The 61,782-nt window shown below is 38.4% G+C and overlaps 2 protein-coding genes across 2 annotated transcripts; one reads left to right on the plus strand and one right to left on the minus strand.

Moving 5' to 3' along the window:
* Positions 1-5,878: 5,878 nt before the first annotated feature.
* On the minus strand, positions 5,879-23,661 carry LOC139734016 (uncharacterized). The gene is made up of 2 exons (XM_071644822.1): positions 23,357-23,661; positions 5,879-6,518 (listed from the first exon to the last, which is right to left on the minus strand). Exons 1-2 carry the CDS (start codon positions 23,659-23,661, stop codon positions 5,879-5,881), a joined length of 945 nt encoding a protein of 314 aa, XP_071500923.1.
* An 8,746-nt stretch (positions 23,662-32,407) lies between these two features.
* Positions 32,408-53,186, plus strand: LOC139733977 (DNA-binding protein P3A2-like). The gene is made up of 9 exons (XM_071644788.1): positions 32,408-32,479; positions 42,691-42,836; positions 45,089-45,203; positions 45,602-45,728; positions 46,474-46,782; positions 49,272-49,526; positions 50,830-50,979; positions 51,582-51,693; positions 52,514-53,186. The coding sequence occupies exons 2-9, from the start codon at positions 42,722-42,724 to the stop codon at positions 52,750-52,752; spliced, it is 1,422 nt and encodes a 473-aa protein (XP_071500889.1). The 5' UTR covers positions 32,408-32,479; positions 42,691-42,721; the 3' UTR covers positions 52,753-53,186.
* Positions 53,187-61,782: the final 8,596 nt, after the last annotated feature.

A 61,782-nucleotide genomic window follows, 5' to 3' on the forward strand; every position in this document is an offset into this window, starting at 1 on the left:
TGTATGACATGGTTTTGGCTATTTATTTTCCGAGTGATTTACGCTTTAAAAGCTCCTTTTTCAGTAGTTCACTCTTTTCCGTCAATTTATTGATCTACATTCTGTTGTTACCACTGCAAAGTATGCATTGTTTATATTCATTTGTTCGCATAAACATTTTATGATCTGCATTGCTTACAAACAATTAGCAACATGTGAGTTATTAATGTATGCTTTTTATTTGTATAACTTTCCTGTTGGATGGAGATAAAGCTCAATTGAATTGAAAACAGAGTGATCTGAAGAGAAGACCTATTTTTTTCCAGCAATTGTGTGAATAATGTGTGACAATTTGTGGGCCGGGCGCCCTTGAACTGTTAAATTTTTCTACAGATGAATGACGCTATAAAAATGCTGTTTCATCATCATTATCAGCAGCAGCAGCAGCATAACAATTGAGATGAAAGATGAACTTACGCCAATAATTCTGGGTTGACTTTGGACGGATACGGAGATTGAGTCTGAATGGATTGAGCCACGCCGTCAAAGAGCGCTTCGTTTCCAGTGTATTCTTTTGGTAGGTCCATATTTATTTTCTTGAAGTGCATTTCTGTTATCTGGCTGAAAGTGAATGGTTCGAACCAGATCTCCGTGTCCTCGCCGAGATACGTGAGACATTTAGCTAGGGCCGTCGATCCACTTCGAGGATTGCACCACAGTATAAGACGACGTGGCTCTCTGGCATCTTGTTCAGAAGTGGTAGCCATTCCAGACGACATTACCTTTCCCAAGCGAGGAGTTGAAGTGACAATTTGAAACGGTCATGTAGTTGTGGTAATTTAGGCACTACTGTACACTAAATATTACTGACTAATCTTCCACCTACGTCGCGAGATCTTATTCTCTTGAATTAAGCCCCACCGTATTGCCTTCAACGGTCCATATTAAAGCACAGTGGTGGAGCTTTCTTGCACAGTAGGCCTACATTACATTGTCATCGTAGAGTACTCGTGATGCGGCTCCACCAATTGCAAAGCGGCGGCGTCAATTTCCACATTTTTTTTTATAGTGGACAATGCTTTTTCCGTCCCTCCTTCTTTCCTTTCATGTTGTATCCTTTCATTCTTTTTTATTTTCTTTCTTCCCTTTATTCTCGGAAAAACATCCCAGTGTCCCCCACTTATTTTACCATTGTTAGTAGCTTACGCTCGGATGCAGGATTATACGGTTGCTCGCTGCGGTGGGGTCCTTACTGGCTCTTTGGTCTAAAGCAGATTCTGGCATTTCACTCTCGAAAAAGTGTTAGCTGAGGTACTGTTTCCTTGTCATTGTGCAGCAATGCGAGATCTGATCCTTAATATCTATCCTTGCTATGAGAAGGAATGGAAGCTATTCATGGTAGAGGTTTGATTATCTGATCAGGGATGTGGAAGAGACCTTTCAACTCAGTGGTCTGACCAGAGCTTGCTCCATAATGGTCTGACAAGGTATATTCCGAGGCTGGCACCGCCCTGACCTAACCAGGGAAGTCACACGGTACCTTGCAAAAACCCAGAAATGTAGAAACGCCCACTAAAGCAGAAAATCGCCCACAAATGTAGAAACTGGGCAGTCCTATACCTACATTAAATGTATAGAAACGCCAAGGAATGTAGCCTTCATTTTAATTCACAGATGTCGCCCACAATGGTTAATGTACAAACGGAAAAATGGTTATTTGCTTTTGTTGATATTTTATACCTTACACCTATGCTTGCTAATACCAGTCATGCCAGTGCGTGCGTGCGTGTGCGTGCGTGACCGTGTAATTTTGCATGAATGCGTAGGTGTGCGCGTGTGTAAGGGCGTGTGTGTGTGTGTGTGTGTGTGTGCGTGACGGAGGGATGTCATACTTATGATGTTTTGTATGTGTCTGCTGTGACTGTCATTCTAATGTCCTGAATCTGAAACGAAGTCTATTTCATTCATGTCTATACAAACATATCTTTAAATTTCAATAAGACACAACGTGTTCGTTATAAAAGTAAAGGTTAGCAAAGTGATACTGGCAATTTGTATGGAAAAGAAGGGTTCATTTTTTTTCACTGTTCTGTGATTCTGTTCATTTTCTTGGTGTTATGTTGACAATTACTTCAAATTTGGAAGGATAATGTCAACCCTGTCTTTCTAGACTTTGCACTCCTTCTTTTCTCTCTCTCTCTCTCTCTTTGGAATTGAATTCTGTTGTGCCAAAGCCCATATCAGCCACTTTATATCATTCTAATTGCTCTCACATCTAACATAATATCATCTGGGGAATACATATTCTTCCCATATCCAAAGGTTGAAATTAGTTTTAAGAAAGAAGGCAATAGGATTCAAGAGTGATTGACTAGGATTTGAGTTAGGGTTAACGATTAAGAATTCGAATTGTACGCAGTTAAAGTTAAATGTATGGAACAATTTCAGTTGTGGTGGGATTTTAGGTTTTCAACGATTTTATATTAACTTTTTAGATAATGAGAAACATTGTATGAAATAATTATGAAAGAGCACATATAATTCTAGAAGAATTCAAAGTTCATTTGGTGAAAATTTGTTTTGAAATGGCTGAGCTATCCAAAACAAGGCGATCCTAATAAAAAGTGCATTTAACCCACCTTTTATCAGGATCGCTTTGTTTTACGTTGTTTTTGGATATCTCAGTCATATTAAAGACCGATCTTCATCAAATAAACTTCTACTTCATCACTTTTCATAACGTGGTTTCTAAATATCTCGCAGAAAGTTAAAGGGTGAATCCTCACCTCAACCAAAACTGCACCATTTAAGGATAGTCTCTCACACAAACTTGTAAATGCGAATACATGTACACTTGTAATTGTTTACAATACATTTCAGTGTCAAGTGATATATTCAGAGACTTTAATCATGCACTGCATAGTAGTTCTTAATATCGGTAATGAAAGAGTACATTCGTAAATAAAGGTGTGATGGGTTGTAGAAATAATGGCAAATACTACGTAATCTTGATTATTATTTCAGGAAGTATTTTGACACCAAAAAATCCTTTGAAAAATGGTTTTTGTCATGTTTGTATGTGTATGGTTTTTGTCATGTTTGTATGTGTGTGCGTGTTTCTTTGTTAGATGTTTACTTACTGACTCAGATTTTTTCCCCAACAATAATCATCTTACCCTTGTAAATACAATAAATTTTGAATTAGAAAATGTCGCTCAATGGATAAAAGCAAATATATTATCTTTTAATCTTCAAAAAACAAAATATATGCTTTTTAGCAACTCCATAGAGGCACTATACCTGTTGATATTGTTTTTGATGGTACTCCACTGGAAAATGTTTCCCATGTTAAATTTCTGGGAATAACAGTTGATAATAAGCTTTCATGGAAATTTCATATTGATAGTATGTGTAAAACTATTTCACGAAATATTGGTATAATTAACAAGATTGATTTTGTCTTCCTTTGTCGTCCCTGCTTACATTATATTCATCCCTCATATTGCCTTATCTAAATTATGGTATGCTTGTGTGGGGAACTACATATCAAACACTCTTCGATAAATTACTTCTGTTACAAAAGAAATCATTCCGTATTATATGTGATTTGTATTTGTTTAATTCAGGACAATTTATGTATAATTATAATGAAAAGAATCTTCCAAACATATTTGAATCAATGTTCCAAGAAATCAATTTGTTCACAATTATCCAACAAGGCGATCGAATGAATCCCATTTCCCATTCTTTAGAACTTTGCTGGCTCAGAACACTTTCATCTACGATGGGCCAAAGTATTGGAACTCACTTCCCAACGATATAGTAACAGCAAACACTTTGAATTCTTTCAAGAACAAATCAAAACAATTTCTATTGAAATCTTATGATATACAACCGAATTAGGTTCATTTTATTATCTCAATCAAGTCATCATTTTTACAAGCATTAAGCAATTATACAGAAATATATTTTTTTATTAGAGAAAAATAATCTGTCAAACATAAGTACTCCTCAGATGTTACTGTTATTGTACCGTATAGTGTGTCTATTCTCTCTTTTTTGTATGTCCGCTCTTCTGCATTCATACCGGTATATTTATGTTTGGTTTGGTTTGGTTTGGTTATGTTTGGTTTATTTCTGCATTTTCTTTCTCCAGATACAATAACAAATGAAAACAAAGAGAGACAGAGTATGCAAGAAAGGAGATTTTAACATACAAATCAATACAAGAAATGTCACTTTCATAACAACATCAGTCTGTAATGACATATGAATCAAAACAGCATATTAAGGCATACTGTATTTATGAACAAAGGAGAAATCAATACAGGGGACCGTCATCATAAGCAGAGCACGACATGGATGAGGCCCTATCTATACACTTGTATATGTAAAACGAATATAATACAACATCAATTATTGATCTACTCATAAAACTTAATCTTAATATACTAAACACATTTTGCTAAAGAAAGAAAAAAAAACAACAACAACGGAAGAGGACCCAATCCTTTACAATATCAATCCAGGATGCGTCTTATCATTACACTTGCATCATGAAATCTGATGATGTCCACGATGGCGCGTGTTGTAGTTTCATTTCTTTTTTTCCTTTTTTCTTCTTTTTCCTTTTTTCTCTTTCTTTCCTTCCTAAGTTGATTTCATATTAGTTGAGAGTTTCTTTGATTTTGTTTCATATGTTTGTAGTTTAATTAAGTCATTATTTGTTCTCTTATGTATTTTCTGAGGGTCCCATACCCTACAAGCTTTGCTTTTCAGTGGGACCCTCCATTTCCATTCCAGTCCTTGTATTATGCATATATATAAACTATTTAAAAAAAAGAATTTATGTTGTTACTCGTGATCACATGTACGTGTTTGACATTGTTACAAATATAATTATATTCTGTTCATGTATTGAAAATAATTTCCCTATTTATTTAATGGGAATGAAATAATAAAGTTGATTAATTGATTGATTGATTGATTGATTGACTGATAAACTTTATGCTTGGTCAGGAACGATTTAAAAAGTCTCGCATCCATTAGTGCTAATGCACGTATTACTTATTGTCTATCGTTACGTGTGTGCCACACGATTTGTTCTGGTGATTCTCTGATATTCTTTCTCATTTTATAGATATGTGGATCTAAGATTGCGGGTATTTAGTCATAAACATAAAAACAAACGTTAGGCACACGCAAGACACATAGATACAACGTCTAGTTACACCAACCCCTAAGATGTGCACGAAACAAACATTTTTTTTTTCTCACTGACAAAATAAATACAAGATTTCATACGCTATATACTTACACATTATGATTATCCAATTGTATGTTCTGGCCTCGCTTATATGAATCTTTACAATATTTCGTGATGTCAAAGCAGAACATTAGATAGATAACAAGGAATTTAAAAAAAGAGACACAAAATGAGCATATTTCAGAGCAAAGTGTTGATCAAGGAAATCAAAATAGCATTACTGCAGGAGGTTTGGATGCATAACCTAATCTGACGACTAATTTGTCAAGGGATCGTATCGTGCATTCTAGACTAGTTGATGGATGGGCATTGTATCTTTTACTCTGTTGAAGTTTCGCTAATTTTTATTCCAGTTGCGACTTATCGAAATTCCAAGTGCCAGTGAATTTGATAACCGAGATTATTATCATTATCATTTTTACCCTAATGGCTAATGCACACAATAATTGGTTACAAACTCTCCTACTCTTACCCTATCATATCAAATGATGTTTAAGTGTGGACAACAGTAAATTTTGACCCAGACAAAGAAAATTATTTCATACGTGACCAGTATAAGATACCAGAATATAAAATGTTTTTAACTTCTGGAAATGAGCTCCTACAAGTGGCAGGGTAAAGATCTTCAAAAAACTAGGGTTTGAATCGATGCTGATACATTTCATTGTATAAATCCTGACATTTGCCGATGATGCGCACACAGTCAGGTGTGAGATCATCTAGTGAAGGTATAGGGCTCGAGGTTGGGACAAACTTGGAGCTTGAGAAAGCTCTTTTAAATAGCAGAGCATCGGGTGCGACTCCACTAGTGTACAACTCAATGCAGCAGTGTTTCCATTTCTTGATGGCGTCCATCGAAGGATCCCACTCAAGCAGATCGTCGCGGTAGTCGACGTCGATCAACTCGCAGATTTTCCTCAGATACGTAGCCGGATCAGCAAGGAAATCCTCCGTGTCAATAATCAAAGGGTTCGGCTCAAATTTCTCCCGGATGTGCTTCCAGAGTGCGTAGATCTCGCCATACCAGTTCAAGGTTGGATAGCTTGGGTGTACCTCTTCGAGGTCTATACTGTTGTCGTTGGGATCCAGCTTTCTGTAATCTATTATCATCTTACGAAAGGAAGGCACCACCCGTCTTGGGTCACGAATAAGGATGACGTGGCGAAATCCCGACGGAATGTAATCGTACGAGTCATGGATGGCTACTGCCATATCCTTGACAACTACCGTGCGAGTTGCAGAATCCTCTAAGTTCTGTTTAATTCCTCCATATCTGCATGGAAAAAAGATATAGAGATTACAGTGAGGTAGATAATGTTGTTGTTTTTTTCATTATTAGAACATTTCAAAGTATAATCATTGATAAAGTATATAAACATTACTGTATGTAATGAACAGATTGTGTTTTTGCCTGTTCTCCCTATCGCCTATCGCTTATAGCCGATATCAAGCGTTATCACCTCGCGATATCTGATCGATCGCTTTTGGGAAGTATACTTCCGGTTTTGCGGTTCCGGAAAATGGTACCAAAGATCCTACGTATAGTGTAGGATCTTTGATCGTATAAATGTATATTCCTTTCTGAAAATGTCTCGAACAAAACATTACGCGAGTTTGACTTCAGGTCGAAGTGGTCTTTCCTGCGAAGTAAATTTTCCACGCTCTCCGCTGAACCTTGTCTGTTGGGAACTTCACCCACGTCATGTCCATCATCTATGGATATTTTCCATAATTTCGTCGTTTGGCATCATTGGCCCAGCATTGGGCCGCTTCGCAGAAGAATCACATTTATCAAATGTAAAGTTACAGAATAGCAAATAACTCTAATTATTCGCAAAATTACAAGACAGAATTTGATACGATCTATGTTTACTATCTAGTATTTGGGCGTTCAGTGTGCATGAAAGCGTACATTTACAAATCGCGCGTTCATAACCGGTTTATATCCCACGAATTAAAGGTAAAAAATTGATAATGATATCGTGCTAAGTTTAGTACGCTTTCCCTATTTCTAGCTAGGAGAGAAGTGTGCAGGGCGCAAGTTGTTTCCCATTTTCTCTCTCGCTTCACTATTTAAGTATTAATATCCTGCCCGACTGCTAAGAAGTGTGAGAGAACCGATTTGTATTTCTGTGACTAAATGTATGAAATTCAATCGATGAAACCTTTTTTTTTATATACCACAACGATGCATCATCAATTTGTGGCTTATGTTTGTAATATTATTGTCCTCCAAGCGGTAAACATTAGAAGGAATAATTGGCTAATTTCATGAATCATTCTTTTCCTGAATCATTACGAATACCTTGGTAGACGATTACGTTAATTGCTGTGAATTCACACTATAAATCCACACCTTCGCTGATGACTACTTTCCCTCCAGATCATGTAAAGCAGGTGTGCACTGCGACATTGACCATTTTTATTTAAATATTTCCTTTTCATAATTGCGCAGAATATGCAGATTTTTTCTTATTATTATTCTAGGGGGTGAAAGCAAGAATACCTAAAAAGGTCCAGGAGTTAACATGGAAATGAGGGTGCTTTTACATTTTTGGATTTGATAGGGAAAATTCTGGTGCGCACTTTTAGTGATTTTTATTATTTTTTTGCACGAACACTCACACACGCAAACATAGATCAAGCTCTTGAAAATTCCAGGGGTTGAGGGAGGGGAACTGGTGAGGTAACACCTTAGCAACTCTCGTTTCCAATCACTCATTTCTTCCTTCTGCATGCAACAATCGGGACGCCCAATACAATAATACACACTCGTAATTGGTGTATAGATGGCGCTGTTCATCCTGTCGGCCTCGTGAGTCTATTTGGTTCATGTCATGAAATTTTAAATGGTAAGGTCTAATCAGCAATGCCTCCAACAGTCCAACAAAACGATAGTTTAAAGACACTTTTTTTTTAATTCTACCCTCGTGAAGATAAAATCTTGGAATGAGCAGGTAGACCTACAGAAAAATAAATAATCCTCATCATGAGGCCCAAATCTATTCAAACTTTCTAAAGTGAAGACACGTCTACTCCGTCCCAAGCAGAGACTCCAACCCTAAGCACCTTCTGATCGGGAGATTCTCCCGCCTGAACCCCTAGCAATAAACGGGAGACTCCAACTTGATGTGCGCGAAGAGCACATCACGAGCACGAAATTCCTTGCGGTCTATAGGGTTCTAGATGTTCTCTCGTGCTGTCTAAGGCTTATTTTTCAACATACAATAAAATTAAGTAAGAAATCATTTCAAGCGGGAAAAAATAAATCTCAAGCGGGAGAACGGGAGATTCTGCAAAAATGGGCTTTCGGCGGGAGATCTCCCGTAGAAAGCGGTAGAGTTGGAGTCTCTGCCCAAGCTTTTTAAATGCAAGACTTCTTTTAGATATGAATGCACCGTCTTATTTGGAACATGGTTGCCCTTTCACGAATTTGAATGACCGACGAGATTCCGTCGCCGGCTTGAAATGAATTTAAATGCTCATTGCTAAAATACATGCTCCCATCTTAGATTTGAACAAAGCAAATGAACGTTGTTTTTTTTTTATATTTCTCTCTCTCTCTCTTGCTCCAATAGTAAATTTGAATAACCGGATTTTGAATTTGATTGCTGATTCAGTGCTGCGAGCGTGGAATGCATGAAAGTGAATGTCCTTTATATGAACTTAAATGACAAAATTTTGAAATTGACCGGGAAATAGGTTTTACCGGTTAATTTCATACTTTTATCATTCCAATTCTTAATTGTGCATTACACAGTGCACGCTCGCGAAAATGTTCTGGTATTCAAATTCAGAATAAGAGCGATCAATTTGATTAATGGGAGCTCTATTTTGTTTCCGACAAATCAAATTCACGCATGTGCATTCACTTTCAAAATGCGGGTATTGCATTTCCTATCCATACTCGTGCATTAACTTCACGCGATAATCACGATGACCTTGTTTTGGGCTTTCAATTTCATTTTCAGGTGATCAATATCCTGTTTTGTGCATTCAATTTTGTGAAGAAGACGGGATAATTTTGTTTTTTGTTTTTTGTTTTTTGTTGTTGGCAGCGAGGAGCTGGTGACCGGGAAGCTGCAGAAGGATAAGCCGACATTTTACCATGACGGATAGGCAAACACAGTCATGTCATACAACAGGTTGGAAGGCATATATCCAAAGGCCAAAGTACATTATGTAAAATGATATTTCATTGGTATATAATAGGCACACCCAGATCTACCTCTTCGGAGGCTTTGACCACCAAGAAATATTATAGTAGATAGCTAATTTATACCGAGATGAACTCCCCTTAAATCAAGGCTGTAATCAATAATAATACCTCGGTGTGCACAGCAGCCGTTTCCAGAAAAAAAAAATAAAGAAAGAAATATGTACTTTTCCAAACAAGACAAAGGGCTTATTATATAATGTTTATCATACGCAGGAAAACACATATCACAACAGAACACACTGGTGTTAAAATCTATAAAGCGAATGAAAATTACTTGTTATTATTGTGAATGAAAATGATAATGCTGGAATGCGATTTCATGATGTCTATAACATAATGAATGAATGTCCCTATAGGATACATGAAAAAAAAAATAGTGAACAGTTGATAAAAATACAGGGTTATGTTAAGATTATGAGATAAGACCGGAATACCATCGTGCATTTTTGATTGCTCGAAGTGTTAAATGGATTGCTCCGTAACGAATTTTGAATGCTGGAATAGCAGCATTGCGCAATCATCTCCCCGTCTCGATAGCGAAACTGAAGTTGAAGTGCTTTCTAGGAATTTAAATGGCAACCTTGACATGAATACAGATTCGACTAATCGAAAATCAAGCTGAATGACGAAACAGCCTCGTATGGCTTAAACTCTCGAAATCGAATGATCGCAGTATCATTTTGACTGACGAATCTACGAAATAGATCGTGAAAACCTGCAGTATCACGCAGAAAAACAGTGTTGTTCACTTTTGTCATTCATTAACCTATTCCCATGTGATTTACGGTTCAAATATTACTTAATAACTTTGTTCATAATTCCTGTTATATTCGTGTACGAAAAGTGATTGCAGAAATCAACTCAAATCAACTCAATCCAAACATCACTGCATTATGATAAACAGATTGTGTTTTATAGAAACTATACTAAGTTGTTTGCTACATCTTACATTCACCTGATTTTATCTTCATTTTCTCCTGATTCTCCCCAGTTTCCGAAATACTTTTTCTTTTGTTTTTATTATCTTTATTGTAAATTACACAAAGAAATTTATTTGTTCGTTGCATGACTTCTTGCGTCAAAATCGTCTCATCTCAAGCTTGCAATATGTAAGGGTTTTTAAGCTTTATATAATGGAATGTTTCATGAGTACAGGATATAATCGTGTAAAGCGAGCACATAGGACCCTGCACTGCCAAAATGAATAAGTATATAGCGACACTGATTTGAGTGAAACAATCTCAATTGGTCGGTCTGCAGCCAAACAGATACAACGTACCACTGAGAAGAACATGAGTAACGAAAGTGGTAATTTATCCTGCTTCTGATGATGAGAATACAGGGAACCTTCGTTATTAGTTAGTGTATAGATGTATTGCAAAGCATGGCACCACACACTCAGCATGCAGTTCAATCGGACACTCAGGTGAGAGAACAACTAATATAAAGTAGAACAGACACAATCTCTTCCGGACATGACAGCAAGTTTATTGTCGCATCCCAACTCGCAGTGTTACAACTCAGAACAGAATCTCTTGGCCGAATCTCCAGCCTGACTCGTGTTTAGTCCGAACTCTCTAATATCTGCAAGGAGCCGGTATTTATACCATTCATACGTCCCTGGGCCTGGCCTGGGCGGCACGCGACCAAGCCCCAAGAGAGTACAGATAACTGATGGCCACAGGGCTGGACCTGACCTCATTCGCTGAGGGCAAGTTGAGGACATGGTCAGGTCAGGTCAGTGGAGCGAGGACACTGTGGTCCCGAAGGAGAAGACAACAGTCGGGGGGGGGGGGGGAATCAAAGGGACTTGGAAGGGAGAAGGACTTGTCGCAGACAGAGTAAATAGAATAGCAGGTGGGGGAAGGGAAAGCGAGACCAAGACCGTTACATTCTAAAGCGTTACATAACCACAGATAACAGACACTAGTCTAACTCACAAGACGTATATGGTTATTTGTAATGCTATCATCAAAACCCGTGACACATGTATACCTCCCATAGCAGCGGGGTCTTTTGTTTTGGCGACCGATATTACGTTTTTTTTTTTTTAAGTCAATCGCTGATGACATTCAATCTTTTAGGGTTTTTTTTTTTTCATCATCGCTTTGCTTTACTGATGAAGAGTGATAATCATGTCTGCTGAAAGCAAGCTGACCTGTTTTCTGTTACACATGGAATACGTATCAAAGTCAACAACATTATTTGCAAAGCAGCTGCCATGTCTAACGCTGCTTTCCGCGGACATCCACGCTCTGGAGGAGGAAAATCCCTTCAAGATTAAAAAGGGTAAACTAAATAATAATGTAATATACCAATGCATGCATGATTCATGGAGCTCATTATGACCGTTTTACGCTTACACCTCTCAACGGAATATGCTCAGTTTAGCCTTTATTTTTTATACCATTGAGTAAGTTTCACTCAAAAACTGGACGTATACACTCACAAAGACAATGCACCTATCATGAACACCAACCTACTTTTAAAAATATTGCAAAAACAGAATTTCCGATGTAACACCAGGCCGCTTCCGTTGTTGGTCACTCCGTTAGCAATATTTCAAGTTTACCTCCTTTTTTAAGTCTTGGCAGCCTTATAATATTTGTAGGCCTATCACTATACACGACATGGTTTGTTGTTGTGTTTTAAAGAAAGAAGAAAGAGAGAAAAATGAGACCCTATAAAATAAAGTCGGCTGGAAGTACGAACATCGTGTTGTGCCGTGTTCAAACCGCGTAAGGCTGCGTTCACATAAAAGTATACGGTATTCGCTATTCGCTATTAGCTATTCGGGCACCCAGTACACCATCACCCGCACCGTCAACTCACCATCCCATGCAGTGAGGATTTCTTCCTCCTACATCCCAGGAAATCTTTTTAACAATTTCTAAACTGCGTCAGAATGTCAGTCTACATGCTTATTTTTGCTAAATCCAGACCAAAATTGTCATTATTTCATAAACGAGAGACGGTACAGGGGCGGATCTAGGAATTTCGTAAAGAGGGGGCGCGTTTACAAAATTAAAGGGGGGGGGGGGCGCACGCACCCCACCCCCATTTTTTTCTTTTTATTTCTTTTGTTTCAACAAAAAATAAAGGGGGGCGTGCGCCGGTTGCGGTCCTCCCTGGATCCGCCCCTGCGGTATACGCTGCAAGAAAATCGAACAAGCTCGATTCCCACTATGCTATACTATTCTATGCTGTTCGGTACTTTCGAATAGTGCCCTCCTATGTGAACCGGTGTTAGGAAATCCTATCGTTCGATTCAAGCTATTCGCGTGCCCTCGAAAACGAGGCCCGAATACCCGAATAGTATACTTCTATGTGAACGCAGCCTAAGGCCCGTGATATATCATCATGATGGATATCAATAAGCCAGTTCGGAGATAGCCCATGTGCACATGGGTACAAAAAATGACCTTTCATTTTTCTCAGTTGGTTAAGCACTTCACTCAATTCAAAGCGACATAATGCAGCAGCTTGTCCAACACAGCATTTTATGGAACTCGTATTCTAACAAAGAATGAACCTGTGTAGATGAAGTGACCAGAATGGTTCATCAATCAACACTTTGGGAAGCATCCATTTCATTGTGCTGTTTTGAATACATTAACAAACTTTTTCTGTCAACAATGCCAAATACCAGGCTTGCTGTCAGGTGGATGTACTGGCATGCACCATTTATAAGGATTCCATGAATAATCACAGCATTACAGATGTTTATCTCAGTGAAATTAAAACCCAACCTGTCTCTCGGTACAAATGACCTTTTTCTGCTCATGCTCAAACAGGAACCCCGAACTGGCTTATAACGAACATTCGGTCTTAGGACTTTATATTTATCCCATCCACCGCTCCCTCCCTCTCTCCCTCTCTCTCTATCTCTGTACACACACACTCACACATACACACACATATCATATATATATATATATATATATGCATACATATAATATGTATATAGATTATAACAAATATACCGAAGAATTTAGATTATCTATACGAAAAACCGTTCTCGGCGTCCGTTCCTTGTTAACTTTTCTTTTGTGTGATTTTTAAATTCATTATTGATACTTGTTTTCAATATTGATTATAGACCCAGATATAGGCCTACAACATTAGATGGGATGTAAATGAGTGCATTAATATGCAAATGAAACACATATCCATGCAAAAATGAACTCATTTTGGCACACATGAAGAATAGTACACTATATAGCTGTATACCAGACGTGAGAAAATACAACTAAAGAGGTGATCGGGCAACAACAACAACAACAAAAAAAAAAAAAAAAGAAAGAATTTTAGACAATGACGTAATATTTGTGATTAGTGTCTATGCCATATAGGCCTATAGCTATTTAATGTCATGCATACTTTATTTGCATTCTGAAACAAGTGTTGTTGATATAGTATGCTTGTATAATCAGCACCAGTTATTATTATATATCAATGACCAAATGTGCAATATAGTACATCGATGGTAAGTGGTGTCTAGTCAGTAAAGGGTTTATACTCTCATATTCCTTCTCATGGAGGACAAGACGGGGGGGGGGAGTGATAACTTCCTGGAAAGGGGGATATTTTGTATAACTATTTTGACTGAAATGAGTTTGTTCAACGTTCATTGGTATAATTTTGTTCATAATATGTTGAGGCTGTTTTGCGTATGTAAGTACGTAGTTGCTCTCTAGTGTTTGTCAAAGCCGTCGAGTTGATATAGATAAGATAGATACACGTGTATATGCAATAGGCATGTGCGAGTGCATGGATTGGGGAAATCACTGGTTGCCTTATAAAATGTTCATTGGTATAATTTTGTTCATATTTTGAGGCTGTTTTGCGTATGTAAGTACGTAGTTGCTCTCTAGTGTTTGTCAAAGCCGTCGAGTCGATATAGATAAGATAGATACACGTGTATATGGAATATGCATGTGCGAGTGCATGGATTGGGGAAATCACTGGTTGCCTGATAAAATGTTCATTGGTATAATTTTGTTCATATTTTGAGGCTGTTTTGCGTATGTAAGTACGTAGTTGCTCTCTAGTGTTTGTCAAAGCCGTCGAGTCGATATAGATAAGATAGATACACGTGTATATGGAATATGCATGTGCGAGTGCATGGATTGGGGAAATCACTGGTTACCTGATAAAATGTTCGGAGAAGAAGGGGATAACTTTCTTAGTTCTGATAATGTCTGACAAATTAAAGGAATTTTTGATGAAAATAATGAACATAGATTGATATGAATGGCAGAAGTTATAATGCTTCATACACTTAGTGAGTCAGTTTTGGTAATAAGAAAATGAATATGATATCAGTATTGAGACTATGGATTTATTTCATTTATTATCTGGTATATTAGATGGGAGAAGAGATTTCATCGCCAAATTGCGAATGAATATGGAAAGCAGAAAGTTGGTACTGTAAACGACAAGTAAAATGTGTGGGTTTTTTTCGGGGGGGGGGGTGACATCCGATAGTATCATCATGTTTGTGCTGGGGATATAAAACGCATATCGTTTTAGAGGAGGAGACGGGAAGTGATCTGAGTGTCATTATCATTATAATGAACGCAACAAGGACAGAAACTTTATTTGCATGTTTGGACTTTGCTTGGTTTAACAACATGTTTATTGAAACATAATTTCACACATCTAGGTAGATTTTTTTGATGTTCGGTGCGAAATATATACATTTTTTGATGGTTAGGATTTGTTTCGCGAGTTTGGAAAATATATACATAAGAAAGAACCTCATAAAAAGAAACGTAAAAAAAATGAAATTCTGTTAAAATAGTTTTTGGGATATACGTCTCTTGGGAGATACTACTAACGCTGTCATTGAAAGTGGTTGAAGGTGGCTTATGGTATTGGCGAGGAAGAAATGTATCATAGAATTGAATGCATGAATCTGCAATGATGTCATATACTCATTTCTCCGTTTATTCAGTTCATTTGTTTTCTAATATGATGTTCAGAGTTAGTGTGAGATCGGAAAATATGGACTGTCATTGTGTGTGTTTGTAATCAGGATAGCGCCAAGCCTGTAATAGAAGTGTGGAGAAATGTGACACGATGTACAATGTGCACATCAACTGTCTGTGATTATAAGATGAAGTCGTTTTGTTGGTGTTGACAGAAGTAATAGGTTTCAGAGTTACAGAGGTTTTCTTTTGATCTATGTGTCATTTTCCTCGTCAACAACCACAGCAATTCCTCGTAACTGAGATAGGAATATTCTGGTTGGTTGCTTAATGGCAGCAACTCATACACATTTTTTTCTTCCTCTAAAGCAAATCAGATATTAATGTATCATAAGATTGAATGAGGAAAACTTGCAATGTTGTCATATGCTCATTTCTCCGTTGATCCAGTTTGTTGGTTTTCTACTGTGATGTTCAGAGTTAGCTCGAGATCGGGCGATATGGACTGTCATTGTGTGTGTTTTGTAATCATGATGGCGTTGAGCCTATGACAATGTTGAGGGAATGTGATACGATGTATAATATGCACATCAACTATTTGTGACTATAAAATGGAGTCGTTTTGTTGGTGTTGACAGAAGTAATAGGTTTCAGAGTTACAAAGGTTTTCTTTTGATCTATTTGTCATTTTCATTGTCAACAATCACAGCAATTCCTCGTAACCGAGATAGGAACATTCTGGTTGGTCGCTTAAATGGCAGCAACTCATACATTTTTTTTTTCTTTTTCTTCCGCTAAAGCAAATCAGATATTAATGTATTATAACATTGAATGCAGAAAACTTGCAATGATGTCATTAATATGCTCGTTTCTCCGTTGATCAGAGTTAGTTTGAGATCGGAAGATATGGACTGTCATTGTGTGTGTCTTGTAATCATGATGGCGTTGAGCCTGCGTAATACACTGAAGTGCGGGGGAATGTGACACGATATGTAATATGCACATCAATATTTGTGATAATAACTGTATAATATGGAGCTGTTTTATTTGTTTGACAGCAGTAATATGAACATGATTTTGAAATAGGTTTCTGAAGTTACAGAGGGTTTTTTTCCCCCTCTCTCTCTTCTCATCTAATTGTCAATTCCCTCGTCAAAACTTACCCAAGCAATCACAGCAATCCCTCGTAACCGAGATTGGAATACTTTGTTGGTTGCAGTAACTCATTCATGTTTTTTTACTTCTTTCCTTCTTCCTCTAACCAATGTTTTTGGACAACAGAGGTTGGGATATCATTTTTTTTTTGAGACATCATTATTCCTCGTATCAGGTAACAGCATATGCGTTAATTTGGTTCAACGTAGAATACCTATTTTTTTTTTTTTTTTGGCTACAATCTGTTCTAAATGGAAACGAACTAGATTCTTGTTAATACAAGCGAGTTAGAACAATCTGCGCTTGTCGTTTTTTGTTTGTTCTATTGGAAGACATTGTTACATAACCCAGTTGGTGTGTAATGAATGCATGCAGATTGCATGCAGATGGAAGCAATGCAATTATCTGTCTCTATGGGTGTGTCCTCCAAAAATAGCTGCACTGTTTCATTCTTGTAAGTTGATTGTTTGGTTAGGTTTTCATAGTCACGACCTCTCAAGGCGTTGCCCTCTTTTTCTTTTCTTTTCTGGCCGTGATGGAAAATAGGAAACTGGGCTAAGGCACGTTATTATGATGGCAGTATTAACGTCTTTTGTCTGGCCCACTAAAAGTTTGAATGGAAAACAAAACTTACAGCAGTGGAATTTTCACAGGCATTACAGCTAGAACCTCCTTTGGTGCGGGGACGTACTTACTATTTGTGGTAAAGTACAATTACGTAAGGCGTGTCCTTTTAAAGATTTCTTTTGCCTTATCTTGTTTCGTTTTTGTTTTGTCATGCCCGTGGACTGATCTGGTTTCGGGAGTGGTGCGAATCGTTTTTATATGGCCATGGGTCTTTCAAGAGCAATATAAAGCTGATGTACTGATTTGCTTAAGAAGCCAGGTGTTTAGTTATGGGTCAATCATGAATGCATGTTCGAAGCTCTTTTGTATTGCAACTCTCTTGTAATACCACTGAAAACCCTTTTGTATCAATATGTTAGTCAATGACCCCTCTTATTGGTAACCAGTTTTGCATGTTTGTCGCCCTCAAGCGCCGATAATGAGTATAGACATACAGATAAATCGTTCTGCATAGTGCATAGTGCAGTAAATGGGAAGGCAGGTGGTCAAGCCTTAATGGCTTCTCAGGTTTTTTTCTTTTCTTTTCTTTTCGTACCCTTTGTTTCTTTTGTCATGTCCCCATTTTTTCTCTCTTCCTTCCTTTCCTTATGTCATGTCCTAGTTTTAATTTGTTTGGTAGTCTTATAATGACTCCTGTCTGGTCGACAAATATGCTCCTTCGTTAAGAGAACAGAAGATACTAGATTACAATTCTTTTCCCCTTAACACTGTGGTTTTTTTTTCAGTAGATTGCATATTGAACAGGGCGTACCCCTCTCAAGTTGTCTTTTTTTTGTCACAGCTATGCACAGTCCGATTTGGTCTAGAAGGTACTACAATTTCGTTAGCCAAGAGAGGAACAATACAAGGTCAAGCTGTATTAGTCGGGTGTTAATTTATTTTTTCTTGTTCTTGATTATTCCTCATCATTTTACTCTTTCCTCTTTTTTCAGATGCTGAGCAAGAGTTATGCACTTGGATAGGTATAGGGGAAATCATTGCCTGTGTCCATTCTTAGTTAGTGCAATGCAGTGGGAGGTGGGGGGGGGGGGGGGGGAAGACTCGTTTCGTTGGTTATGGAAGTGTACATGGACGTCCTTCCGGACTCCACAAGTGTAAGTGTAATTGTGAGTGTAATCGGTGTGAGTGAGTGTGTGTATAAGTGGTGTGTTTGTGTGTATGCAGATGGTAGCTGTAGATGTATTTCAGAGTCAGGCGAATTAACTGTGCTTGTTCTGGCGGTACTCGTCTGTAACTATGGCTTGGGATGATTTAGATATTCGCTGTAATTTCCTTTCGTTGAATGTAAATGGTATTAGGGATACAAGGAAAAGAAAGAACATTATTAACTGGTGTACGTATAAAAAAGCAGATGTTGTGTTATTACAAGAGACGTATAGCTCTCCTGAAGTTGAAAAAAAGTGGAGAGAGGAGTGGGACGGAGTATCCTATTTTAGTCATGGTACACCACATAGTAAAGGTGTTTGTTTGTTGGTTAATGCAAATTTAAAATTGAATGTTTTATATGTGGATATAGATCATGAAGGTAGATATCTTTTGATGAAATGTGTTTTACAAGGTATGGAAATTGTTATTGTAAATGTATATTTTCCAGTGAGGGGTAAAGAAACAGAGAGGAGAGACTTTCTGTCTGAAGTTGAAAAGATTCTGCATCCTTTTGTTGATAATGGAAACTTGATTATTATTGGTGGAGATTTTAACTTGATACGACATTTTGAATTAGATTATAATGGGAGAGCAATGGTAAAGAAGTATACAAATTTTGATCAGTGTTTTGATAATTTTGTCGAGGAATGTAATTTGATAGATATATGGAGGGTCACCCATAATTTAGATAGACAATATACTTATCGACAGGTATTTCCGTTCATGCAAAGTAGACTTGATTATTGGTTTATTTCGAGTGAGTTGCATGATATTGTAAAGGAATGCAAGATATTAACTTCTATTGCGCCAGATCATTCAGCAATTTTTTTTGCAACTTTTGAATAAACCTAATGATGATAAGGAAAATAATAGATGTTTTAAGGCGTCATATTGGAAATTTAATAACAGTTTGTGTAAAGATAGTGAATATGTCAATAAAATGAAAGATGAAATAATAAAAATATTGGGAGAATTTCGGAATGAAATAAAAGATAAAAGGGTTTTGTGGGATTTTTTGAAAATGAAAATTTGTAATTTTACTAGGAAATATTCTATAAATTTGGCCAAACAACGTACGGAAAAAATTCAGAGAATTGAGGAAGAAATTGAGTTTTTAGAAAATGATGTATTTTTGAGATCAGATAGTGATAGAATCACGTTGTTGGAAGATAAAAAGAAAGAGTTGAAAAAATGTTATGATTACGTGAATGAAGGGGATAAAAATTCGTTCAAGGGCTTCGTGGTATGAAGGTGGAGAAGGTGACTCATCTTATTTTAAACAGTTAATGGAATTTAATAAGAGGAAAATGATTGTTAAAAGTGTGCGGGTTAATGATGAGGTAGTTTGTGATTCAAAGGAAATAATTAGAGAAATAAAAAGGTTTTATAGTAGTCTTTATTTTGAAAATTTTGATTTTATATCTGGTGATAGTAGATATTTTTTTCAAGATTTGCCAACATTAAGTAGGGATTCTATTCAATCCTGTGAGGGGTATATTTCAAAAAGAGAATGTGAAATTATTTTGAATCAGATGAAGTTGAATAAATCTCCAGGAAATGATGGATTAAGTGTAGAATTTTATATTACATTCTGGTCAGTGATAGGGGATGTGGTGTTGGACAGTTTTAATGAGGCATATAACAGAAGAGAATTGTCTGCTTCTCAAAAACAAGGTGTAATTACTTTGATTCATAAGGAAGGAAAAGATCCTTTATATATAAAGAATTACAGACCTATTTCATTATTGAATGTAGATTATAAGATACTTGCGAAAGTTTTGTCAAACCGTATTAAGCATGTTTTGCATGAAATAATCAATGTTGATCAAGTTGGATATATAGAAGGAAGAAATATTGGAGAGGCTATTCGATTGATTGATGATATGATCTTTTATACATCGAGCTGTGGTTTACCTGGTTATATGTTTGCTATTGATTTTGAGAAAGCTTTTGATTCGATCCGTCATACATTTTTGCAGAAAGTTTTGAATATATTTGGTTTTGGATCAATGTTATGTAATTGGGTTGAAATATTGTATTTGAATAGCTGTAGTTGTGTTATAAATGGTAAGGAGTCTACTGGTTATTTCCCAATACAGAAGGGGGTAAGGCAAGGAGATCCTTTATCCCCGTATTTATTCATTATGTGTATTGAAATTTTGGCTCAGGCAATAAGGAAGAATTCTAATATTCATGGGTTAATGGTTGATAATGTTGAAATTAAACAAATTCTGTATGCTGATGATGTTACTTTATTTCTTCAGGATCGATATATTGTTGAGGAGGTTAAAAGATTATTTGATGTATTTTATCAAATTTCGGGTTTAAAAGTTAATAATGATAAAACGTATGTGTTGTTATTAGGTATTCCGAGGGAGGATTGTGTGTTGCCTTTTGGTAGAGTAGAACAGGTGGTAAAAATATTAGGAATATATTTTTCTTTGAACCCTGATGTTAAAGAAGTTATGAATTATAAGGAGATTTTGAGTAAGATAAAGAGATTATTATTATGGTGGAAACAGAGAGATTTAACGCTGATGGGGAAAGTTCAATTGGTAAAGGTTTTTGTTTTACCAAAGCTGATTTATATTTCTTCACTCATGGTAACACCTGATTGGGTATTTGAGGAGTTAGATAAGGTGGTATTTGATTTTATTTGGAGGGGTAGAGATAAAATAAAAAGGAATATTTTGTATTTAGATTATGATAGGGGAGGATTAAAGTTCATTAATTTTCGAGTGTTTGTTAAAGCACAAAGAATTATGTGGATTAAGCGTTTGATTTCTGGGGATCATAGTATGAAGTGGAAGTTATGTTTTAAGTTTTTCACTAAATCGGTGGGAGGTATTTTGATTTTTTATAGTAAGGCAATTTTAGGGTTGTTGAGGCTAACTTTACCAGAATTTTATAATGATATGTTGCAGGTTTGGATGGGAAGTAGAAGTTTGATTCTGAAAGAGGATTAAAAAAGGAATGAGGTAATTTTTAATAATAAATTTATTTTGATTGATGGACATACAATATTTGATAAAGAGTTATTTCTTAGGAATGTATATAAAGTTCATCATTTGGTAGATGTAAATGGGGACTTTAAAGGGAGAAGGGAGTTTTTAAGATTAGGATTTAGTGAAGAAATGATTGGAAAAATGTTTGAAATATTTTTAGCTTTACCGTCATCATGGAAGGGTACATTAAAGCGAGAAATGAATATGGAGGATACTCAACTGAAAATTGAATTATATTTGCAGAATAGAATATATCATATACAGGATATAACATCAAAACGTATATATAAAGCATTGATGAGGGATGGAATTGAAACATCATCAGCATATAATAATTTAGTTGGTTTATATAATTTTGAGGAAATAGATATTAGATTGATTTTTCTGAGGCCTCGGAAGTCTACTCTTGATTGTAAACTGCGTGAATTTCAATATAAAATGTTGTATGGTTTAATATATACAAAAGTTAAGTTATTTTCTTTTGGTTTTGTAGGAGATAATCAATGTACATTTTGTTATTCTGAGGTTGAGACTTATGAACATTTGTTTTTTCATTGTAGGAAAGTCAATCAGATTTGGAAATTGTGTAGTGAAGTTTTTGTTTTACCCCAGATGCAAAAGTTAGATTGGCAATCTGTTCATGTTGGTATTAAAACGCAGGATATTGGAAAAGGACAACTCATAAACCATTTGATATTATTGATAAAATGGATGATATTTGTATTTTCGAAGGAAAAGAGCAGGCCCCCTTTGATAAGAGAAATTAGAGAAAGAATGTTAGAAAGTAGAGAAGAAGAAAGGAAATTAGCAATGAAACGAGGTACGCTGGCCCTGCACAGCAGGAAATGGAATCAATTAATGACACGGGATACTTACTGCACTACTATTTGATACCTTTTTTGTGCTTTTTGTTGTTGAGTGTTTGGTGAACAGTTTCGATGTTTGTGGGCGTGTGTGTGTGTGTGTGTGTGTGCGCGCGCAAATATGTGTGTGTATCTGTGCTGGAGTGAGGTATACCTGGAGTATGCCTATTTAGAGGGGGGAGTGTTGTTGAGGTTATACGGGTGAGCGATGAAGGGGAGGGGTAATGTTTATAGGTATGAATTATGTACAGACATTGATCATGAAGATTTGTAAAATGTTTGTATATTGGATTGTGTGTACATAGGTATGTAGGCTTTTTGTTGACACCTGATGCATAGGTATGCAGACCTTGTGAGACTCTTGTGTTTGACCCCTTATAACAATATTGATTTCATTATCTCATGTATAATCACTGCTGTGACGAGTATACGGACGCAGTCAATGGGTATATTTTGTAATGTGTATTGTACATACGGTTTTGCTGACCCATTAGGCATTAACAATTGATTTTATAATTATTGCGGGGATGATTATATTTGTGAAGCAGTTACTGTGTATTGCATACTAGTAGTAGAACAATCGGAAATTTACACAATGACAGTCATAAGAATTATTTTGTAATATTTTGATATACGTTTGAAATGTCACGCTGCAAGCAACACAATTAAATATTGAATTGTAATCAATGATGGATGATGAAATCAAAATAAAATATTGTTTGAAACAAAAAATATCGATGTTGCTATTGTTATCATTTCAGTGTTCCACGTCCTACAAGCTTGGCTTTTTAGTGGAGCACTCCTTTCCATCGTTATGACTACTTGCTCTTTCATGTTATAATGACAAAGATGTGCATTGTTTCTTTTTTGGGGGTTATATAATATCATTCATTCATATATCTTATATTGTGTTCAATGAAATGTCCTTCCAGCTGGATGAAAGTCAAATCGACACAATTATGTATACCGCTTTGTGTCATGGTTGTTTGTTTGGTTGTTGCTTTTTTTTTTTGATCATTAGTGAAGATATATAAACTATTAAATTGATTTGAATTATTTTGACCATAATCTACACAACCTGATCAAAATACATGTACCTCTATCTCACCTAACATACCTCTCTGATACTGAAAATTAGGGCCTATATATATATAAAGCAGACTTACGCCAATAACTCTGCGTTGACTTTGGGCCGAGATGGAAATCGAGCCTGAATGGATTGAGCAATGCCGTGAAAGATCGCTTCGTTTCCAGTGAGTTCTTTGGGTAGGTCAATATTGGACATTTTCTTAGCATGGACTCCTGTAAACCGGCTGAAAGTGAACGGCTCGAACCAGACGTCCGTGTCCTCGTCGAGATTCGTCAGACATTTAGCTAGGGCCGTCGATCCACTTCGAGGATTGCACCACAGTATAAGGCGACGTGGCTTTCTGGCATCTTGTTCCGAAGTGGCAGCCATTCCAGAAGACATGATTGTATACCTTCCCAAGCGAGTGTTATAGACCGAACTGTTTGGTTCGACGCAAAGCGACTGTGTAAAAAAGTGTCTATTTCGCTCTGGAAGAGAGAGTCAGACAGTGGAGGATATGTGTGTATCCTTCTGCAGCACTGTACGTGATCTGTTGTTTGCAATACGGATGAGAACGAGTGGAAGCCATTCACTGACCCATCCCGACCTGGGAGACTGGCACCGCCCCTGCTCTGACTGACTGACAAAAGAATACCTATCGATCGATGCATGTATATATCGGTGGTAGTCAGAAACTGGACATGAAACCTTACACAATGTATGCCTATCTACACTCTCTAAATTCGTTGGATTAAAAAGTAATCTAATAAGACCATAAAGAGAGACAAATCCACATAAGATTACAATTTTTAGTCTAATTGATTTAGAAATTAAATCCATTAGATTTGAAATTGATAATCTTATTTGGATTTGTCCCTCCTCATAGTCTATTAAATTACTTTTTAATCCAACGAATGTAGAGTGTAGCCTACTCCTAATACCACATCATGAAAGAAGCAAATTATGAATTCGGGGTAAGCCTATGATACATGATTGTAACTTCCGGGTACATGGCATGATGTATTTTACAGTGGAAACTCATACTCCACTATATGCATGCACCATTACCAATACCAAGGCCACACCTACACCTACATTTTTTCAGTAATCTTTATTTGATTTCTATTATTTCACATAACAAAAAACAGTCATCTTGAATGTTATCTGCAATGTATGAATAAAATAAAAAAATCAATCGGTGTGTGGCCCGACATGCATACATCTTCCATTCAACACATTTTGAATAGAATGACACTTGGTTGCTCAACCAAAAAATCCGCCCACACACACACTCATACACACATGCACATGAACATGCATATCCACATGTTGATTGAACATACTTTGTAAATCATTGATTGCGCTGTCGCTGCACCACCGTGCGACTGGATCATGACTTCTTCAACAAGAGTCTTAAAGGGATCGTATAGTTTTGGTTGAGACTTAACTTCAGTTTTTTTATCATATCTTGGGTGAGATAGTAAGAAACCTCTTAGGAAATATGAAAGAGCATGTAATTCAATGAGGATTTCAACGTCTGATGAAAATTGATTTAGAAATGGCTGAGATATCCAAAACAGAGCGATCCTAATAAAGTGTGGGACCCACATTTTATTACGATCGTTTTGTTTTACTTTGTTTTTGGATGTTTCAGCTATTCCAAACCCGATTTTCCTCAAATGAACTTTGAATTTCTCTTAAATGTTATGCTCTGTACTATTTCATAAATGTTTTCTTGGCATCTCGCAAAGAAAAAAAGCCCAATTTTCATCTCTACCAATACTGTAACATCCCTTTAAGAATGGGCTGACACATTACAGATGTCTTTTCAGTGAACTAATTACTATGTTCACTGCCCTGAATTTTGCGATGTTCGTGTATTTTCAATATACGAATGAAAATGGCAATTGAGAAAATGGCAATATAACGCTTAAAAAAATGACAAAATGATAATTGCTATGATCCAACATCATATAGGTCCAATAATCTGTAATCTGAACACTACACATAATATACAATTGCTCACTTAGCTTGTTCAGTTACGTCTGAAATGCAGTTACACTCCTCATGCAGATTTAGATCAGATTTTGCTTGCATGTTTACAAACCTGTCAACGCTAGGTCGAACTTTGGTGGCCCAGTCGGGACACTAACATCTTCAAATATAAAATTTGATGCCTGGGCTTCCCCCCCCCCAAAAAAGGATGTTGTGGAACGAAATAAAAAGAAATATGAAAATTCCTTTTGGATTTTAGAAGCCGATCGGGCCTTATAATACCATACATTTTGAGAAGGAAAGTCGCTGGTGTCCCGACATCAACTTAAGGTGGTCCATGCAGGGCCACCGAGCCACCGCCAATGCATGCATAATGATTGATAATAACACAATGAATACTATTTGGTATGGTATACCATTGGGAGCAGTGATTTAAAAATCGTTCGAGTTATCACCTTAGTTTTGATGCATATAAGTGTGAGTCAGTTGCATCACAAAACATCTTCATATAAAAAAAAAATATTCTAGAAACTTATTTCATTATAACTATTGTTCACATTTTGTATATCTAACAATACTTAACATTGATTATGATTAACGTTGTTTCATTGGTTATTTTTATCCCTAACTCACATTTTAGAATTATTTTGAAGCACTTAAGCTGGGTTTTGTTTCATCTACAAATGGTATAGATAATGGTCGATCCTTACAAATGAGTACAACTATGGGCAAACGAATTGGAGATTTGTTGACTCACAACTTTCGTTTGCCTTTGTCTCCCTTTTGTGCAAGCAACTCTCTCTCCCCTCTCCCTCACCGGCTTCTGCCTCACACTCCAATTTCTCGTTGTGCATGTTAAAGAATTAATGTAGCCCTTTGCTACCACCACTTTTTCCTCAATAAAAAGAGACATAAAAAATAAATACATGCATCTGCTTTGAAATTATATACTCTGTATGGATAGGGATTATAAGAAATATGAAAATAAAGACGATAACGAGAATGATAACAATAAGAAGAAAAAGAAGATATAATACCACTCATCAAAATATTTTCAACTGAAAACAGGGGGAGGGGGTGGAGGAATGTAATAGGCCCTACATGTCATCCCCCTTCCCGCTCTGTGAGCTGGGGTGCATATGCCCCCCCCCCCCCCGCCCCCTGATACACAGCCACGTGACAGCAATACCATACAGCATGTAAGTATGCCTATACATTTTATTCTATGTTAAGCGTCAAGTGACATATTCATTGACTCTTATGGCACACTCAAAATTTCCCTTTGATATTGGTGATGAGAAAATTGTATTCATTATACAAAGACGCATGCAGATCAATAGTATACGTTAGCATGGTTATAGTATATGATCATTGACCTACATAGGTCCATGGTATGATATTGATGTGGATCGTAGAAAACATGGCAAGTGTTACTTGAACTGAGAGTTGTCTCAGGAAGCATTGATATCAAGATATCCATTTTATCTGCTTTTTTATATTCTACTGGTCTTTTACTATGTTTCTATTGGTAACGGAAGGATCAACAGAAAACCTCTCAACATGTACTAGTATATTATGATTTAAGTGTCAATACTCTTTATTCGCTATAAAATCTCATGTGTGCCGTCCGAAGCACCCAACTGGTCGACTGGAGCCTCTGACATCCTTTTTAATCTATATATATTAATGTCACTTCATTTTCAAAGTCAGCTCGACTCTATCAAAATTTTGACATAATAGCAAACATAATAATGGTATACGGCCTACATTGTATACATGCAGGACGGCTCTCTTGTGGAAAAAAAAAGAAGAAGAAGAGAAAAACAGGATTAGCGTGGAAAGAATATCAGCATGAGACTGAAGAGGACAGGGAATGCGGGTATAAAAGGAAATGAGTTGTATAGGGTCAACATGGTTAAAACCAACGAGGCACCAGATGCACGGGCTTACCAAGGTATAGAGAGGTAGAAGATAAACGATTATGATAGAAATAGAAAGAAATATATACGGCTTTTTATACATAGTGTGTACCTCATTCCGCTATGTCGGAATTTCGAATTAAAAAAAAAACACCAACTTTTCATGTAAGATTGAAAGTATTAAAACTTAAAGCTTCTTTAGACTGTTATCAAGAGTATTTCAAGATTTAGGGCCAGAAAAAGAAAGTGCAGATTTATAAAAGACAATCCTAGTCAAAGGCCAGTGAAATTCCTTGGATTTCCGGGTAGGATATCAGTGGACAGTATTTCCGTTTTAACCAACATGGAAGAGAAAGTGGGAGAGAATGGTTGGTTGATTTGTACATAAACTGGTCATGTGCATACGATACAAATCATTGATATTTGAATTTCTATTTTAATGAAATAGAACATCAGTACACGTATGGCATCTGCAAAACGCAATATCCTTTCTTTATCTGTGAGGAATATAATGTTTCTCCATGCAGGCGACAGTATGCCATGTATAACAGCTTTAAGTAAGGCATGATCATAACAAAGCTATAAATAGAAGAGCTATATTATTTTCATCATTATTAAAAGACCAAAATAATGTGACTTTATTTTGAACACCTTATGCGACCATAGAATCAATATGTAGATTCCAAGTGAGTTTATCATAAAAAAATCAAACCTATATAAAAGAATTTATTTGCAGAGACTTTTTCCATAACTGTATTAAAACATTTATAGATATTACTTACATTGTAGTAAATTCAAGGAAATTACTAAAACATATATATTTTTTGAAGGTCTATGAAAGTTTGTTAGCTCTTATCCTTTTTTAATTCTACTAATTCAGTGTTTAAAGTATCAATCAATATAATTATCAGGTTTGGAGTTAGATAGAAAATTACAACAATCATCAGTAAATAACAAAAACAGAAAAGAACTCGATGAATTCTACATACATATTGTACTATCGTTGATATAAAGAGCAAATAAAAGGGACTATTTAATGTCTTAATATAGTAAACGCTTCTTTAAGCACGTCGCAGTTGAAGTTTTGCATAAATGACAATTATTGATGAAAATAAATTGTTTGCGATTACAAGGTATAATTCCTGAACCATGGCGCTTGTTTCCTCCGATATACCATGCATCCGTCGATGGTCAATCAAAAGCCTTGGAAAGGTCCAGAAAGACATCAATTAAGTTGTATTATCATCAGCTTTTGAGACTTTATTAAGGAAGGTAAGGACTGAATGAGATGTGTTGTATTTAGCCCCCCAAAAACACAAATTGATAATCAGAAATTATTTTATGAATATATTGGCGTTTGTGTAGGAAATCAAAAAACTTTGGTATAACTTTATTAATTTTGGGCATGATGGTTTCCTATTTGAGAAACGCATATTGATTAACAATATATTCGCCATTGATGTGGGATCGTCAATTACAGAATTATTGAGTTTTTCATCGTATAGTAAAGCAGGGCTTATCCTTGTTTTCGTTAAAATGGCTTTATTTAATATTTTCCAAGCGGTTTGAAATTCAGGTTTGACAACTATATATTATCTGCAGTGAGTGAAATATCAACGCTTTTCACACCGTACACTGCAAAAAGATCGGTGTCTTATAGATTTAACAATCTTTTCCTCTTTCTTTTGCCCTGAAATTGGCAAAATTCTGGAGAGGATTTCTTCTTTAAACAGAAACTCGCAGAAATGAATGTACCCCGTGAGCGGAATTTTATCAAACGACAAGGGTCTGCTTCGTCATCACTTTTAAAAAGCCAATTAATAATACACATTAATTTTCTTTCGGACATTGTTCAAGGGAGTTGGTATAGGTGCCAGTCATTATCACTCGAGGTGTTAAGACGGTTCCAAAGGTGAGACCCCTATACTTTGCGTGGGTAATTCTTACTAATGCCCTCGCCTCACTGATGTGTATTACAATATTGTTTAGCCTACTCTTCACTTCATATAGTTACTAATGCTTTACTTCACCGAAAACAGAGATCTCCTTTACCAGGACACCTCACTCATGCATCAGGCTGAGCTGACAAATTGTCTCAATCAATATTCCATTGATAAATTTGTGGCAATCCAACAGTGCTCCCCATGTTGTTGTGAACAGCCAGAGCGAGTTTCAGTCTGTCACTGTTAATGAGATAGAAAAGCTTGTTAAGAACTCACCAAACAAAATCGTGTAAACTTGATCTAATCCCGACAGATTTGGTGTAGAAGTATGGCAGAGTTTTCGCACCCGTTATCACAAGATTAAAAGAATCATAATTGCTTGCCTGAGATTAGGTGTAGTTCCACAGGTGTGTAGAGCAGTTATTCATCCAATTTTGAAAAAATACAGGCTTAGATCAGGAGTGTCTCAAAAACTACCGCCCAATTTCAAATTTGTCCTTTTTTAGTAAACTACTTGAGAAGGTTGTTTTCTCACAATATTGACAACATCTGTAAGATAATAAATAATTGTTTGAATCATTTAATCTGTTAACAAACCTGGTCATAGTGCGGAAACACTGTTAGTCAACTTAACAGATAATGTGTTCAGAAAATATTAGATGATGGTGGTAACATCACCGCTCTTGTTATCATGCTTGATATCAAGGTGAGCTCAGCTTTTGACGCAGTCAATCACATTATTTTGTTTAAGGGTTGAGATATTTGGGTATCAAGGGAACGTCCTTGATTGGTTTATGTCCTATCAATACTTATGTGAACGATCTTATTCTGTCAAAATTGGTGATTCTATACCTCTTGTAAAACTATATTAAACATGTTAAAGTTTGGTGTAGGGCCTATACCCCAGAGTTCTGTTGGAGACCCGCTTCTTTTTTTCTCTGTATAAATAAATGCAACCAGTCAGTAATTATTAAAGTATTTCATAAGGATTGTATTGGTTATCATCGTTATGCAGATGATATACAACTCTATCTATCTCTTAAACCTATACTGTTTCTTCATTGTCATCCATACCATTGCAAAGTGAATTGAAGCATGTTTGCAAGACCTGAAATCTGGCTTACATCCAATGTCCTTAAACTGAATGATGATAAATCTGAGTTTTTGTTATTAGGTTCAAAGCATATGTAAGTACATTGTATAGCCGATATACCGGTTCATGTCCACATCGTTATATAGCACTTGTTTTACTCCATCAAAAAAAAAAAAAGCCCCTGATTTAGGTATGATCAGGAAATGTCATTTCGAAGTCATATATAACTCAAATTCAGCGGAATAATATATGTAAGTCATGTCAGTTGCGCAATTAAGTTTCATAAGGAAATATTTTTCTAAATCTGCAGCTGAGATACTTATCCATGCTTTAATTTCTTCTCAAGGTGAAATATTTCGAATTCGTTGTTGACCCCCCCCCCCCAAAAAAAAAAAAAAAAAAAAATGTCACAAAACTTCGATGGTTGCAAAACTCTGCCGCCCGGCCAATTGTTTTTTTACGAAAGTTTGATTCCATATCACCAATTCTCCGTTCTTTATACGTTGGCAACCTGTAGGGGGAAAAAAAGGATTGTTTTCAAGATTCTGTTATCATAGCACAGCATTTCGTTCACTATGATTCCCCGTGTATAGGCCTACCTACGTGACTTCATTCCCAGATACAATCCGACACAAAGTCTACGTTCATCATCAGATGCATTGTTACTCCAAACACCAAGAGTAAAACATATAGATGGGGTGATCGTGCTTTCTCCGTTATCATGGTTATAGGACCAAAATTGTGGAATCAGTTACATATTCAGCGGTTAAGGCATCTGTCATCGACAGAAACATTCAAATCCAAACTTACAGTATATACGAAACGTATAGGGCCTATTGCTTCCTCTCATACTGAGGAATATTGCAATCTATAATGTTCGGAACAATTATTGTATTTTTTCTGGTACGTGTTTGTTTGTTGTTTGCAATTTTCTTTACGACTGTTGTCAATTTTTGAACATGTATAATGATGATGATGATGATGATGATGATGATAATAATAATAATAATAATAATAATAATAATAATAATAATAATAATATGAACACTTGTAATGCGCCGGTATCCATCATGAATAGATGCTCATGGCGCAAGAAATAGAGGCAGAAAGAAAAAATCAGTGAAAAGGAGGTATGAGAAAAGGAAAAAAGGAAATGTTTAAAAAAAAGCTTGACTAAATAACCAGGTTTTAAGTGAGCTCTTAAACTCACTTAGAGAGGACAGATTGCGATTGTTTTGTGGGAGTCTATAATATATTTTCTTTTTTTTTCACCGAAAGGTGGACCTGTAAGGCTGTACTGTCATTATTACTAGGCCTATCATGTCCTGCACGATTTTTGCACTCTCGCAAAGAATGGCTGCGGGTGATCATCCAAGAGTGAAAACAAACCGCACAAAAATGATACCAAATGAATTGGAATAAAACTCTCTTTTCACATGTATGATAACCTTTCGTTCCCTGGTTTTGAAAATATGGCAATTTTTTAAGTGTAAACCTTTTGTCACACGACCATTATTTATCACCTATGTGATGCACTCTTTTAGTGCAACACTTTTTGCAGGCAATGGTATGCAAATCTTTGATTTATGTAGGCAGTGTATTATAAGAACGACGAGCGTTGACCAGCGTTATTCAATTGCAGGATGCATTATTGATAAACCTCGGAGCTTCTCCATGAATTTAGATCGAGAAATACCATAGAGCTGCATTTACGTATAATACAGCTCTATGAGTTTTAATACAATTCCAAGTTCAGACAGCACCACCAGCAGCGATCGTGCCTCCCGTGCGCGTGCGTGTGCAACAGGACTGCTCATCTCTATGTGCTCTGTCAATCAATTCTCAATTCACGTATCCCCTATTGGTATCCCCTATAACGTTTGTACCTGTGGCGCATGGCCATGTCTCGGACCTTCGGACCGTAGCACATGCATGGAAACATGCACAGAGACTGTCTACAGTATGCAACTGTGTGTGTGTGTGTGTGTGCGTGTGTGTGTGTGTGTGCGATAGTAGCTCCATGGTGTGTGTGTGTGTGTGTGTATGTTGTGTGTACAATACAAAGCGGTGCACAGTGTGGATGCCCAACTTCATGGACTGAATGCGCACGACCATTGCATTGCTATGCTTGCATTGAGATGAACTGCTGTGTTGCTTTACATGCAAACTTGAATACATGCTCAGTACACATCAATAAGCGTATCTAGTGCGCATATGTGAAAACCAGAGAGAAACGCTTTTTGAGGATTGAATTTTCATCACATTTTGAGGTATGTCCATTCACCAGCATTTACTAATTTGTGATTGACATTGATGTAGGTATTTGTCTTTGCTCTGAAGTTGGTTATCAATGCGTCAATAATTCATTTAGCGACCAAGAACCTGTTTCTCTAACTGTATTTTGGAGAGAGGTAAATCGATCTGCGCAGCCGCATTCTCCGCCATTTTTTTTTCTGCACAAGCGATGAACGTTACACACGGTGTAATATACCAAAATGAGTGAAAAGCAACACAGCCAACAGGAGTACTAAAATTGTTGGTTATTTCTGGGAAAATTACTGGATGCAGCAAACACATGAAATATGCATAGCAATGCCAATACCACTAAGATGTAGACGATTTAGACCTAACGTGAAACCTAGCTAGTAACTTTTCGCTTCACCACCGCGCGTGGGTCACGAAATGGGCGAGAGATGCAGTAGATTCTGCCAGGAAATTCTGTAAAAGGTGCTCGATTTTTGCGATAAACCGTAAATGCAGCACTTTATTGCTAAAAGAATATTCCACTTGTGCAACAGAGGGTAGTCTATATGTTTGCAGATGTAAACACGGCACGATTCCCACGGATTGTCGGGATTGTACGCAACTCCACCCAGGACGAAGATCGTGACGGAGACTGCGCTGTGGTAAGCTTTATACGATTTTACATAAGCCTACGTGTATAGTGTCATATGCATACAACGATTTGCTAGCCGTCGGTAACCACAGATCCAACTGCGCCGACGCGGCCCCGTTGTACGCAGACTCATAGAGGGTCTTCTCTGCTGCAGGGATGCTCAGAAACTTTCTGAGCATGGCCCAGTAAAACACGTGTTTTTGTCAGAGGAGTAAAAGTAGCCCGCGTGTCGCTACTAGGAGGACCTAAGCAGGGATTTCGACTGTTGAATTTGTCATATTGTCGGGATTTCAGATCGCAAATTTGTTGAAATGGGATGGATTATGACACCACTCTGGGAACGAATTGGCTATTTACTCGCATGCCTGTGTGTTGCGTGGTGGCAGCGTCACATTACGACGGATTTCCCGTTTGCAGGAGTGCATGCTGTGCCGGTTGCATTGGTCCTTCCTTTCGCATCGGTCTCGTCCTGATGTTGCGGCCGACTCGACAGTGGGGTGGGCCTTTATATGCCACCTCTTCAGGCCACGTGCATGGTGGATTGATATTCCTAATTTCTTCCTTTACTGCACAATATCAATGATTATCGTCTGTAGAACTAGAAGTATAGGCCCTACCCCACCCCAGTTCTACTTAAATTTATTTTAGGTGTAACGTTAGACCTACTTTTAAAGGATAAGTTCACCTTCATAGACATGTCAAACCATGTGGATTGAATAAATTGAATGCAGCAATATTAGAACACATCAGTAAGATTTTGAGGAAAATTGGACAATCTGTTTAAAAGTTATGAATTTTTAAAGTTTCTCATTGTGCTCAGGGCATTATCGTGAAATCAGTCCGGGAAACCCGCTCATGAGGACCGCTCCCGCGTACGAGGACTGCCCCGCCTCATGAGGACCGCCCCCATGCCTCATGAGGCCCGGGGGGGGGGGGGGGGGGGGGGGGGGGGAACGCCTCATGAGGCCCCCCTATTCATTTCTATTCATCTCACATCTGACGTATAAATTGTCGCAACTTTGCACGGTGATTTTTTGTTACACACACATGTCCACTATCCATGATGAAAAGAAGAAAAACGTGTGTTTTAATGGGCGCTCTGCATCGGTTGATTAAAACTCGATTTTTGAAAAAAACAAACAGATAGGATTTTTTCTTCTTTTCATCATGGATAGTAGACATGTGTGTAAATCACCGTGCAAAGTTGCGACAATTTATACGTCAGATGTGAGATGAATAGAAATGAATAGGGGGGCCCATTCATTTCGTCATAGCCGGTGCGATGAATGCTTTCATTAAAGTTTCAACCTCCATAGCAACGATAGACTTTGCGCATAGTGAAGACGCACACGCAGAACAAGAGCGGAAGAGGGGATCGATATCACGATTTAGCCCTGCTCAGGTCAGTCATTGCTGAATGAGACGACTACTACTTACTAGTACTACTACGTGCTACGACACCTGGTGATATCACATGTGTACAACGAAAGAAAATTATAAAGAAAATTCAACATATCCATTTTTCTCACATAATGAAAGAACACTTGACTTCCCCTTCCCTCTTTTAGAAGGCAAGGGGGAATAATATTACCCTTAACAACATCAGTGACGAGTCGAGGAAATGTGCACTTTTCTCAAAAAAGTAAAATTTTGTGAAATTCTCTTTTTGTTTCCCAGGGCCTTATCAGCGTTGTACGCATGTGAGACATCATACACTGTAGTTGACTTCTCACTATCTCATTCAGCAGTGACTGGTGCAGATACAATGTACTTTGAAAACTCATAACTTTTGAATGGATTGTCCAATTTCCCCAAAACTTTTACTGATGTATTCTACCAATATTGCTGCATTCACTCAATCCACATGTATATGAAGGTGGACTTGTCCTTTAAATTCTAGTCTAGAGTAGCCGGACCAGATGCCGTGTACACGTGTGTCCATTCAATAAATGTAGGACCTAATAGAATAGAGTTCTAAAGTGAGGGAGTTTGTTTTTAGCCACTTAAAGAAAGTGATTGTATAGTTTTGGTTGAGACCTTCAGCCTTTCAGGTTTCTAACATTTTTCGGTGAGATAATATTAATGAGTAGGTCTCTAATCTCTTACGCGCGTCTTGTGAAATGTGGAAGGGTAGAAATTCCAAGAGAAACTCCACATTTAATTGATGACAATTAGTCTAGTTTTGAAATGGCTGAGATATCTGAAACAAAGCAACCCTATACATGTAAATGGGACCCACTTTTTATTACCATCACTTTATTTTGTTTTTGGATGTCTCGGCCATTCCAACACCGATTTTCATCAACTAGATTCTAGATCTAGTCAAATAAACCTTGAATTTCTGTTAGAATGGTATGCTCTGTACTATCTCTTGTAGGTGGTTTCTTGATATCTCGCAAAAAGTTAAAAGCCCAATCCTCATCTCCACCAATACTACCATCCCTTGGCATTTTTTGCAGATCATAGTACAGTGTACAATTGTAGCACCACCAGACTTTGTAAAGCACGGCCAGCGACACTTGTGTACAGTGACCGGGCTGTGTGTAGTTGGGTACACACTCTAAACACAGAACCAAAAATCAGATGAACACAGAAATTATAAGAATACAATTGTATATTCCCTCAACATATCACATACTAAACTGAACCAATGGTAAGATAGTACCATTGTGACAGGGAAGAAATGTGACAAACTTCTTTTCTAGTTTTGGAGTGAGTTTTCGGCCATTACATGGTGTATCTGTATAATAAGTTGCCTCTCATGGTGACAGTAATATGGCTGTATTTGTTATAAAAAAGGTTACATCAATCATATTACTCTCTTCCTAATTCATCCAAGCATTAGTAGTTTTTTTTTTCCTGCCAATCTTTTCAGTATTATTGTTTTTGCTGGACCTTCCCTTCTTTTCATTTCTACCACACTATAATACAGTAGAAGTCACATTGTTAGCCCGACCAGACACTGCCCTCTGTACAGCGACAGGGCAGTGTACAACGGGCCATTGTATAGAATTAGATTTGTAACAGTTATAGTATACCTGATTTTTGGGAGGCGGTACATAGATTTTATGTGCATTTATTTCACTTGCGTCAGTTGCGAGTCATGAACAAGGCAAGGGCACGGCACCAAGGCCATGATTCATTGCAAATTTATGCAGAAATCGCAGATTACTGCTAAGTGATTGGCCACTCGCTTGCTTCTACCTTAACTGTATTTGCATGCATGTGCACCAAGCAAACATGCATTATCTGCCGAAATTAGCGAACTACCGGTACTCTAATTTTATTGTAAGGATTGGCATCTGTGATGGTAATGGTCCTAGTTGAACTGAGAAGAATCAATGTTGTATTTCCCCTTGATACGTTATTTGATTTCACCTTCACTCTCGCTCAGAGTGACAATATTGAGAGAAAAAGAGAAGAGATTGCCATGGGGATATCACCATATTCTATTCGTCCCACATGTCTGGAGCCTTCCAAAAGCTAGCATACTCTGACAATCTCATCACACATGCTGGTTAATTTCAGCAGAATGCCTACACCAGGCATTTTATGCATATGATTGATAGCGATCAAATCTCAAACTGGTATTTAGTACAGTGTATCTCTGCATACACCACATCTAGGCAGTGTTTATTGCAACGATTTTGTTATTTATGGCTGAAGTTGCATTATATAATGACATCCTAAAGAAACTGAAGCGTGAGAAAATATTATTCCGTATTAACCTGAAAAGATCAAAACTGTGCATGGCCCCTAAGCTAAACCCCTTGATTACTGTACCCTCGATTCACTGTACACAATTTAAGTCATGATTCAAAAGGTTTCATTTGTTTGTTTTCCTTTCCAAGTACTACCATTACATACTGGTACATGTACACTGTCCTCTATTGGTCCCACCACAGCTGTAATGGCTGTTTATGATTCTAAAATCTGATGAAATTTCACTTTCTGCACCTGTTGAACTGTGATTATTTGATGTGAGTGTGTGAAATGAGACTAATTTTAGGCTCATCAATTTTTGCATTGTGAAGACAGCTTTGTGGAACTTTTGTGCAAATGGTGGAAATCTTGGCCATGTTTTCCTGCTCTTGCTGTTTCATTGTTAATCTCATGAGATAAAAGTGATTCTTTACTCTGTTGATGGTAGATCTATGTGTACTATGACCATGCACTGATGCTGTTATCTTTACCAAAGTGTGAGCGTCAGTATTGTACGGACCAAAAGTTTTTAAAATGGATTATGATAGAAATGCTATACCAAGGCCCATCGAGCTTGCGTACCATTCTGATTCACTGTAAAAAGTTATCCAGCCGTCAAACTTTTGGCAAAGATGAAAAGTTACAGTGTGGAGTAGTGCAAACAACCCGATACCTAAATAGTCTTTGTTGTCCCCGCCGAACGAGTTCGAGCAGGGGACTATGAAACGGGCTCCGTACGTGTGTGTGTCCGTGTGTCCGTCCGTCCGTCCGTCCGTGTGTGCGTCCGTGTGTGATCAAAATGTTCAAAATGCTACTCCTTCGCCATTTCTAACCCGATTTTGATTCTGTTTGCTTTATATGATAGCACTACATGGGAGCTTTGAAACTTCTGTACAGAATTTCAGTTGTGACCTTTAATAATAATAATAAATATCATTTATAAAGCGCTTATTACGATGTTTCTAAGCGCTGAAGAAAAATTAGGAAAAATAGATTCAATCATGGAACATATAAAGATTGAGATACGATGAAACGCAATACAATATACAAAATACATAAGATAAACATTGTAAGTTATGACGTATAGAACGAACTTAACATATATACAGACTGCATATAATAAATCAATACAAATTACATGGCATGAGAGAACAGATGAGTTTTCAGTGATGATTTGAAGGAGTCTACTGTTGGAGCTTCACGGACGTGGATGGGCAAGTTGTTCCATAGTGTGGGTGCAATAACACTGAAGGCACGGTTGCCATAACGGGTACGGGTGCGCGGTGCCGATGTGAGTTGAAGATGTGCAGTGGAGTGAGAACGAAGGCGTCTGGTTGTTGAGGAAGTAGATATAGTCCGGAGGGAAACCAGATGATGAAGATAGGATGGTGCTAAGTTGTGGACAATCTTGTAGGTGAGGAGTAGAACTTTGAAGATGATGCGGTCATGAATTTGTAGCCAGTGCAGTGATCTGATGACAGGTGTGATATGTTCGTGCTTCTTCGTGCGTGTGATGAGACGTGCAGCGGTGTTCTGGATGCGTTGTAGCGGAGCAAGACAGGAGCGAGGAAGACCAGCGAGGAGGCTGTTGCAATAGTCTAAGTGTGAAGACACAAATGCATGTACCAGCTTTTCTGTAGATGACTCATTAAGGAATCTCCTTATTTTCCCGATCCTAGCAATGCCAAAGGAAGCCGATCTGCAGACATTTCGAATGTGGTTAGTGAGAGTGAGATGCTTGTCGAGGGTAACACCAAGATCCCTCACACAGTCAGAGGAAGAAACGCATTCTCCAGCCATATCCAAAGAAGGTTGAAATCCCGGTTGCTGCCTAAACTGAGATGAGACGAACAACAACTCAGTTTTGGCTTCATTTAGTTTGAGATGGTTGCGGGAAGACCATGACTTAATATCAAGGAAGCAATCATGAAGTTTCTGCATGGAAGCAGCCCGGTGGTCGTCATCAGCGTTCATTATGACATACAACTGAGTGTCGTCCGCGTAGATTGCGTGCTGCACTCCATGGTGTGAGCCAATGATGTGGCTCAACGGACCAGTGTAAAGGGAGAACAACAATGGCCCTACGACGGAACCCTGCGGGACGCCACAGTAAAGAGGAAATGACCTGGAGTCCACGCCGTTCACAACGATCTTCTGACTACGATCAGCGAGGTAGGATTCGATCCAGCGAAGTACAGATCCATCCATCCCATAGTGCTCTTTTAGGCAGTTGATGAGGTTGGTGTGGTCTATAGTATCGAAGGCCGACGAGTAATCCAAAAGAATGAGGGCAGCTTCAAGACCCTTGTCAACGGCAAGCAGAAGATCATTCACTACCTTTACTAAGGCAGTCTCAGTAGAGTGACACTTCCGGTACGCAGATTGATGTTGAGGAAACAGGTTGTTTGTTTCAAGGTATGATATGAGTTGATCTGACACAATCTTCTCGAGAACCTTGCTGATGAAAGGCAAATTTGCGACTGGTCTATAATTCCTTAAGTCATTCTTGTCAAGCGAAGACTTTTTGAGGAGCGGTATGATGAGCGATGTCTTAAATGCACATGGAACTTCCCCGGATGATAAGGAAAGATTAACAATCCTTGTGATGAAAGGAATGAGTTCATCAGTACATGACTTCACGAGTCTAGAAGGAATAGGGTCAAGGCCACATGTCTTCGGTTTAATAATTGTCATGATCTGTTTAACTTCAGAGAGAGAGACAGGCTGGAAATCGCAGAAACCAATGCTCTTGACCTGAGGCAGTGAACGTGATTCCACGCTGGATGGCAACTCGTCAGTTGGTGAGACATCTATCGCCGAAATAGTTCTGCTAACTTTGTCACTGAAGTATTGCCCAAAATCATTGGCAAGATCAGCATCAGACAAATGATCTGGAAAAACAGATTCGTGGTTAGAGCAGGTAAGTCTCTTAACAATTCTGAATAGCTCCTTGCAATCCGCAGAAGCAATCACACCAGTCCAATGTTTGGACTTGGATTCGTTCAGGGCTGCATAGTATGAGTTACATTGCTGGCGATAGATGTCTTTATCAACTGAAAGGCCAGATTTCCGCATCTTACGCTCGGCACGCCGTCTGTTCTGTTTAGCTCTCCTTAATTCCTGCGTGTACCATGGTGCTGATGGCCTAGTTGTCACCGTCTTATTCTGTAAGGGCGCATGTTTGTCCAAGAGTGTAGTCATTGTACGATTGTAAAGATCCACAGCATCAGAAGGACACATAGCTGCCGAAGATGATAAAGCAGACTCGCGAATATCCTGCTTGAATGATGATATATCAATATCTCGAAGCTTTCTGAAAGATACGTGTTTCGTACCGTTACGATGCCCCATCATGTTGACAGTGATGACGACCGCAGAATGATCCGAAGGGAGACCGGTTTGAAGGGTGAGACTAGAGACAATATCATCCACCTTCCTGGTCATTACTAAGTCCAGTGTGTGCCCCGCGATGTGGGTAGGGCCTGCTACATGTTGATGGAAGCCAAGCGAATCAATGGAAGACATGAATGACTGAGCTTGGACATCCCTGTCATCGTCAACATGAATATTGAAGTCTCCCAGCAGGAGTGGTGCGTTATCCGCTATTACTGCTGATTCCAGCAGCGTGAGAAATTCCTGCAGGAACATGTTATATGTCAGTTTGTTCCTGGGCGAAGGTGGTGGTCTATAGACAGCGTAGCATCTTAAAACCGATGCCGAAGAGAGTCGGATACTGAAATCCATGTGCTCAAAGCTCTTGAAATCAGTCATACCATGCACAGTAACATGAGCTGAGGAGCGATATATCACACATATCCCTCCTCCTCTGGAGCTTTGTCGTGGGCACTGGAGTAAGGTGTAGTTCGGCAGAGTTGTTTTGATGTCCCCTAAGACGAGTTCATCTCTTTGGTTTCCTTGAAGCCACGATTCAGTCAACACCAAAACATCAAGGTCGCTCTCTATGATGAGATCACAAATACAAGTCGTCTTTCTAGACATCGAACGGGCGTTCCACAATCCAACGCGGCATTTACGTTGAGTTTGAAAAGTACTTTTGGGACAAGCCTGACGGCGAAGATTAGGTTTGTCATGACAAATAGTTGCATGTAGATTTTTCTCAGCATGCTCGTTTCCAAGGGAAATAACACAAGGTGCAGCATATTTAGCAGCCTTCTGTCCGCCACGGCAGCCTCTCTTTGTACCGCGAGCAACGTTCAAGTTTTTCCAAAGCTGCCATTCACCGCGTGTGAAAGGCGGGGGATGACCATGAAAAGCGACTCTTCTTCCAACATTCAAAAGAGCTTCACGCGAGTACACAAGTCTAGTCATGGTCATGGTCAGCGCACACACGATCAAGGCGAAAGTTAATGTTGTAATCAGTGTACATGAAATGGCAGGTGTAAAGCCTTGGCTTCGACGAAAATTGAAGCAGGTTAAATACATCTTTCTCGATATTGTAAAACCACGAAACCGGTACAAACAGCACCACAACAGTCAAAATATGCAAACTGTGGTATCATACTCACGAACAGTCATTTACGAACGTATGAAATCAGGGTGAAAATGACAGAAAATTCAGAGCGACAGAGAGGTGCAGCCATGAGGGAAGGGCGCCACCAAACACCAAAAAAAATTCAATTTTTTTTTTTTTTGACCTTGACCTTTGACCTATATTGTACATTTTGCTTCAAAATGCTACTCCTTCGCCATTTCTAACCCGATTTTGATTCCGTTTGCTTTATATGATGGCACTAGGTGAGGGCTTCAAAACTTCTACACAGAATTTTGACCTTTGACTTCTTTGACCTTTGACCTTGATTTTTGACCTACATTGTACATTGCCTACAAAATGCTACTCCTTCGCCATTTCTTACCCGATTTTGATTCCGTTTGCTTTATGTGATGGCACTAGGTGAGGGCTTCAAAACTTCTACACAGAATTTTGACCTTTGACCTTGATTTTTGACCTATATTGTACATTTTGCTACAAAATGCTACTCCTTCGCCATTTGTAACCCGATTTCAATTCCGTTTGCTTTAAGTGATGGCACTAGGTGAGGACTTCAAAACTTCTACACAGAATTTTGACCTTTGACTTCTTTGACCTTTGACCTTGATTTTTGACCTGTATTGTACATTTTGCTACCAAATGCTACTCCTTCGCCATTTCTAACCCGATTTCGATTCCGTTTGCTTTATGTGATGGCACTAGGTGAGGGCTTCAAAACTTCTACATAGAATTTTGACCTTTGACTTCTTTGACCTTTGACCTTGATTTTTGACCTATATTGTACATTTTGCTACAAAATGCTACTCCTTCGCCATTTGTAACCCGATTTCAATTCCGTTTGCTTTAAGTGATGGCACTAGGTGAGGGCTTCAAAACTTCTACACAGAATTTTGACCTTTGACTTCTTTGACCTTTGACCTTGATTTTTTTACCTATATTGTACATTGGCTACAAAATGCTACTCCTTCGCCATTTCTAACCCGATTTCGATTCCGTTTGCTTTATGTGATGGCACTAGGTGAGGGCTTCAAAACTTCTACATAGAATTTTGACCTTTGACTTCTTTGACCTTTGACCTTCATCTTTTTACCTATATTGTACATTTTGCTACTAAATGCTACTTCCGGCGGGGACATATATTACGCACCGCGTAATTTCTACTTTTCCTTGTTGTACAGTAAATTCTGTTTATCTGCAAATCCTGGTGATCTTAGTACTCTTGATAATCATTGTCCAGTTGACAAGATTTAAAATGGTATCATCAAAGACAAAGAGCATGTCTTGATGCTTTGTACAACATTATGAACTTGGACTTGTACATTTTGCAAGAGGATCTATTGACTGCAATGCCTCTTCCATCCGACTCTTTCCAGGCAGAGAGACTGACCCCAGACGAGAGCCACCATGATGATTAGCGAGGATATCAGCGAGCCGTCCTCACCAGACACTCCATTTGATGACTCTGATCTGCTCAACTCGAGCATGACAGATGACGTCTCAGCACAGTTGGCTGCAGCTGGTAGGTCAACTTGTTAAATCTGAATCATGTTATGACATGCATTGTGCTCTTGTTTTTAATGCCTTCACCACACAGTGTCACCAGCAGAGGCATTATGTTAAGGGTTGTCCGTCCGTCCTGGCCGTAATCAATTTTATTTGACAGCATAACTTTACAGACGTTTTGAGTTATCCAAATAAAACTTAAAAGTTTTGTGTGCATCTGTCATGTGGATGTCCATAATGTCCTGCCAAAATTTGCAGTGCATACATTATCCAAGAATGCTTTGTCACAGAGTGAGTTCTGTCTACAACATTTTTAGCTCACCTGAGCCAAAGGCTCAAGTGAGCTATTGCGATCGCCCTTCGTCCGGCGTCCGTCGTGCGTCGTGCGTCGTCCGTCGTCCGTCGTCCGTCGTCCGTCGTGCGTCGTGCGTAAACTATTTACATTTTCATCTTCTTCTTGAAAACCCCAAGACCGATTTTCATCAAACTTGGCAGGTAGCATCCCTAGGGGGTTAGGAACTCAATTTGTTAAAATGGGCACCATGCCCCACCCAGGGGGCCCCCAGGGGGGCCCAAACCCCCCAAAATTAAGGAATCTGTAAAAATCTTCTTCTCTAGAACCAGAAGTGATAGAGCTAAGTTAATACTATGAGTTAGTACATTGATGACTGTAGTTTCAAGTTTGTTCATGGCAGAATCAGGGGTGCCCCCCTTGGGACCCAGGGGAGGGGGGTGGGGAAGGGTTCTAATGGGGCCTTAATTGTACATTTTCATCGTCTTCTTGAGAACCCCATGACCCATTTTCACCAAACTTGGCAGGTAGCATCCCTAGGGGGTTAGGAAATCAATTTGTGAAAATGGGCACCATGCCTCACCCAGGGGGCCCCCAGGGGGCCCAAACCCCCCAAAATTAAGGAATATCCGCAAAAATCTTCTCTAGAACCAGAAGTGATAGAGCTAAGTTAATACTATGAGTTAGTACATTGATGACTGTAGTTTCAAGTTTGTTCATGGCAGAATCAGGGGTGCCCCCCTTGGGACCCAGGGGAGGGAGGGGGTGAGGAGGGGTCCTAATGGGGCCTAAATTGTACATTTTTATCTTCTTGAGAACCCCATGACCTATTTTCACCAAACTTGGCAGGTAGCATCCCTAGGGGGTTAGGATCTCAATTTGTTAAAATGGGCACCATGCCCCACCCAGGGGGCCCCCAGGGGTCCCAAATCCCCCAAATGAAGGGATCTTTATAAATCTTCTCTAGAATCAGAAGTTATATATAGAGCTGAGATAATACTATGAGTGAGTACATTAATGACTGTAGGTTCAAGTTTGTTCATAGGAGATCCAGGGGTGCCCCTCTTGGGTGGGGGGGGGGGGGGGGGTGGTGGTTGGAAGGGTCCAAATGGGGGCCTGAATTGTACATTTTCATCTTCTTCCTGAAAACCTCATGATGGATTTTTGTCAAACTTGGCAGGTAGCATCCCTAGGTGTTCAGGATCTCAATTTATCAAAATGGGCACCATGCCCCACCCAGAGGGCCCCAGGGGGCCCCAATCCCCCCAAATTAAGGAATCTTAAAAAAATTGGGCCCTTATTGTACATTTTCATCTTCTACTTGAGAATGCCTGGTCAAATTTTGGTAGAGCTGTGAATAATTTAGATTAGTGACTGCGTGAAAGGTGAACTTGCGATACTCAGGTGAGCGCTAGACCCGCGGGTCTCTTGTTATTTTTATCCTATAAAAGGTACAGCATTTGGAGTGAGGTCCACATGTTCATGTACAGTATGTTTATTGACAATTCAGATATGCCCTTATTTTGGTGTGAATGATGTTATCTACTAGTGGATCCTTCTGAATACATTTAATATGTGTAAGGAGGAAAACACTTGCCCTCTCTGATACACCATTTCAAACATGTATCTACCACAGGACGGATGTGTTATTTTTTATTTGATAAATGATCAGGACTGTAGGTGAGTCACATAGCGTTGCATTCGGTGAGCACTTGAAATCACTAGATACACAAAAGGGGGGAAATAACTTTATTTTGTGCATTTAGTTAGTCAGAAGGAGAGGAACATGCTAGCATTGACAGCATGTGCAAAATATGGTAATGCGTATTAGTGAATAGCACCATCAGGATTACAAATGCTGTTAGATACTGCGCAACTTTGTCCCAAAGTTCTTATGTTGCAAAGTGCAGTATGAGTTGACCTTAAAATCATACTTCATGTCTTCCTGCATTGAATGCAATGTGAATACAATGTAGGTCCAATTGGTGTAGCTGCTGCAGCAGCCATTGCTACAGGGAAGAAACGCAAGCGGCCACACTCGTTTGAAACCAATCCGTCCATTCGCCGCCGTCAGCAAACAAGGTTACTCAGGTGGGTATTGAAACGAGAGGACACTTGTGAAAATGGAGCGAGTGCTTGTATTGGTAGTGTGCTGAATGCATGAATTGCTTTTGCTACAGGGCAATTCATATTTGTGTGAAGAGTGCACTGTTTGTTGTATGAATTGTTTGTCATCATCTGTGTTGATAAATGATTAATATCTGACGTGTCTTGTAGATGCATGGTTAAGAGAATTCAAATGCAGTAATGTCTGAAGACTTATCTTTGTGTGACACATTGTGGGAGCCGGGCGCCTTTGAATGTTTCTACAGATAAATAGCGCTAAATAAATGTTGTTTCATCATCATCATCATCATCATCATCATCATCATCATAATGTGAAGAATTTTCATTTTCTATGTAAGTCCTTGGTTCTGTGTCTGATGCAGGAAATTAAAAGCTACAATTGACGAGTATGCGACACGAGTTGGGCAGCAGGCTGTCGTCGTGACCTGTACCCCTGGCAAACATGATGGCAACTTCAAAGTCTTTGGAGCTGCGCCTCTTGAAAACATTGTAAGTCTAGTCTTGTGTGTTTTCAGAAAAGCCCATTGGGCTTTCCTGTTGTCGCACAAATTTTCAACTGACATGCCTTATGAAATTGAAGAAGTATTGAGGTGGCACATTCTGCATCAAAAATAATTTGTGTACAAACACCCTGGTATTTGTATGGTAACAAAAGTATCTGAGATTTTGTAACAGTGCAAGTCCCTTTCATTAAAGCCACTATTTAATGTTTGGAGCAGTGATGAAAAGTTTTGTGAATTAACACATTTGATGCATTTGTAGAGTTCAGTTGTATCACAACACACCTTACTGAACAAAAATTTTGCAATAAAGGCACAAGTATCAGGAGACATCTCTAATCTCAATAAACCCTTAACTGTAGACGGTTTATTCTAGAAATGTTTTTTTTTTCTTTTTAACTATAGTTCACATTTTGTATATCTAACAGTAGTTATCCTGATTAATATTTATATGTTCTTATCCTAAAACTCACATTTTAGAACATTTTTGAATCACTAAGGCTGGGTTTTGTTTTATTTTGCTTTTTTCATCTGCAAATGTTAGCATGGGTCTTTAAGATTCAATTCCACATAAAGCAGATTGTTTCCTGCAGAATTATCCCCTGTTAGTTGTGTAACATCTTTCCCACAAGTGTGCATGCTTGTGCCACGACACATCTGCCAGTGTTTGTTCATTTTTAGAGTACTGTTCCCTTTCAGAGATATATTACTTCATTTGTGACACTCTTTGACAGATGAGAAACATGAAGACCCTGATCCTCCAAGACCTAGACAGTGCCTTAGCCCAGAGGGCACCCCAGCAGACCATCGATAACTCTGACCTGTATGAACTCCCACCGCTTGTGATAGACGGCATCCCGACACCGGTCAACAAAATGACCCAGGCCCAGCTGCGGGCCTTCATCCCACTGATGCTGAAGTACTCAACGGGCAGGGGGAAGCCAGGCTGGGGTAAGGAGAGCTGTAGGCCAGTCTGGTGGCCGTCAGACCTGCCTTGGGCCAATGTCAGGAGTGATGTCCGCACAGAGGATGAGAAGAGAAAAGTGAGTTACTTACTGTACGAGCTGTATGGACATGCTATCATCAGTACTGATGAAGTGAAGGAGGGATTTTTCATTTTAAACCATGCCGTCATTTCCTTATTTTCCTTTTCTGCATACAATTGAAGGAGACATGTGTGGTTAAATGTTAATTTACTAACTTCTCAGTGACCATTCCTGAGGTGATATACAAATGTAGATTCTCTCTTTCTTTTTTTTTTTTTGGAAACACATCTCCCCCACACAGAGAAGTTCATAAAGTCCATTGAATTCAAAGATGTCTATCTCTTGTTGTGTTCTGAGTGTAACCCGTGCAGGTTACCACAAGCTGGCACTGTGGCTGGTACGAGAGCTTAGCAGTGGTGGTGCATGTGGTATAATGGACAGTCTGGTGTAAATGATGTTAACACAACTAGTGGATCCTTCTGAACTCATTTCATGAGGAGAACACTTGCCCTCTCTGATGCACCAGATTATCAACAGCTGCAGTTAGCAAAGATTTTGCATATTTTCTGCATGGTTGAGCCCGATTGACTGTGCAGTAGGCTTTACTTTTGACTGGTCCAGCTAGCCAGAATTTTGTATGTCAGTTCAATATAAGGATCTGCTTCCCTTCAGAAGAGGGGAAAAAGCAATTCTATCACAGTCGACATACAACGTAGCCTACAGGTTTACCTGCATGGCCAAAACTAGCCAGTGTCACTCCAAGGAACACTTACTGTCTATTAAGCATTTCTTGCTGCATATTTTGTTTCCTTTTTTATGCCTCCGCTACGAAGTGGCCGGAGGCATTATGTTTTCGGGTCGTCCGTCCGTCCGTCCGTCCGTCCGTACGTCCGTACGTCCGTCCGTACGTCCGTCCGTACGTCCGTCCGTACGTCCGTCCGTACGTCCGTCCGTCCCGTTTTGTTTTTGTCGATATCTCAAGAACCGTGTGGTGGTTTTACATCAAACTTGGTATGAGGGTATATCCTTGGGGGATAATACTTTGTGTGGATTTTAGGGTCACAGGTTCAAAGGTCAAAGGTCATAGGTTATTTTGTGAAGAAAAAAAAATTGAAATTTCATGTTTTTCTCCATATCTCGCAAATGGTTCAAGGTATCTTCATGGAACTTAGTATATATGCTTGTACCGGTGGGCAGTGATTATCTAGGGAAGTTGGGGGTCATGGGTCAAAGGTCAGGGGGGTCAAAGGTCAAGGTCAACTCCTCAAAATATCACTACTTTCCTTAAAATGCAATATGCCTGAAGGTTTTTTTTTTTTTTAAACTTGATGTATGGCATGTATTACCCAATATATATTTTTGGGGAAGTTTCTTGCCAAAAGGTCAAAGGTCAAAAGGTAAAAGGTCAAGTGAAAGTGCTAAATTGCACTTTTTCCTCCATATCTCGAAAGTAACTCAAGGTATCATCATGAAACTTACATATTTATGCATGTTCAACCTAACAGTGATTCTCTTTGGAACTGTGAGGTCAAAGGTCAAAGGCCAGGTTTAGATAATGCTATTTTCCCATTTGATACTGAAATTATACTTTTTCTCAATACCTTGAAAATTACTCAATGCATAAACTTATAAAAGGGTCAAAAGTCAAGTAAAAATCATCAGTTCCCCAAATACCTGCACTCTGACGTTTTAATCATTCATCCAATTGAACCTAGTTTTAGGAAAGTGAACTTTCAGCACATTTGTGTCAAACCTGTCATTTTAATATTTTGCCAATTGTATGAAACTGTCATCACACATTGTCAAGACATTGTACTATTGACCTATTAGGAGAACCATGCATTATGGCGGAGGCATATCAGTAGCCGTAGCGATATATCTAGTTTCTTCTTCTTTTCGTCAAAAAACAATACATTTCAAAAAGAAGACTACAGGTGTGAAAAATAAGGCAACAACAACAAAAAAAGACCACAATGGCAATGCTGTAGGTGCATGCAGGAACCATTGTGCTATTCTAACTGAGGAATATTCCAGCAACCTTTGTGAGAGAGATCACAAAAGGGATTGTGTTTCCCTAGATTCATTAAAATTCAAGATTTTACTGTGACTTTAGTACTGTACCAACTGTGACTCTTATGAACCCAGTTTTGGAGCTGTAGTGACCAGTAAATGTGCTCAGATTGCCCACGGGCTGTTTGTTGCATCGATGGTTGATATTCAGCAAAACCAAAACTGATATTCAACGTCAGTTTGAATTATTTCTATCAAATTTGATTGAATATTTTACACACTAACTGGATAGTGTTTGCTAGCTTCTGAATTTATTAGCCACTAACTAGAAGGCTAGCATTGATTTGAACCTGCTGAAAATGATCACTAATTTCATGAAGAATATGACCATATGTGAGTCTTGCAGTAGACTACTCGTTTTGCCTTCCTTTGTACTTTGAATTGGTTGGTTCGCGGTGTGGCCAATCTGTAATCCTGGGAGACTTTGAGAGTAATGTGCCCACTTGACCATTGTCTGTATTTACTGCTGACTGCAGGTGTCATGGACCCATGCACTGCGTACCATCGTCATCAACTGCTACAAGCATCATGGCCGTGACGACCTCTTACCAGAGTTCCTGGAGGACAAGAACAAGGAGATGGAGTCGACCCCCAACCACCAGACTCAGTTACCCACAGCCACTCTCCTCCCATCGCATGCTGTAGTCCACACGATCAACAACCCCGACGGAACCGTCTCACTCATCCAAGTCGATACAGGGGCCACAGTCGCAACACTCGCAGATGTCACGGTATGTTGATACATGGTAGTGATCATACGGGCATTCCGTGTGGTCAGTGATTTTAGAGTTGCCATGCATTCACTTGGTTGTTTACATTTATACTCCCATTGTCTGTGAAAAGCATGAGTATCTCCAGGAAAATTGGCTTATATTTTTGTGTAATCTTTTCAAATGTAATTTCCTTGTATTCACTTGTTCTCTATGTTGCTTTGAATAAGAGTGAAGTGCCTAACCAACAGAGAAAAAAGAAAGGTCATTTGTACCAACATGCAATTGAGCTAATTACGAACTGGCTTATTGGGTTGTCCGTCCGTCCTGGCCGCAGTCAATTTTATTCGACAGCATTACTTACAAATATTTTGAGTTATCCAAATAAACCTTAAAGTTTTGTGTGCATCTGTTATGTGGATGTCCATAATGTCCTGTCAAAATTTGCGGTACATACATTATCCAAGAATGCTTTGTCACAGAGTGAGATCTATCTACAATATTTATATTTTTATCCTATAAAAGGCACAGCATTTGGAGTGAGGTCCACATTATCATGTACAATGTGTGTATTGACAAGGCAGATAATAAAAAATGCCCTGGCTCACATATTACTCTTCGTGGTGAGGGATACAGACAAAGCTTATTTTGGTGTGAATGATGTTATCTACTAGTGGATCCTTCTGAATACATTTAATATGTGTAAGGAGGAAAACACTTGCCCTCTCTGATACACCATTTCAAACATGAATCTATCACAGGACGGATTTGTTATTTGTTATTTGATAAATGATCAGGACTGTAGGTGAGTCACATAGCGTTGCATTCTGTGAGCAGTTGAAATCACTAGATATACAAAAGTGGGGAAATAACTTTGTTGTGTGCATATTACTTGATAGTCAGTAGGGGAGGAACATGCCAGCATTGAGGCCAGTTTTTTATTGTGAGCATGTGAGCATGTGCAAAATAAGTAATGCTTATAAATAAGCGTTAATTATGTGTGTTATGATAGCAAAAGCCGCACTGGATGGATTTCCATTCATTTTCATGTCAAAAAGTGTTGTTGAGCAGCACCATTGATACAGCTCAATGTAGACAAAGGACCACTTTCAACCAGAATTAAACAAGAAATAACAGATATAGGGTTGATGAATTTTTCTTGCTAATGTGTAGTCGCGTCAAAGAATACTTTTGTACGACAAAAGTATATTTGCTCAGTGAATGGAGTCTTTTAATGTGACATTGATAATGGTGGGGTCATGCATGTGGTATATACATTCAAATTTTGAGTCCTATCTCTTTCTGTCTTTGTGATGGACCACAGCAAGTCCAGCAGCTGACCAACCTGCAGGCCATCCAGCAGGTCCGGCTACAGCCATTGCAAATCCAGCAGCCCCTGGGCAACCAGCAGGCAGAGGCCACGCAGGCGGTGCAGACACTGGCTGAGGTGGCTGCTGCTGCTCAGGGCACGGAGGTAGGTACCCCCCGTTGCTACCAGTGTGGATGTGTACAAGATATGATCTACATGGATTAAGCTACGTGTACAAGAGGATCTGAAGAATTTTTTTTTTGTTTTTTTTTGGGGGGGGGAATGGAAGAGGGTGTGTTGCATAGTACCTGCAGTTGCATGACCAGTTGAAGACAAGCCATTCTGCAAGCAATAACATTCCATTCAATCTATGGAGTGGATGGACTGGATGATAAAGGAGGATAGATACTGCAGGAATGGCTTACACTCGGTTGTTGTTTATCTTATCACTCATCCCAAAAGTTGCAGCAATCAAAAGGGATATCTGTGACATTGCCGAGTACTGTAAAACGAGGAACGTTCGCGTACATTTTAATTTTGCAAATTTCGCGAGTGCCAAGATTCGCGAAATTAAAATGCACGCGAAATTTCTTGCCTACACTATATGCATTGAACGCCAGTGGCAATTCGCGGAAATTTCATGCCACGAAAAGGCCGTTGGCTCCAATTCGCGAAAATTTCATGCCGCGAATATATCATGTTTTACAGTAATTTCTGTTGATATTCAATCCCCTTGTTTCAATGTATATTGTTGCCAACAACATTAGGGTGAGCTGACCACAGAAGGAACCCACACTGTGACAGCGCTGGCTGAGGGCACGCAGTTCGTACTCTCAAGTGATGGCTCACTGCAAGCAGTCCAAGATGGCACAGCTCAGGGTAAAGATGCCACGTTCTTATCATATGGCCACTGGAATTTTAGCACATGTCATGTCGCCATATAACAAAACAAAGGTCATGTCAGTCATGATAGTGAATTACACTAACTCCACTGGGATTATAGGGCTGCCAAGTGTATGTTTCTGTGATACATAGTATTACTTTTCTTCATACAAATGAATTCTGTTTGTACAGGATAGCTATGTGTCATATGAAACTTCATTTCACATGCTTAGTATGTTGAAATCCCATTTTCAAACCAAACTGAGGTTTGTTGTCAAAAATACATTTTAAACTCTGCAGAGGATAGCAGCTATGGGGTTCAGGGTACTTAGTATTTGTGTTGTTACAAACACTTCCTTGCTCAATGACCATGTATGTGATGAGAATTCAACTAGTGGATCCTTCTGAGTTTCACTCTGTGAAGAGAACTCTTGCCCTCTCTGATACAATGGTACAATGAACAAGCCGCTTGATCATGTATCCCATATGCCAGCTGTTCAGATAGTGACAAGACTGCAGTTTGACTTGGTGTGAAGTGATCCCTAGACAAGTGATATCCAGACAAACAGGAGACATGCTGTGTATATTTTTTGTGTGAAATGTTAAGGCGAGACTACCTTCAAGTTCAAGTGACAAATGATAGCCCACTTATATTGCGCTCTGTGCAGAGGCATTGCATGTCTAGCTGACGGATTGTGAAAGCAAACTGAAGATTTGATGAAATGAAATTAATGAATTTTGCAAAATGTTTCAAACGTTGCCAAAGTTTCGCTTTTTTTTAATTCCACCCTCTTCCACTTCTGCCATCACATTCCAGGAATCGTCATTCCAGCATCGGTTTACCAGACGGTTGTGACAGGGGACGGACAGCCCATCCAGATTGCCAACGTCAATGTGGCCCACGCTGCGCAGCAGGGTACCCCCATTGCCATGACAGCCATCAAAAACGCCTCTGCCATCCAAGCAGGGCAGCCAATCGCCACACAGGCGCAACCCATCACGTCTCAGGTGGCCACTGTGGTGGTCAACACTGTCCCTCAAGACCAGCAAACATAGCAGGGCATGTATAGGCAGTGTACATCAGCTGGTTTTATCTGCCGCAGGATCTAAGTACAAGAGGAAAGGGGGTGGTTACGGTGGTTATGATTTAACTAAAGCACTCACTCTTCTATCTCTGTGACTGCTTCATGCAAGATCAGGAATTAATTGCTCTGTATTGTATTCTGATGCTTAAGATTGCTGCTAAACACATTTACATAATGTGTTCAGCCTTTCTCATTTTTGTGTCATTTAAGTTCGATGAACGAAGGCCCCGTCATGGCTTTTAAAATGCATCAGGAGTAAGCATTACCTTGTGTCAAACTCATTGCAAGGTTGCAGAAGACTGAGAGCATTATCCTCAAATTTTTAACTTTCTTAACTATTCTGTATTCCAACTGGTACCAGGTTGACAGTGCCCGTGTGTATGAGTGCATACAAGGAAAGAATGAGAGAGCATGCGTTGTGTTTGTGGGAGATATAAAAAAAAATATTGGAAGACATATGTGCTTGAGCTCTCAATTGTACATTACAATACATTATATGATTTTACAGTTACAGGTGCCAGATATTAGTTAAAGTTTTAATCAATTCAACCATTTGGGAGATACCTCACCCCCCCCCCCCCCCCCCCCAATGTACAGCAGTTGGGATAGCACATGTTAAGACGGTTATTATTTGCACTTTAGGAATTTGTCAGAAAATCTTGCATAGCTCATGATTGTTGTCAATCATAGTGTGAATTGATTGATTGATTTTTTTAAGGGTTATTGGTGTTTTAACGAAGCAGAAAAGAGAGTAACTTAAGATTGTATGTGGTTCTTGCCATTTGGGTTGGATACTCATCCTATTCACCTTGTCCCACCCTCCCTTTCTATTCTTGATTTTACATCAGTCCTAATATCTGTGGATGTTCGTATGTCGCACCAATGTTATAGTCCAATCAACTCTGCGAAAGTCGACGGCGTGTATGTCGAATAATCGGCTTAATTGATGAAAATGAAAAGTCCCAAATTATATGCAGAGCCTCTCATCTGCATACGTGAGTCAAATATTGCCCAAGTCGATGCATTTTCTGCAGTCTTGTAGAGATTGACTTGCGTGGAGTTGACTGTGGTTAATATCACTGAAGCCTTTCTGCTTTTGTTTTGTTTGTTTTTTAAATTCATATCCAAGTGTAAAACATTTTATCTCGGGCCCCTCTTATTGTGAAAAGAGTGTTGTAGTTAGGCAGAAATTTGTTCACACTTGCTCATGTATGAAACACTTGTACTTCAATTTTTACTCTAAAAGCTGACAAATTTTGAAATGAACTTGTAACTCCCACATCCCTCTGACATATGGAATTTCTACGAGTCTTGATTGTAGCATTCTTACAGGTCCTTAATAATGTGTGAAGAGATTGTTTTGTTTTCCAACTCAGGTCTGCAGGCCAGATGATGGTAGAGTTAATTTAAAATTGTATTTTATGTACAGGTTGCATCCAGGAATGATGATCAAAGTTGTAATCTAAGAGTCAAATCATCTTTCATTGTTGCTCTAGCACATTGTTCTAGGTAAAGATAACTGCTTTCCCCCTCTTCCGGAAGATCGCCACGCATATAAGGGAGTACGTACATGTAGGTACATGTCTTTGACTGTTGTTGGGTCTATTCAGGGATTTATGTCATGTTTTTAGTTGTTCTTCTTCGGCTTGATATCCTTTTTTGACAATTTACTTGTCTCTTTTAAGATCAATCGTGTCAGGGACTGTATGAAGATGCACGTAGGGTGTTGAAAAAACAAAACAAAACAAAATGGTGATTTTGCACATTTATGAAATCGTCTTGGGTGTTGACGAGTTCTTTAAACTCTGCGGCTTAGATAAATTGTGTCGAGTGATCTGTAAATGTTGTACAGAAAAGTGTTATCTAGAATATTCTATAAGAGAATTATGTAATACTTGAAGGTTGGAGTGCACTTGTTGACTTATGCAAATGAATGAATTTTGTATTGTGATCACAGGTTGTTCTTTTTTTTTTGTACTGGTAATATATTATGCACAATAAAAGCTCGCCATAAAACCATGCAAAAGGAACCAATGCAATGTGTTGTTTATCATTACAATTACATGTATTATGATTTGTGTGTGTGTGTGTGTGTGTGTGTGTGTGATGTTGGTCAGTTGCTTTAGAATTCAGTTAAAATGCATGGCTTGAAGTAATTTTTTCATTATCACTATTTATTTGAAAACATTTTGACAGAACAGAAAGAGTGATTTATCAAAATTCATCTGATCTTGTAACACATCTTGAATACTAAAATCCACCAAAAAAAAAAAGAAAAAAAAAGAAGAAGAGAGATACATGTAAACGCATTGCTCTTTATCCTACGAGTTGAGATATCTACACATACTTCCCCTACTTTCTTGCAGTACAGTCTCTGTTACATCATGTAAGTTGTTATCAGCGGTTTGAGACATAATCTTGTGGTTGAGACTTCTCTTGGTGAAGGGCTGCTCCAAGCAGGAAATAATTCAGTGAAGCCAGATTTGCAAAACACAGAATGAGCTTTAGTGTTCACTGAAGGTAGTACAGTACTCTCCGCATAATCGGGTATCGCTTAAACGGGTACTCTGTTTAATTTGGTAGTAATGTCAAAATCAGTTCTATCGCACATTAAAATTACCTGGTAATCGGGTTGCCTCTCCGCATACAAAATTGTAAATGGGTAAATAATTTTCCTCTAATCTAATTTCTACCTATATTTTATCGCAGATACTGTGTATGACACTTTATTTCCACGGCTAATCGCATTCTCTGCTTAATTTGCAAAGAAGACCGATCATTTGGGGAGTGATTAAACATGGAAACACATGTACCAGTACCGACTTGCCACACTTAAACGAACATTACACATGTTGCTGGCACTCGCAATAGCATAGACAGACAGGAGTTGAACACACTTGCGCTCCTCCCTTGCTCCGGAACAACATTCACAATACGAGAAGTTTGCAACAAAAATCAGGCCATGCACCAGCTCCATAATTTTGCTTTTCCCCAGTCACTTCTCGAAAAGTAACCCGACGTTCTACGTGACTATTGCACGCAAAGAGACATATTCATTTCGGAAAATGCCTGTGTGTTAGCGAGGAGTCTATAGTCAAATGACAAAGTTTTCTGAAGACATATTTGTCCATAAAAAGAGTGTATATTATTGCTTGTGACTGAGCAAGTGTAAGGTATGTAAAATGTGCCATGCAAGCACGCGTGTTAAGCATACAGTGTAGGTGTTTGGTACAGTGAACAATGAATGTACATACACGTTGTGTGTGTCAATTGTGAATGAGACGTGTTCTTCTGTTAATCGGGTACTCCGCTTAATTGGGTAAAAAAGTTCTGCTCGAGCCTACCCGATTATGCGGAGAATACTGTAATTTCCTTCCCTTGTGCTCACATGCTTTCTCTCACAATACACACACACCACAGACAAGAGCGCACGCACACAGACGCGCATTGATGTACACTGTTGACCCCCAAGTAAGGATTCAGTGTTGATTGAAAGACGTGCTCACGCTGAACTGGTTCACTCCATGAAAGCAAAGAATTCACACAAGGACTGTTCCATACCTTGTACATTTGCGCTGATTCTCCAGCAGAATGTATTTCTTTTTAAGCAGTTACGACATACATGTATTTCATAACACATTCAACAGATGTTAAAGCAGGCTTTACATGCAATCTGGCAAAAACTGCATTTACAAACTAGGCTTACCTTACAAACATTGTAACATAGCCATCATCCTTTTTTCTTTCTTTCTTTTTTTTTTCTTACACCTCAATTCTGAAAAGCAGGTAGGCAATGTGGCGCTTTCACAACATAGATCAATACTAGGTAACATACATGCCAAAAAGGGCCCAGGATCATAAGCATACTCATATTTGAATGAGCAATATTATCTTCAGAGAATTATATGTGGCACAGGTGAAAAGCTCACTGGAACACACATGGGATTTGCACATTAGTGTATATACACTTTATCTGAACTTTCAGTACACTTTTTCTTAAAGAAATTATTCAACAACAAAAAAAGAATCTTTGCTCAAAGTACATGTACTACAGTATCAAGAAATTCTTAATGTTGCTATTTTCCTTTACTTGATGGGAATGGAAGTTTGCAGGTACATGTATTTTCACACTTAGCAGTCCGCAAAAATGAATTATTTTCCTGCTGAACATGTGGAACAGTTCTTCCCAAAATATCTCTTGCCTCACTACAATACAACTGTACATTGTAGTCATCATCCCTGCACAATTTGTAAACCTACCTGTAAGTCAGCATACTCCAATGAAGACCCTGAAAAAAAAAAAAAACTTCCATAATACATGTACAGTCAACTTTACTTTAGTCGAGGAAGATAAGACGAATAATCGCCAAAGTTACAAGGTTTTTTTTTTTCAAGTCCTCTTTACATTCTATTGATTTTAATCCCTCATAAGTCGAATTTTCTCAAAGTCAAAGCTATATCATCAGTCCAAATAGATTTGTCTTTGTTTTGTTTTTTTGGAGGCAAGGTGTACTGTATGTTTACATTCGAGATGTAAAATTTGTTCAGGACAAAATACATTGTAATTTCCAGGGGCGTAACTGCTATTTCATAATGCTATAATAGTCCAAAAAGTGTTCATGGCCAAAAGAGGTACAGCTGAGGCAACATGTGATTTGAATACAGACCTATTTGTGCGATAGTGTTGGAAGAGAAACATTTTTTTTTTTTACAATGAAGTACAAATATGTTCATCATAAGGTCTACTCCAAAGGTAATCACAGAAAGAGCACCTTCTTATGCTGATGCTAGTTATACCTTCAGCACACTCCTGTTTGGACAGATAGCACAAACATGTACAAATATAGGTAGCAAACAGACATAAACAGAGCATTACTGCTCCATAAAGTGACACTTATTTCATCTATAACTTTTAGTTTTCTTTGTTGTGAGATTCTATAATAGTGTTGTTCTTAATTCTAAGATTCTACAATAGCATTCCAAGAAGAAGTGTGCATGTAATGATTACTCTTGCAAAAAAAAAATGAACAAGATGAGCCATTTCTTCCTTTCTTAACTTTCACCACTTGGGAGGAAAAAAGAAGGAATTTTAATCAAACTTTGCACACCAGAAAGAGCATGGAATTGAGGAAGATAATTTCTAGACTATAAACATGACTTTCAAGGTCCTCCAGAGAAATCAGCCATCTCTACTGAGATTAACAAACATCGGTAGCTAAGCAGGTGAGAGGATGGGAATATGATGGAAATTTCAGACCCCCTGTAACTATCAAGTTTTGAGTTTATAAATGCTGCACAAATTACACAACAGAAAAATTCCAGTTTGCAAAATACAATCACCAATGACATCGATAAACTGTACTGCCAGACTTGGAAATTATAAGTATGAGTGTCCCGTGGCACTCGTATACAGTGCACTCTTGTTATAATGAACACGGTTACAACGAAATAATGTTTACAACGAAATAAAAATCTGGGTCGCAAAATTATCGGTTCTACGTTCTTTTATTACCTCCGCCAAGGGAGGAGGTTATGTTTTCATTACCGTTGGTTTGTTTGTTTGTTTGTTAGTTTGTTTGTCCTTGTGCAAAATAACTCAAAAAGTAGTCAACATATTTGGATGAAACTTGCATGAATGGTTTAGAATGATACAAGTAACATATGATTACATTTTGGTAGTGATCTGAGAATTTTTTGGGAATTTATGGAGGATTTCTGATATTTTGGCAGGTAGGGTCATTGAACTTGGCAGTTCAGGCTGCGCGAATTTGAGGTTTGCATGCGCGCACTAAAGTGCATGCTCTAGTTTCTGCCAAGGTGAGGCGCACCACGCAGCTGGAAGTTTACGACGTAACAAAAGGTTTCTATATTGGGAAATCAGGCTACTTTCAGCACACAATGCTATAAGTACGTATGGGTGCAAATCACTGATCTCTCTATGGAAGAACAAGATCAGCGGTGGAAATGAGCTGCATGCTTGGCAGGGTGTGCGCTCTCAGAGTGCTTCTCTAGTTGTTTATTTGTTGGGTTACAACGAAATTTTGATACACGTATAACGAAAGAAATTTGCTGGTCCCCAGGACTTCATTATAACGGAAGTCCACTGTACTACGAAAAAGCATTGATTTCCTCTTAATATACAACGAACAGACGAAAAATTTGATGACAAACATCAAAAAAACTGCTCACTGTGAAAAAATTTACCTGCTTTATACAACATTGGACTTACTATACTTATGGACTATGAACAGAGGTCTTCCTTTGATCCATTATCATTGCCGCCTCCTGATCATACAGTAGTGTATGTATCTTGATGAGTACATTCAGATGTTTGGACAATAATGATTGCAATTTCCGTCTTATATGCCGGAGGTGCCTTTTCAGATTTAACTCCCTTTGAATAAACAAGGGTGATGGGGAGCAGCAAACCTCAAAACGTGCAAAAATTTTTGTCACAAAATCGGTAATTACTGAAGTGAATTCTTGTGGACATGCATGTAATGCTGCATGATGGTAAGACATACATGCCATCTACCACCACTACCCATGTTTACTCTGAAACAATGTGAGAAAAATTTTATTCCTCAAAGCACTGTGTTGTCTTTATCCAGGCTGGATGTCAGCAGTTCTGATGAGATCAAAGCAGGAAAGCATGTTTATAACATCACTGTCACGCTTTTGAACAGAAAACAGGTGTGTGAAATAATGAGCAATGAGCGTCCATGTGTAGTAGGTCCATTATACATTTGCACAACTTTATGTGTAACCACATGTCCTTGGATTCACAACAAAGAAGAAGCCAACACCTGCTAAATCTTGCAGTGCATTGTGGAATGACTTCAGCCCAGCAAACCCTGTTTCTTGACTAGAAACACAAAACTATCATATCATATACCCTATTGCATTATTACAGGGAAGCGAACACACTTCATTAACAGTATCTCTCTTCAACAAACAAAATAATTTCTGTCTCCTGCCTTCAACATCAATTTCAAAATATAGAAACAAAAATCACTTCATATTACACTATGATATTTAATACTGGAGACTGCAGATTTCATTACTAAATGGCCTACATACGTTCAATTTGTGCCAAAAAGTTCACTAAATGCAGAAGTTTCTGTTTCCCAGCTAAGTGTGTATGGGCACACAGATGGATGATTCTTGAACAATGGGAAGCTGATTTCATCAGGATAATTGTCCAGCAAAGGAAACAACATAATCATATTCATTAGCATACACCGACACAAAGATGGCAAGAAATAAAGAAAAGTCAGTGGTATATATGAACTCACAAAGAAACATCGATATATGTCAATCAATACACAAGCAGCAGCTTTGCTAATACTGAAATGAAATGAAAAAGTTGCCATATCATAGGGTGCTTTATCTTCTCTTACATGAAACACAGATTCTAATGGAATTTCAGTGGTAACGTTTTCAACATTAAGTAGAATGCACTAGGGGTTATGTAGCAGCTGCACCAAGTTGGTGACAGATCTTCGATGGACTGCATAAGGCTGCTTGAATTACACAGCATATCACAGAAACAACATGGCAGGAAAACCCAATATTGTTTGATTTTCCTTGCATAAATCAGCGCATGAACATATATGTTTTCACCCAAGTTCAGTGGCCTTACTACCTGAAAATGACAGGAAAGTGAATCAGGATAACAAAAATCCTTCAAAAACCTTAAAAGACAGACATTTTTTATTGTCATAGTCATCTATGATCTTCTTTTTTTTTTAAACCTATTAATATGTTAGGAAAAATTCATGCTCTATAATATGCACCTACAGTCTGTAACACTGGCTAGAGGTACCACATATTCTTGTGCTCACAAGTCAGTGTTCACAGCATCAGTTCACAAGGTGACTCGAGCATACAGCCTGTCTTAGCCAAATCAGAATGATGGAAACCTACAGAAGGGGAAACACCTACAAATAGGAACTCACGCCATGTGCAAGCAGAACTTTGAGCTATAGATGCACGCTCCTTGTGCTTAAACAAACAATATGAATATTCTGCACGCAAATAGCACACACACATACACACATACACACAGATTAATTTATCAAAACTTGGAATATATACCTACTACATTTCCAAGGGATGTATTCTATACTCTGCATCGACATAACTCATATTTTTACGGTCTTTCCACATCAGACTTGACAGAGCACTTCCGTACGTAGCATGGTAAACATTTTGACAAAATGCAGCTATTCATTCCACCCATAATACAGTGTAAACATCAATGAAGACATTGCAAAGGAGAAAATACACCTGTATTGAAAACATCGCCAACCAGCAAGAACAGTCCTCTATACAATAAGAATTATTGAGAGCCATACATGATCAAAAAGGGTCTCGATTATACATAGGTATCATTGGATCACATTTGCAAGGACAGATATAGAGAGAGAAAGAGTTTCCCTAAATGTGATTATATGATTGTAAACCCCTAAATGTATGCCCTAGCAGACTGTTTGCATGTTCATTTTTTCAGTCAAATACCATCTGCAATCAATTTAATGAAAAACATTTCAAATCAACGGAATGCTTGAGAATATTGTTTACAAATTCATTTCCAAAAATATTTAGGAAGAATCTACTACAGGCGAAGGGTTGACATTTATATGAATATATCACCATATCACTTTTAATATCTTTTATATTTGTGATTATTCATATTTGTATGTGAACTTCAATGACAAAAGTTACTTAATCTACCATACAATTTAAATCTTGACTGATACATGAACATGCTAGAACAACACAACCTATGCTGACATAATACATTCATTTCAATATTCTCATGAACACAAACTGTCAGATACACAAGGTTGATATCAGATACTTCCACTAAGTTTAAAGAGAAAAAGAATGCATTTCCTTGGGAACTTGTTTATAGTGTATGTTGTGCCATATACATACATGTTCACATAAATCTACATAATCCATATTAGGGAAAATAATACCTCAGTCACATATTTCT

Source organism: Diadema antillarum, unplaced genomic scaffold (genome assembly GCF_040938485.1).
Source record: "Diadema antillarum isolate AM-2024a unplaced genomic scaffold, OU_Dant_1.0 seq00000507_RagTag, whole genome shotgun sequence".
In the NCBI taxonomy this organism is placed as follows: domain Eukaryota; kingdom Metazoa; phylum Echinodermata; class Echinoidea; order Diadematoida; family Diadematidae; genus Diadema; species Diadema antillarum.

Coding starts and splice junctions, on each gene's coding strand:
- LOC139733977 (XM_071644788.1), top strand. CDS start 42,722: ATGATGATTAGCGAGGATATCAGCGAGCCGTCCTCACCAGACACTCCA. Junction 45,729..46,473: donor CTGCGCCTCTTGAAAACATT/GTAAGTCTAGTC, acceptor ACTCTTTGACAG/ATGAGAAACATGAAGACCCT. Junction 50,980..51,581: donor CTGCTGCTCAGGGCACGGAG/GTAGGTACCCCC, acceptor CAACAACATTAG/GGTGAGCTGACCACAGAAGG.
- LOC139734016 (XM_071644822.1), bottom strand. CDS start 23,661: ATGTCTTCTGGAATGGCTGCCACTTCGGAACAAGATGCCAGAAAGCCA. Junction 6,519..23,356: donor GTCAACGCAGAGTTATTGGC/GTAAGTCTGCTT, acceptor TTTTCCATGCAG/ATATGGAGGAATTAAACAGA.